The 72,089-nt window shown below is 39.5% G+C and overlaps 1 protein-coding gene across 1 annotated transcript; it reads right to left on the reverse strand.

Annotated features, from left to right (window-relative positions):
- Positions 1–3,488: 3,488 nt before the first annotated feature.
- Nanog (Nanog homeobox) lies at positions 3,489–31,790 on the reverse strand. Its single transcript, XM_076855318.1, has 6 exons — positions 31,604–31,790; positions 27,906–28,086; positions 8,213–8,367; positions 5,775–6,040; positions 4,469–4,555; positions 3,489–3,929 (listed from the first exon to the last, which is right to left on the reverse strand). Exons 1-6 carry the CDS (start codon positions 31,788–31,790, stop codon positions 3,489–3,491), a joined length of 1,317 nt encoding a protein of 438 aa, XP_076711433.1.
- Positions 31,791–72,089: the final 40,299 nt, after the last annotated feature.

Below are 72,089 nucleotides of genomic sequence, written 5' to 3' on the forward strand. Positions count from 1 at the left end.
GAGATTAGTGCTCTATCTGATGAGTGAGGGGTAAATATTTGCTCCCAAGATGTAGGCTCTCTATTCACCTCACAACTTTCTTTTGCTGAGAAACTTTAGTTTGAATCCATCCCATTTATTGATTTTTGGTTTTAATTCTTGCACTATAGGAGTCTTATTAAGGAAGTTGGGGCCTAATCCTACATGATGATTAGGGCCTGCTTTTTTTTCTTTTAGATGCAGGGTCTCTGGTTTAATTCCTAGAAATCAACCAGGACTAACAAATGCTTCTGGCACAGGAAATTAGCTCCACTAAGGATACCAAAATGTAGGCATTTGCACAGGTCCCTTGGTGTGAGGTTGTAGTGAAACCTGATGTAAAAGTAGCAGCTGGTCCAGTCTCTCAAAATTATTCCTGATCCTTGGGTGGTTGATATAAATCGTATGGTTCTAGAAAAAGTTGTCTAAGAATTTGGAGAGGCCAGGGTTGTGGCTTCAGGTAGAGTGCTTGCCTAGCACGTGTGAGGCACTGGGCTCAATTCTTAGCGCCACATAAAATAAATAAATAAAAGTATTGTGTCCATCTACAATTAAAAAAAAATATTAAAAAGTAATTTTGAAAGGTTAAGTGTCTACAAACTTACTTCTATGTAATGGTATCACCAACTCCAACTATGGTTATCAAGACACAAATTTAGATAAATTCAGGGCAAAGAGTATAGTTCAGTGAACACTTGCCTAGCTTATTTGATCCTAGTACAAGGAAAAAAAAAAATCTAGAAATCACTTTACATCAATTATAAAGATGAGGCACAAAGTATGGTATCCTACCTTAATATATTTAGGATGGGTGCCATATGGGGTGGATGGGTAGCAATGTTTATGACCTGCCTCCTTGCCTCTTCTACACAGCAGCCATCAGATTGATGTGGAATGAAGGAAATTAATGACTAGGACCTGGAATGATAATTTAACCCCAAATTAGCCATGACTCTGCAGAATCGCCAGGTGAATATGCTGAATCATCATCAGAGTATGCTGTCCGTCACTGAAGGACAGTAATATTTCTGGCCACAAAAGCAGTCTCCTTAGCTTGATGAGTAGCTGTGGAATTTACTTGCATTCCCTGAGAGTGAGTGCTGGTGTGCCTCTAGTATGTATACATATGTAGTATAGATAAGAATATTACATGCTTCTGGATTCCTTTTAGGTCAATAAAAATGGTTCCTTTTATTTACACATACTCTACCTTTTACATGAACTAGGGAAGTGCTTGGTTTTTTGTTTTATTGTTGCTGGGTTGTTTGTTTTTTTGTGTGCAATGCTGGGGGTGCTGGAAGTCTTTGTTTTAATTATTACTAGATCAGACTGTTTCTTTTCTCCTTTTTTTTTTCAGGTACTGGAAAATGAACCCAGGAGTGCTCTATCACTGAGCTGTAGAGCCCTAAGCCTTTTTGAGATTTGATTTAGCTAAATTGTCCAGGTTGGTTTCCTGACATGGCACTCTGTATCTGCAAATTTAACAATTTCAATAAAATTATACATGAAAGGAGGAAAAAAGTTTGCTTAAGTCACCTAGCACTGTATATGTGGTTACCTTTCCTTTCCTTATTTATATAAGATTACCTAGTTAAGTTTTTCATCCCATATCAAAAAATGTAATGAATGGGCTGGGGTACAGCTCAGTGCAGAGAGCATGCAAATTGTGATAAAGAGCCAAGAGTGGTGGTGCACACCGGTCATATCCCAGTAACTGTGGAGGAAAAGACAAGAAGAGCACAAAAATTTGAGGCCAATCTCAGAAATTTAGTGAAATCATCTCAAAATTAAAAACAAACAAAACAAAACAAAACAAAAAAACAACCTGGGGCTATAGCTCAGTGCAGTGGTAAAGCTGGTTTAGGACTAGCCCAGGCAACCTAGTGAAGGCCACCTCAAAAACAAAAGTAATAAAACCCCACTATTTAAAACAAATGTTTACTAGTGGAACTACAAAGTGAAATAAAAAGAGACAACTAAAGGTAAAATAGATCTTTTATTCATTTGTACTTAAATTAGCCAAATGGGTACTTGTTAGGTCGGTGACAGCGACTTGGTGGTGACTTAGTGGCAACTTAGAACAAAGCAGCCCGCGTGCCAGCTGAAATGTCTGTCAATCAGCCAGATCTCCTGACTAACGCCTGTCAATCAGCAGGACCCCCTGGCCAATCCTGGAGTTCAGCCAACTCCCCTGACCAACTCCAATGGGGCCTGATCTGACAGTACTGATTTATCAGAATGCCACTAAGTATAAAATATCTTAAGTATCTTTCTACAAATATTAATGAGCAAATTAGGCATTAGAGTAAAATGAGAGTCCAAACAGGTGGAGGAAATCAAAGAAGCACATTATGTAGCTTAACCCTTCACTCTTCACCTCAACAACTGCCTTTTTTGGTACCAGGGATTGAACCACCCAGGGGAACTCAACCACTGAACCACATCCCCAGCCCTTTTTATACTTCATTTAGAGACATGGTCTGAGTTGCTTAGGGACTTGATAAGTTGCTGAGGCTAACTTTGAAGTCATTCTTCATGCCTCAGCCTCCTGAGCCACTGGGATTATAGTGTGCACCACCATGCCCAGCAACAACTGACTTTTTAATAAGTAAAACTTTCCAGTAGCAGAAAGTGGAACTAATCCTTCTTATACTTCTTTGTACTTTTTACTTCCTATTCTTAAGGTGAAGATTCTATATCCTAAAGACATCCAAACTAGGGGCTGGGGTAGTGGCTCAGTGGAAGAGTGCTTGCCTAGCATGTGTGAGGCACTGGGTTCGATTCTCAGCACCACATATAAATGAATGAATAAAATAAAGGTCCATCAACATCTAAAAATAAAAAATAAAAAAAGATATCCAAACTAGTAATAGTTCTTATCTGTAGCCAGAGATATCTTGTCTGTAGCAAGCAAGGCTATTAAAACTTCTTTTGGCTGGGGCTGGGGCTCAGCACTAGTGCCCTTGCCTGGCATATGTGAGGCACTGGGTTCAGTTCTCAGCGCTGCATATAAATAGATAAAATAAAGGTCTATCAACAACAATCAAAAAATCTCTTTGAGGGCTGGAATATGGCTCAGTGGTGGAGTGTTTTCCTAGCATGCATGAGGCCCCGAGTTTGATCCCCAGCACCATATACACACAAAAACTTGTCTTTGATGAGTCTCTAATCAGACTCAAAATCCTCAAATTGGCACAGTAGCACAATGAGAACCAGGATATCAAGTAGAAAAGTATACAGCTCCAAAGTTAAAAACAAAAACAAAAACAAAAAAAATTGGGCTGTGGTTGTGGCTCAAGTGGTAGAGTGCTCACCTAGCAAGTGTGAGGCACTGGGTTTGGTTCTCAGCACCACATAAAAATAAAATAAACATATTGTATCTCCTAAAACTAAAAAATAAATATTAAAAAAATCCTTCAAGTAAGGAATTGAGCCTCTGCCCAGACCAAAAATGAATCATGTACCCATCCTTACATATTTTCAGACTGCCTGTTAAGAGAGTAATTTAGGAATAAATCCATGGATTGTGGATTACTAAAATACCTATGGCTTTCACCAGTGATTGCCAAGGTGGTCTCCAAATCACTGGCAGGAAAATTTTGTTGGAACTGCATAGAGGGCTGCAGAGATTCCTCTCCATAGTTATAGAATGAATTGTTCCAGGCCTGATTGTTCCAGGCCTGATTGTTCCAGGATTGGGTATACCAGGTCTGAGTATTCCAGGAGTGGTTGCTCCAAGACTGGCTATTCCAAGACTGGCTGCTCCAAGACTGGCTGTTCCAGGTCTGGTTGCTCCAAGTTGGGTTGTTCCAGGTCTGATTGCTCCATGGTGGAAGGTTTCCAGGTGAATTAACCTGGTACCCCTGGTTATAATTAGAGTAGGGACCTGAATATTCAGTGGGTAGTGAGCCCTTTGAAAAGAAAATTATGGATTTAATCTCATGCAAATCAAAGGGAGATCAGAAGAGTAGAGCAAAGGGACCAGGGGGAGAGAAAGGGAAAATACTTGGAAATAATAGTGGCTAAAATTATATTGGGTGCCTGTATGAATATGTAGCAACAAATCCCACCATTATGTACAAGTGTAAGGCACCAAAAAATATGGGAAAAAATAGTGGATTGACTCAAACGGTTTAAGGAAAATAACTAACTGGAATTGTACGCTTCAGAAATGGAATAAAACTAAAAGATCATCAAAAGGAAAGACCAGCCGGGTGTGGTGGCACACACTTATAATGACAGTCCCACGGGCTCAGGAGAGGCTGAGGCAAGAGAATCATGAATTCAGAGCCAGCCTCAGCAAGGCCCTAAGCAACTCAGAGACCCTGTCTCAAAATAAAATACAAAAAAGAATTAGGGATGTGGCTAAGTAGTGAAGCGCCCTGGGTTTAATCCCTAGTACCAAAGGGGGGAAAAAAAAAAGGAAAGACCAGATAAAATTTCCTGTTACCTGAGTCACACTATTGCTATTCTTTGGCCAGTTGTTTTTCTGCCATCTCTTAGATTTCATTCTTTGGTTTTGGAACCAGGTCTTAACCTTCAGAAAAAATAAAAAGGAATTATAAAATACAAGGAATGTATTCAGAAATGGAATAAAACTAAAAGATCATCAAAAGGAAAGATCATAAGACCCGCTATATTTAAAAGACTACTGATCTCCCTGCTCATAGGTTTTGCCAACACTATTAGTTATAGATAACTTGTTTGCAACACCTCATCACCCTATGAGCACAATTATATTTGGCACCAGAGATGGAAAACCGTAAAACATTTGACAACCAAACATCTCCTGGACTTCAATGATGCAAAACACACACACACACACACACACACACACACACACACACAGAGTTGTACACTATTAAGTAGGATGAAGAGCTTTATATAAATTCTTTATTCTTTGGGAGGCAGTATTGGGGATTGAACCCAGTGCCTCTCACATGGTTGGCAAGTGCTCTATTACTAAGCTAAATCCCCAAACCTTTTTATTTTGAGACAAGGTCTTGCTAAATTGCCCAGACTGGCCTTGTACTTACCATTCTCCTGCCTCAGCCTCCTGAGTAACTGGGAATACAAGCCCATGCCACTGTGCCTGGATACAAATTCATTTTCAATATAAGTGAACACAGACATTTAAGGATAGAAGAGGTTAAAGCAATTGGAGAAAGAAAATGGTCAATAAATGTATGAAAAGTGACTGACTTTGTTAGTAAAAAAAATGCACACAGGTAAAGAAAATATAATGAGGGCTGGGGCTGTAGCTCAGTGGGAGAGCATTTGCCTTGCCTGTGTGAGGGACTGGATTCAATACTCAGCACCACATAAAAATAAAGATATTATGTGTCCATCTACAACTAAAAAAATTTTTTTAAAATATAATGAAAAAAAAAATTCCATTTTCATTTTAGAATTAAATTATTTGTAGAGGGGTGCTTTTACATAGTATACATAGAGGTAACCTACCTGTAATCCAGCAACTCAGGCACTAAGGCAGGAGGAGCAAAAGTTCAAGACCAGTCTCAGCACCTTAGCAAGGCCCTAAGCAACTCAGCGAGACTGTCTCAAAATAAAAAATAAAAAGGGCTTTAGATTTGTCTGGGTGATTAAGCACTCCTGGGTTCAATCTCCTGTATCAAATAATTTATGAATACATAAGTAGGGCTGGGGTGGGGAGTATATACTGAGATACATCAGAGAGATGTTAGCCACATTTATCTGTAAATTGGCATTATTTTGCAACAACAAAACAACCCTACCTGTTTGTAGCTAAGGTTCAGATTGCTGGAAAGTTCTTGCATCTGCTGGAGGCTGAGGTATTTTTGTTTCTGAAACCTGTCATTTAGTATACACAGCTGAGTCTGAGAAAACACTGTGCGCATCTTCTGTTTCTTGACCTGGATCTTACTGTCTTCCTTCTTTATTGTGCTTTCCTGTACAGAAGTGGATGGTTTCACTTTGGGACTGGTAGAAGAATCAGGGCTATCCTGAATAAGCAGGTCCATGCAGGATGGAGAGGGAGAGACTGCTGGGAACAAAACAAATTTGATGCTTTTCTCTATAACTCTATAAATATTTTTCAAATACTTAAATATTAAATTTTTTCTTTTCAAAGCACTTTTATAATCATCACAACCTTAGACATAAGGTGAATAAGGAATAATTCTTTTTTTTTTTTTCCTTAACCAACCCTGAACATTTTACCAACCTATGTACAAAACTGCAAAGTATTACAAGTGGATGTGGAAATGTTTCAGTAGTAGAGTGCTTGCCTAGCATGATGAAGTCCTGAGTTCAATCCCCAGTAAAACACACACACACACACACACACACACAGTTTATAAGTATCTGTATTTTATAAATATATTTATTCATTTTGTTGGGGTGCTGAGGATGGAACCCAGAGCCTTGCACACACTAGTCGAGGGCACCACTGAGCTACACTCAGTCATAAACTCAGCAGCCACCTCATTAATTATTTGCATTGAAGTATTCTCAGTGATTCAACACCAATAGTACCCTGTGGTCTTGAAATAAATAGGCCTTAAAACAGCAAAAACGCACACTCTTCTGCTTCTTACATGTAGTTTTTAAAATCTTCAATCAAGCATGAGAAATGGATCATGTCCTAAAATTTAACTATCTACACATTTGTGCATGAAAAACAATGCTTGAGCCAGCGAGCTGCTAGGGAGACTGAGACAGGAGAATTGGGAGTTCAAAGTCAGCCTTAGCAATTGCAAGGCACTAAGCAACTCAGTGAGACCCTGTCTCTAATAAAATAAAAATAAGGCTGGGGATGTGGCTCATTCCCCCCACCCCCATTTCAATCCTTGGTAAAAAACAAAAACAAAAAAACAATGCTCAACTACAGCAGTCATTACACTAGGGTTCTACCACATTGGTAGAATGATTAATTGGCTAGCATGTGCCAGGCCCTGGGCTCCATCCCAGGCAACCCCCCAAAATATATATGTATAGTTATCATTTTCTGTACTTTTCTTTTTTCCACTTTTTTTTTTCGGGGGGGGTCTTACTGGGTATTGAGCCCAGAGATGTTCAATTACACTGAACTACATACGCAGCCCTTTTTTATTTTAAGATAATGTGGTTGTTGTTTTTAATTGCCTAGAATTTATGATCCTCCTGCCTCTGCCTCCCAAGTAGCTGGAATTAATAGGAATGCACCACTCTACCTGGCCTAGGCATATGTTTTAAAGCCCAAATGGATTTTATTTTACTTATTTTTAATATATATTATTTTAGTTGTAGATGGACACAATATCTTTATGTATGTATGGTGGTGCTCAGGATGGAACCCAGTGCCTCACATGTGCGAGGCAAGTACTCTACCACTGAGCCTCAACCCCAGCCCCCCTCCCCTTCGCAAATGGATTTTAAATCTGAGCTCTAGTCACATTCTGTTTGACTGTTAACAAGTTTAAAGTTTTATGAGCTGGGTGCACAGTGGCGTATGCCTGTAATCCCAGTGGCTCCGGGGGCAGTGACAGGAGGATCACAAGTTCAAAGTCAGCCTCAGTGACAGCGAGGTGCAAAAAAACAAACAAACAAAACTTTCATGAAATTATCTTTACCATAAAATTAGGTCAACATTTGTTTGGGATTTAGGACAGTTGAACATAGCAGATGCATCCAAACTTGGAACTGCTCATTAACATCTACACATCCAAAGGTTAAAAGAACCAACCACTACTATGGCAGAAGAAATTCATCTATATAAATCATACACTAATTAGATAATCTCACCTTGACTCGACTTGCCATTTTTGACCAACCAAAAATATGATGCTTATCCCCAAGCTGGGATGTTAGTTCCTTTGGCTAATGAACCATAATTTTTTCTGTAACCAGGTGCCCAACACTGTTTAGGACTTGTACATCTCTTATTTAATTGTGACAACACACTTTTGTTTCCACAATGCCTAAAAGCATATAGGTTTTCAAAAACATACAAACTGCTCAATTCCATGTCCCTCATCTTACTCCATAATTCCTGAGACCTGGGCATAATTGAAAATGTCTCCAAATTACAATTCAAAAGAGAACATCCAAAGGACAATAATGACACCTTTATATGAATGAACTGTAATTCCTCCAGAGGGCAATGGACCCTTAACCCCTTTCCTTTCCTCTCTCCTAAGGAACTTGGCTTTTCAAGGATTAAATCTTTCCTTACCAGTCTCTGTGAGGGGCATCTCAGCAGATGACATTTGAACAGGTGGATAAATTTCCTCGGGACCATTAATCACAGGTATTGGTGAAAAGACCCTAGAATCAGATGCTTCCAAGCAAGGCAAACTTTGCGGAAAAGCCGGATCCATGCTCACGTTCCTCAAAAAGAGGGGAAAAAAAAAAAAAAAAGATAAAAAGAACAAGTCTTTATGACTTAGGTAAAGACCTAAGAAAATGAAGATCTGATAAAAAAAAAAAAAAAAAATATATATATATATATATATATATATATATATATATATATATATCAAGAAGCCAGAATGAAGCCAGTCTCCGCCTCAGCAGGCAACCCAAACCAGTAGAAGTCTAAAACTTTAGTTTCTGGATTTGTAATATAAATTCTATCACCTTTAGACCCGCCCATCCCATCAGCCCCACGCCTCCCCACACCCTAGTGATTCCCTTCAACCAGTCTCACCAAGGCCATTGTAATGCAAAAGTAGCTGTGGAGTAGCTCTGATTGGGTGGGGAACCAGTGGGACCACAAAATCTAGAAACAAATATATATATATAAAATCTGTAAACAAATTCAACCATTAAATACTTTTAGGTTCACAGTGTTTCCACCTTTAAATCAAAGATGCACCTCCAAGTTCTAGAAATTTCAACCTATCTTCATTCTCTCCTTTCATTTACCCTAAAGGGAGAATAAAATATTAAAATGCTTTGCCTAAGGGGATTAGTTGATGTTAAACAAGGTGCTTGTTTACACCACCCACCTTAGTTCCTTCTAGTGTTGTTTAGCTCCTCGAAAGACAAAAAGTCTTTCCTCCAGGACTGTTGGTTTTTAACAAAAACCAGAAGAAAGGACATGTGAACTACTCACATAAGACACTTTAGTATCCTGTTAAACATTTATCTATCTTTATTATGGGAAGTAATTATTTATTTATGTTGTGCTGGGAATTGAACCCAGGGCTTTATGCATGCTAGGCAAGCACTCTACCAACTGAGCTATAGCCCCAGCCCACAGGAAGATTTTAAATTAGTTTTTATATACATGTTACTCGCTAGAATCTTGGTTCATTTACTTTTATGTCTCAATTTCTTCATTTGTAAATAAAGATAAATCACTTTTTGTATTGTTGTAGGAATTAAAGAAGATATACTAGTGATTCATATTTGTCCTCTCAGTGATCTACCTAATGTAATGGTGGCTTGTTCATAGATCCTGTGCTACATGAGGAGCCTGTGCTCCAAACCAAGTTTGAAATGACCATTTTTTTGTGTGATTATCATTTTAATACAGTGAATGTGATAGAATAAAAACACCAGCTTCTTATTTAATCAGGGACATTTCTTGATATAAAATGAGATTTACTGACCTCTAAGCCAGTCCAACTGGAAGGAAGAAGGTATAGAGAAACCTCTCATAGACTTCTTCCCCTTTGACTCTTTCTTTCGTTTTCCCCCTTAGGATGGGAATGTTGTCATGTCCTTCAACACCATCTCCATCCCTACTTTACAATTTTAGGGATGAGGAGTATATTTATCAAACAAAAATTTCAGAATTAAGTCTCAGCACTAACATACTTAAGGACAAAAGTAACAACCTATAGCTTTCCATTTTTTCCCCATTCCTGAATCCAACATTCAAGAAACCTAAGATTTCCTGCTGTTTTCCTGTCTTCCACTCCTCAAAGCAAAACCCAAATATGTATTTTTCTGAGGCATGATTCTAACCCTCCCCTGCAGCTGTAGGACTTGGATCACCACCCAGTACTGCTGGCCTTCCTCCCTCACAGGCTGGTTTTCATTTACAATCAAACGATGATGTCATTTTGTGAGAGTAGGTGTGTGGTTGGGCTCAAACCAAGGAGATATTATACTGTGTAATCTTTTGTCTTTTTAAACTATCACCTTTAGAAAAAAAGTAAGAATAGAGGCCTCAGAGAGAAAATGAATAGAACTGGATGATTTGTGCTTCAAGTAGATGGTCACTGTCTCATTAGAAATAGAATATAATAATAGCATGTGCAAGGGCTCTAGGTTCGATCTCCAGCACAGGGGAAAAAAATCTTTTAAAAGGGAAAAACTTGGGCTGGGGATGTGGCTCAAGCGGTATCGCGCTTGCCTGGCATGCGTGCGGCCCAGGTTCGATCCTCAGCACACATACAAACAAAGATGTTGTGTCCGCCCAAAACTAAAAAATAAATATTAAAATTCTCTCTCTCTCTCTCTCTGTCTCTCTCTCTCTCTCTCTCTCTCTCTCACTTTAAAATAAAAATAAAAGGGAAAAACTTTGGGTTGAGGGTGTAGCTCAGTTGGTAAGTGCTTGTCTCATTTGCACAAGGCCCTGGGTTCAATCCCCAGTACCACAAAAAAAAAAAAAAAAGAGAGAGAGGAAAAACTTGACTTCCTGTTTCTCAATCAGTACAGTTTGGTAAATGGGTGCTGTCAAGGCCACCAAATATCTGAGTTTACCCGCATCTCTCTAAAAGGCAGGCACGGCAGGCACGAGAAGTTTTATTCTTTGCTGAAGCCTCTTTGCATAAGAGCCTGGATGAATGCCCCTGCCCCCATCAGGGTCTCTTTGGGTCTAGGGCGAGTCTCTGGGGTGAAAGATCAAAGACAAGGGGGCTGGTAGCTGGAGGCAGGTTTGCCACATTCTTTATCAAGGACAGCAATTTGAATAAGGTTGAGAAAAATTTCTGAAGCTGTGGGGAGACTTTGCTGGAATGGGTTGTGTGTGTGGAGGAAGAGTATGTTAAAATGAGCTAACAATTGGTAGAGCAGGTCGGAATAGACCAAAAAGTCAGTTGTAAAGTTGTGTGATAAGTACTGAGAAAGAATAAGGTATACAAACTAGGGGAGAAAGTGGGAGTGGGATCAGAAAACTGCTGAAGACTTCAGGTGAGCTGAAAAGATAAAATAGGAAAGAACAGGGAAGGGGATTCCAGAAAGTTAACAAATGAGAGAAAACGATGGGTTCCAATTATTGATGTTTACAAAAAGCTCCAAGGCAAGGATGCAATATAGGAGAGAATCTCAGAGATAACAGGGCAATATGGTACACTCTTGGCTATGGTAAGATATGGTGAGCTCCATTAGTGTCTAGCCCAGTGCTTGATACATGTATATGCATGTTTGATCACTGTGACTTTAATAAATCAGTACAGATGGAGATGTCAAATGAAGTCACTGGAAATTAGGGACAAGAAACCTGAGGCAGAAAGAAGTGACCATGGGTAGTAAAAAGACCGTGTTTTTTTTTTTTGTTTGTTTGTTTTTTGTTTTTTGTTTTTAATTAAATCTCTTATTTATTCTCTCCTGGTATTCCTTCTATTATCCTGCTTCTCTCTCAGTCTCCTCTCTGGTTCTCCCACAGATCCTGCATAATCTAAAAGTAGCCAGGTGCGGTTGCACACACCTATAATCCCAGTGACTTGGGAGGCAAGGTAGGAGGATTGCAAATTCAAAGCCAGCCTCAGCAATTTAGTGAAGGCCTAAGCAATTTAGCGAGACCCTGTCTCAAAGTAAAAAATTAACAGGGCTGGGGATGTTGCTCAGTGGTTAAGCATCCCTGGGTTCAATCTCTAATAACACACACACACACACACACACACACACACTTAAATAAATAAATAAATAAAAGTTAGGTTTTACCAAAACTTAGTTCTCAAACTTTTTCTAAAAATTATTATTATTTGTCTTTTTTTTAGTGTATTATATTCAAACATAACAGTGGGATTTGTTGTTACATATTCACACATGCACACAATATACCTTGGTTATTTCCATTCCCTAGTACCTCTTTTTTCCCTCCTTCCTCCTTGCTCTCATTCCTGCTCCTCTACTGACTGGTCTTCAAACTATTTCTATTCACACTTCTTTGATGACCTTATTCTGTCTTGTCTCTTTTTGGTACTGGGAATGCTTTACCACTGGGCCACATCCCTGCCCTTTTTATTTTTTGAGGCAGCATTTTGCTAAATTACTTAAGGCCTCACTAAATTGTTGAGGCTGGCCTCAGCCTCCAGAGTGAGTCTCTGGAATTATAGTCTAGTCGTGTGCCACTGCTCACAGTTTTGTTCTATGATTTTAAATACATGCTTTTGACTCTAATGTGTAGCTTCATTCCAGGCCTATTCCCAAACTCAAGTCTCATATATATCCACTGCCTACTTAACATGGCCAGTTGGATCTCATCAGAAAATTAATATCTCCAGGGCCAAACTCCTGAAATTCCTGGTAGACAGCCTCTTCTTTGTCCTATTTTCCATGTCAGTGGGCAACAATTCCATCTTTTCAGTTGTCTGGGTCAAGATTTTAATGCCATCTTTGTTGGCTATGTGCCTCATAGCACATAAAATATATTTATTTTTTTACTTACAGGTGAACACAATAGTTTTATTTTATCTTATGTGGTGCTGAGGATCTATCCTAGTGCCTCAAGCATGTTAGGCGAATGCTCTACCTCTGAGTCACAACCCCAGCCCCCAGAATCCAATTTCTAAGAGTTCAATTACTTCTTTCTTTCAATTTTTTTTCTTCCATATGTTTCCTTTTTCCCCCACAGTTGAGTGAATTTTTGACCATCACATGGATCACAAGTTGGTGAAGCAGCAATGTCAAGAAATTGTTATTTTTGTCTTCCTTCCTCCTGCTCCTTTCTCTCTCTCTCTCTCTCTCTCTCTCTCTCTCTCTCTCTCTCTTTCTCTCCAGGGATTGAACCACCTAAGGGGTACTCAACCACTGAGTCATGTCCCCAGCCCTTTTTTTAAAAAAATATTTATTTATTTAGTTAGTTATTGGCAGACACAACATCTTTGTTTGCATGTGGTGCTGAGGATCGAACCCGGGCCGCACGCATGCCAGGCGAGCGCGCTACCACTTGAGCCACATCTCCAGCCCCCCCAGCCCTTTTTTAAAATATTTTTTTTAAAAGACAGGGTCTTGCTGAGTTGCTAAATGCCTGGCTAATCTGCTAAGGCTGGCTTTGAACTTGGAATCTTCCTGCCTCAACCTTCCAAATTACTGGGATCATAGGCGTACGCCACCATGCCCAATTTTGTCTTTTTTCTTTTTTGCAGGGGTGCTCTATCACTGAATACATTCCCAACATTTTTTATTTTTTATTTTGAGACAAGGCCTTGCTAAATTGCTTAGGACCTCACTAAGTTGCAAAGGCTGACCTCAAACTAGGGATCCTCCTGCCTCAGCCTCCTGAGTCACTGGATTATAGGCATGCACCATCATGCCTGTTTGTTTATATATTTATTTATTTCATGTTGGTGGGAATTAAACCCAGGGCTTCAGGCAGATGCACTCTATTTCTGAGCTACATTCCCAACCCTTTTTATTTTGAGATTTTTAAATTTTATTTTGCTAAATTGCCCAGGCTAAACTTGAACCTGTGAATCTCCATCTCAGCATCTAGAATTGTTGGTATTACATTACAGGTGTTTACCACTGTGACTAATATGATTTTTTTTTTTTTTTTTTTTTTTTTGGTACTGGGAATTGAACTCAGGAGTACTCAACCACTGAGCCACATCCTCAATCCTATTTTGTATCTCACTAAGTTGCTTAGTGCCTCACTAAGTTGATGAGGTTGGCTTTGAACTTGTGATCCTCCTGTCTCAGCCTCCAGAGCTGATGGGATTATAGGCATGTGCCACCACCTATTTCTTTCTTTATTTCCTGTGACATAGGAAGTTGGGGGTTTGAGATGACCTGTGTCTCTTGACAAAGAGTAAGTTCACATTTGGCATGTGTGCTAACCCATGCTGGTGCTGACCTTTCCTAAGGATCTCCAAGTCTACTGCCCTATCCAAACCACCATCTATCCTTTTCTTCTCATTTTTCATTTGGATTATTCCAACTTCCCCTACTATTTTTTGTTTGCACCTTCCTTTAATCTGGTACAAATGTATTGACTAGATAAGTTTTTTTTGTTTGTTTTTGTTTTGTTTTTTTGTTTTGGTGGTACTAAGGAGCAAACCCAGCATTGCTCTATCACTGAGGTACATCCCTGCCCTTTTTAAAATATTGAGACAGGGCTTCACTAAATTGTTGAGTGCTGGCCTCAAACTTGCTATCCTTCTGCCTAGGCATCTTGAGTCACTTGGTTTACAGTCGTGCACCAATGAGCATGGCTAGAAGTCTGTTTTGAGTGAGGCACTAAGCAACTCAGTGAGATACAAAATAGGATTGAGGTTGTGGCTCAGCGGTAGAGCACTCTGAGGCCCTGGAATGGATCCTCAGCACCACATAAAAATAAATACATAAAACAAAGGTATTGTGTCCAACTACAACTAAAAAATAAATATTAAAAAAAAAATTCTTGGGCAGGGTGCAGTGGCACATGCCTGTAATCCCAGTGATGGGGTGGGGTGGTGGTGATGGTGGCGGGTAGTGATGGTGGGGGACAGGTGTGGAGGCAGGAGGATTGAAAGTTTAAGGCCGGCATTTAGCAATATAGCAAGGTCCTATGCAATTTAGAAAGATCCTGTCTGAAAGCAAGAAACAAAAAAAATGGAAATAAAAAGGACATGGAACCACAATAATAATAATAATAACAACAACAACAACAACAATAACAACACAGCAACATATGAGGCTGAGGCAGGGAGGCAGGAAGATTAGAAGTTCAAGGTCAGCCTCAGCAATTCAGCATCTCAAAATTAAAAATAAAAAGGACTGGAGTGTGATAAAGATCCCCTGGGTTCAATACCCAGTATCAAAAAAAAAAAAAAAAAAAGTTTCTTCTTAGTAGAGCAAATGCCAGAACATAAACAAGGCCTTGGGTTCAATTACAGTGTTGCGAAAAAGAAAAAGTTCTCCAGGCAAGTCTTTTGCCTGCTGTTGTTTGACAACTACCATTCTAGGACAGAACCAGGCAGAAAGTATTATAAAAAGTATTATTTGTTGATAAAGGAGTGGGCTTAAATGAGAACTAGGGCTTTGTATGCAAATTGAGGGAAAGAGCCATTCACACACACACACACACACACACACACACATGAACGCACATGTTTTTGGTATCAGGGGTGCTTAACCATTAAGCCACATCCCTGTCTTTTTTATTTTTTATATTGAGACAGGGTCTAAGTTACTTAGGAACCACATAAGCTGCTGGGATGACACGTATGCACCATGAGCCAGTTTAATTTTTTTTTTTTTTTCCGGTACTGGGGATTGAACTCAGGAGCAGTTGACCACTGAGCCACATCCCCAGTCCTATTTTGTATTTTATTTATTTATTTATTTAAAAAAGAGAGAGAGAGAAAGAATTTTTTATTTATTGTTTTAGTTTTCGGCAGACACAACATCTTTGTTTGTACGTGGTGCTGAGGATTGAACCTGGGCCGCACACATGCCAGGTGAGTGTGCTACCGCTTGAGCCACATCTCCAGCCCTTGTATTTTATTTAGAGATTGGTTCTCAATGAGTTGCTTAGTGCCTCTCTTTTGCTTTGAACTTGCCTCAGCCTCTGGAGTTGTGGGGATTATAGGCATGCCCCACTGCGCTGGTTAAATACTTTTTAATTGAAATACAAGAACATTTTTCTAGCATACAGGAGGCTCTGGCCTCCATCTCCAGTGCTCAAAAAGGAAAACAAAAATAAAAGCAAAAACAAAAAAAAATCTAAGAATGTCATTTGCTTGAGGTCCCCTAAACTGACAATTCAATGAGTCTTTATAACAATCTTTTCTCTAAGAAATAGATTACTTTCAAATTACCCATATTGTAAAGAGGAACTACTCACAAACACTGCTAATTTAGAAATTAAAAATGGAATCATAATTTATTCTTCACTTTTGTGTGTGTGTGTGTGTGTGTGTGTGTGTGTGGTGCTGGAACCCAGGGCCTTGTGCAAGGTGAACACTATCAACTGAACTATATCCCCAGCCCACTTCACTTATCTTGCTTGTCATCCCTGTAAGCACATACATTTTTCACCCCAAAAGTGTATCAGGGGTTCACTTGATACTTTGACTATATCCCTGTGGATTTGAAATTTATATGTGTGTGTGTGTGTTTTTTTTTTTCTTTTTGCCAATCTTCTTTTCCCTGAACTTCTCCTCCCTGATCTTCCTCCCCCCCCACCCATCTTCTCCTCCCTAATCTCATTTTCTCTGAATCACCTTTATAAAAGACCCCTATTCCTGGGGATGGGCAGAATCATAGCCTGTGGGACAGGAGTCACCTGTGTTTCTCCTTTGCTAGCAAAGCATAAACCTTCTTTTTCCTTTTCCTCAAAACCGTGTCCTTGTTATTGGATTGGCATCTAGGACAAGGACCTTTTTTTCCTGCACTGGGGATGGAACCTAGGAGCACTCTACTGCAGAGCTACTTCTCTGGCTCTATTTTTTGAGACAGGGTCTCACTAAATTGCTGAGGCTGACTCTGAACTCCCAATCCTGCCTCAGTCTGGGATTACAGGTATGTGCCACCACACCCTGCAAAAGGACCTCTTTATTTTGAAAAAAATTTTTAAACTTCATTATTGAGCAATATGATAGACCTTCACACGTGTACCATTTCATTTAAGTAATTGAAATATAGCTACTCTTTTATTAAAGATCTTACTGTGAGTACAATTTTGAAATCCAATAAGATTCACCTGACATAAAAATATGAGACACCACTGACTCTGTTTCCCACCACCCCAGTCTTTACTTCAAAATAAAATTTAGAAAGGCCTGGGGATATACCTCATGATCCACAGTACTGAAATTAATTAATCAATGATTTCTTAGAGCTAAAACACTTATAAAATTGTTGAATTACCAGGGCTCTCAAACAATAACAAGAAGAAACCCCTAAATTCAGGACTTGTGGGTCACTTTGGATTTGTTAGATCTTTAATTAAAGGCCTTTAACATTCAAAGACTGAATTATTATTTTTATTGTACCAAATTCCAAGGTCTCCAGGAGGGAAGTTGAGAAGGGTAAAAGGTCAAATTGAATTGTCAAGAGCCCTGGCCTGAGCAACCCTGTTTTTACAAAAATATGTATTATTCTCTCTTTTCCACCCTACCCTCAGGGGATCTTTGACCCAAAGTAAAAAAGGACTTTTTTCACTTCTGCTAAGTCTAGCTTCCAGGAATCAGAGGAGTACCAAGAAATGCCTATCAAAGTTTAACAAAAACAAAAACTGAAACTGCTCTGAAACAGTATGCCATTGGCACAGAAGAAAATAATTTCCTTAGTTGCTCTGTAGATGTTAGAAAAAGAGGAAGAGCTTAGATTGCAGTTCTTAGGAATTGGGTAAAGTGAAGTGAAGGTGAAGATGGTAATAGCATTTGGGGAAAGTAAAGGAAAAATCTAGCACTATGCTAATTCTATTTATTTATTTAGCAGTACTGGAGATTAAACTCAGTGCTGCTCTACCACTGAACTACATCCCCAACCCTTTTTATTTTGAGATAGGGTCTTGGAAAATTGCCTAGGCTAGCCTTGAATGTGTGATCTTCATGCCTCTGCCTCTTGGCAGATTATTCTATCTTGACTTCAGCTGCTGCTGTAATTAGCTGTAATAGGACAACACAAAGCTGTTGACCCTAGTTATATTGTATCTAAATATTATACTTAGGTGCTGGGAGTGTAGCTCAGTGGTATAGGGCTGGCCTAGCATACTCAAGGCCTTGAGTTTAGTTCAGTCACCACTGAAAGAAATGTTAAAATATTTCAGACTGAGTGCAGTGGTGCACATCCATAATCTCAGTGCCTTGGGAGGTTGAAGTATTAGGTAGTAGCTAGCAATGAGCAGTGAAATACATGGCAAGATCGCAGGTTTACTGTTAGTTTTTTGTTTTTTCCCCTTTGGTATTGGGGATTGAACTCAGGGGCACTCAACCACTGAGCCACATGCCCATCCCTTTTTTGTATTTTATTTAGAAACAGAGTTTCACTGAGTTGCTTAGTGCCTCACTTTTCCTAAGGCTGGCTTTGAACTCGTGATCCTGCCTCAACCTCCCGAGCCGCTGGGGTTACAGGCCTGTGCCACCATGCCTGGACTAAGTTTTCTAAGTTACTGCCAAGACAAATGAATAAATAATTTGTAGCAGATAACCTGTAGAAAAACATCAGTATAAAAACCTTGAGGATAAACAGACAAAAGTAAAAGAGGTAATGGGTAGGGGATGCCTCAGGAAAGAAGGATTGATTTATGGGACTAACTCTTTTTCTTTTTTAATTTTAATATTTATTTACTTTTTAATTTTCGGCGGACACAACATCTTTGTTTGTATGTAGTGCTGAGGATCGAACCCAGGCTGCACGCATGCCAGGCGAGCGCGCTACCGCTTGAGCCACATCCCCAGCCCATGGGACTAACTCTTAACAGGACCCATAAAGGTCAAGATAAAACTTGGTGCCAAGGGTCTCCCACTAGCTCAGAAGTGTGTGTATGTGCGGGGGGAGTAATTCTTTAGTGATGCTACCTTCTGATTGCTTATTGACCCCAATGCCCACACTAACATGGAATTAACTTGTAGATGAAGCTCCCTAGTAGGATGGCCTCCCTGACAGTTCCAAAGAGGACCAACTAAGGTCAAAAACTCTACCACCCAAAGGGCTGGAGTTGTGTCTCAGTGGTAGAGCACTTGCCTGGCATGTGTGAAGCCCTGGATTTGATCTTCAGCACCACATATAAATAAATAAAGTAAAAGATCCATTGACAACTAAAAGCTAAAAAAAAAGAACAAGAACTCTACCTCCCAACTTAATGGAGGAATTGAACACCTGATTGGCAAAGCGTACAGAAAGTGGACCTCAGTTTCTCCTGGTAGACCTCAAATGGTAATAAATTTGGAGAGAACATGTTTCCTTTGTCTTTCTTTGCTTGGAGATAGCCCATACTCCCTAGAGAGTGCTCCCAGTTTGACTCTCATGTTGCTTTTAGTTTAATTTCACCTCACCTCACTTCCACTCTACTGTTACTTGTAATAAAGTTTGAACTGATTGGTTTAGGCCATGAGGGGTGTACGTGCTAAACTACATGGTTTCCCAACATGTTATCAACCACCATAAATTACTTGGGGGTCATTTGTCATTCCAGGTATTTTCCCTGTCTCATGCTGATTGGAGGTTGCTAGAGGGGTTGCTATGGGTCTTCACCTAGCCTAACTGAGGCGGGAGACCTGGCGCCTCAGACCTCTCCTGTTATTTACAGACAAACAACTCAGCAGGGTGGGTATGTGGGACAAGAGTCACGCCCCCTTCCTTAGGACAGGCCTTGAGGTAGAAGCTGCTGTTATTTATTTATTTTAAAAAATGGAGTCACATTAGTTTCTCAATAGAATTCAAAGCTAGGGCACACAACATGCAGTTGAAAAGAAAATTCAAGTTAGGTCAGGTTGTGCCTGTAATCCCAGCTGCTCAGGAGGTTGAACCAGGAAGATCTCTTGAGTCCAGGAGTTCAAGGCTAGCTTGGGCAATACAGCAAGACCTGATCTCTAAAATTCTACTTTTTAAATAAGTAAGTAACAGGAAACTCACATTAAAGGAAACATTTAGGCCAGAAGAGGTGGTCCATGCCTGTTATCCCAGCCACTTGGAAGGCTGAGGTAGGAGGATCATAAATTCAAAGCCAGAAATTTAGTGAGGCCCTAAGCAACTTATACCCTTAGCCAGTTAGTGATTTCTCAAAATGAAAAATAAAAAGGGAAGATCATGTGTTCAAAGCCAGTTTTAGCAACTTAGTAAGGCACTGAGCAACTCAGTGAAACCCTTTCTCTAGATAAAATATAAAAATAAGGGTTGGGGATAAACACTCCTGGGTTTAACCCCGGTATCAAAAAACAAACAAAAAAACAAAGACCCCAAAACGGAAACATTTTTCTTTAAATTGAAATGCTTTCACCAGTGAACAAATCAATGAATTTAGAACAGCTTCAATTAATTTTTACTGGATACATTCAATTCATGTAGCCACTATCCACGTGAAGACTGAGGGCATTTCCTGTGGCCCAGTGGGCTGGCTTGCCTTTTTTGTTAAGGCCCCCAAATCTAAAAATCCAATGTTCCTTAGAACTCCAAAAACCATGAAGATATTTGTATAATGTGAATGTTCATGAAAGGCTGACCTAAGCAGAGGAGGGTTTTAATAATCAAGTGGGTAGGATGACTGTCTTATGGGTCCAGTGAGATTCTCTCCCCAACCTCTCCAGTTATTGCCCAATGGACTCATGATCAGAGTGGCCATGATGGAGGAATAGAGATTATGCTCGGCAAACTCAACAGCATGGACTTGAACTCACTAGGACTGACTTGGCCACAAACTGCTAAGCCCCAAACTATAAGCAGCAGAGACCAACAGGGATGGGGATGCAGCTTGCTGCTTTCCATACAAGAGGCCCTGGGTTCGATCCCCGGTATAAGGGAAAAAATATATGGAAGCATACACCTATAATTCCAATGACTCAGGTGAATGAGGCAGGAGAATCACAAGTTCCAGGCCAGCTTGTTACTAAGCAATTTAGCAACACCTTGTTACAATTTTTCTTTTTGATACCAAGGATTGAACTCAGGGGCACTCAAACACTGAGCCATGTCTTCAGCTCTATTTTGTATTTTATTTAGAGACAGGGTCTCACTGAGTTGCTTAGCATCTTGCTTTTTCTGAGGCTGACTTTGAACTCCTCCTGTTTCAGACTCCTGAGTAGCTGGGATTACAGGCTTGTGCTACTGTGCCCAGCCCCTGTCAAAATTTTTTTTTAGGGCTGGGGATGTGGCTCAGGCGGTAGCATGCTCGCCTGGCATGTGTGCGGCCCGGGTTGGATCCTCAGCACCACATACAAAGATGTTGTGTCCGCCGAGAACTAAAAAATAAATATTAAAAAATTCTCTCTCTCTCTCTTTATAAAAATATTTTTTTTTTTTTTTTTAAATGAAAAGGATTGGGAATGTGGCTCAGTGGCAAAGCACTCTGGATTCAATACCTGGTACCAAAAAGAAACAACAACAACAACAACAAAAATACATATAAACAAAAACCAAAAAGGGTTTGGGATATAGCTCAATGGTAGAGTGCCTCTGTTTTAAATCCAGTATCAGTGGCTGTGACTCAGCGGTAGTGCACTTTGTGTGAGGCACTGGGTTCGATTCTCAGTGATACCACTGGTTATCATGAGTTCTCCTGCCTTACATGTTGAAATTTGAACCTTAGAGAAGCACACTGAGGCAAGCATATAAAGCAGAGTTTATTTAAAAAGGGCTAACATAGACTTCTCCCTGGAGGGAGAAGCGGGCCATAGCTGATATCCCCAGAAGCAAGGTGTTCGGCCCTTTTTATGTCCTAGGCTTCCTTTGTTTTCCTGCTCTCTCCCCCTTATTTTTCTCCTTCCTGCCTATGTGACTAGCCCCAGGAATGCTCACTAGACCCAGGAATGCTCCATGGGATGGTAAAAAGGTGGGAAACAGGAGGGCTGAAGGGGGAAGGGCAGGATGGTGCAGCCCAGGACACATTAACTAACAACTTTATAGCTCCCAGTGGGGAAGGGCAATTCCTGGGACAGGTTACTTTGGCAACAGGTTGGAGTAGGGGCAGGTTCTTGATAAGGGTGAAGGAAGAGCTCTGAAGGAATTATCATTTCAGTCCTTCAGGGGACTGTCTGCAACTTCCCGGACTCACTCAAATTGGTCTCCTTGATCACCTGACTCAATTTACCTATCTATACTGACTGCCTGTCTAATTCTGGCTTCATCAGCACAGCATATAAATAAATAAAATAAAGGTCTACCAATAATTAAATTTTTTTAAATTATTATTTTTTAAATTTCAGTATCACCCAAATAAATATGCATATTTATATATTACATATATTTATATACATATTGAGTATAGATGTTAGAAGGGTTAATACATATGAATTATGAAAAATCATATCTATGTCTAAATCTCTGATGGAATTGGGGAGTGACCAGAGCAGTGGGAGATAACTATGATCTTAAGTTTCTTCTTTTTTTTTATATTTATTTTTTAGTCATAGTTGGACACAATACATTTATTTTATTTTATTTTTATGTGGTGCTGAGGATCGAACCCAGGGCCTCTCATGTGCTAGGCAAGCACTCTACCGCTGAACCACAACCCCAGCCCCTAAGTTTTGTTTTTCTCTGATGTTGGGGATTGAACTCAAGGGCATCGAGCTACATCTCAGTCTTTTTAAATTTTTTATTTTGAGACAGGGTGTTGCTAACTTGCTAAGGGTTGCTGTAGCTGACCTCAAGTTTGAGATCCTCCTGTCTTAGCCTCCTGAGTTGCTGAACTCATAGGTGTGTGCCACTGAGCCTGGTTCTAAAATTTCCTTTTCAATAATTTTCCATACTCTTATTTGACCCCTAATTTATTTTATCAGTCATTATCTTTTATTTATTTATTTATTTATTTTTATTGGTTATTCAAAACATTACAAAGATTGCAGAATCACATCGGTTACACATCCACATTTTTACATAATACCATAATAGTAACTGTTGTATTCTGCTACCTTTCCTATCCTCTACTATCCCCCTCCCCTCCCATCTTCTCTCTAAAGAGAGAGAGAGATCTTTTTAATATTTATTTTTTAGTTCTCGGCGGACACAACATCTTTGTTTGTATGTGGTGCTGAGGATCGAACCCGGGCCGCACGCATGCCAGGTGAGCGCGCTACCGCTTGAGCCACACCCCCAGCCCCCAGTCATTATCATATCCATTGATATCTTCTTGTCTTCCCTGCCTTCCTTATTTCACCCTCTAACTTGCTCCTGTAAAAAACTGAAGAAATTTGGTCCTCTAATTTATTACACACCCCAAACAAAATCAGGAGCACTATCAAGTTTGCAGAGAAGGTAGAAAGGGTTGTTCAGAGGTGCATGACAGTTTTCGAAATGCATTAAACCCATTAAATTTATTTCCACAGAGGTTGGTAATTTCTTTATTGATTTTTTTCTTAAATAAAATCACTGAACACACATAATAAAAACTTCAGATCCACAATAGGGTAAAAATACCATGTTTAGAAATTCCTTTGAATCTCCTCACCTAGTTCTATCATACCTTATTTCTTGTTTGTTCTACTATACAAAATTAATGAGTTACTTTTTCATTTATACATGAGAATGGTGTCAGACAGATGTTTCATAACACTGTCCATGTATTTAACATATATCAACAGATATTAGATCTGGAAAATAATTTCCATTGAAAAATGCAGGGCTCTTCCTAAAACACATGTGAAAATGTCAAAGAGGTAGGCTCAGTGGTAGAGCATGTGCCTAGGGTGTCGAAGCCTGTGTTCCATCCCAAGTGTTGTTAAAGGAAAAAAAAGATCAGAAGTTGGGGCTGGGGATGTGGCTCAAGTGGTAGCGTGCTTGCCTGGCATGTGTGCGCCCTGGGTTCGATCCTCAGCACCACATACAAACAAAGATGTTGTGTCCTCCGAAAACTAAAAAATAAATATTGGGGCTGGGGATGTGGTTCAAGCGGTAGCGCGCTGGCCTGGTGTGCGTGCGACCAGGGTTCGATCCTCAGCACCACAAACAAAGATCTTGTGTCCGCCGAGAACTAAAAAATAAATATTAAAAAATTCTCTCTCTCTCTCTCTCTCTCCCACTCTCTCTTAAAAAAAAAAAATATTTAAAAAATTCTCTCTCTCTCTCTCTCTCTCTCTCTTAAAAGAAAAAAAAAGATGAGAGGTAAGGAAGGACGGTATGGGTGTAGAAAAAAAAATATATATATATATCTATATATCTCACACCAGAGAACATTAAGAGTGTGTAAACACTACATGTGAAACACAAATTGGTGGAGCATGGAATATTTCCCAGATTACAGTAAAAAACACAGCTTTTGAAGTGAATACATGAAAGGACAAAGTGAGACCCAGAGGCTCATCGCCTTGAGTGGGAATATCTTTCCTCGGTAAACTGAATGCATGTTCCTTTGTTTTGCTTAAGAATTTGTGTCAAATGCCATAATTGTCCTCTAAGAGGAGGGGACTGGTCCTTTTATTGGGTTAGAAGAGGATGTACATAATTAATTACCCTGAGCTAGCTGCCAGTAGCAACTGCTATGGGAACTATTGCACATATTTTTTTCTTTTTTTGTGGCTCTGGGGATCAGACCCAGGGCCTCTGACATGCTAAATAAGCGTTATACCACTGAGCTACACACTGAACTCTCAATGCATGATATTGAAGCTGATCTTGCTCTGTCTCATTTCATTGTAAGTAAAGTGTTGATGCATCTTGTGTCTGTGTGGTGTTTCATGGCACTCCAATACTGAGATACAATGGGTGGAAGGGTTTGGGCTTCCTTTCCTCATTGACATATTGATATTTCGTGTCTGCTTCCCTTGGATTGATAATGGTACATGGTATTCTGCTCGAAATTTATCAACTAAGATAGTACATAAATATATATAAATAATATATAAGAATTCTAGCTGGACATGGTGGTATAAGCCTATAACTCCAGCTATTCAAGAGGCTGAGGCAACATGATTTCAATTTTGAGTCCAGCCTCAGCAACTTAGCAAGTCCCTGTTTCAAAATAAAAAGGATTGGGGATTTACCTGGTAGTACCTGGACCGCCTCTGCCAGTACCTAGAGGGTTTCTGTATTAAATCACCAGTACCAAAAAGAAAACAACAAAAACAATAGAAAATTTAAAGGGCTGGGGATATAATGCTGTGGTAGAGTGGCCCTGAGTTCAATTCTCAATACTTGGGGAAAAAGTTGATATTGTTTGTTTCTTAATTCCTTCCAAAATCACCAATAGAGAGGAAAGACAATTATCAAAAATATATTTTGGGGCTGGGGATGTGGCTCAAGTGGTAATGCGCTGGCCTGGCATGCATGCGGCCTGGGTTCAATCCTCAGCACCACATACAAACAAAGATGTTGTGTCCTCCGAAAACTAAAAAAAAAAAGAAAAAAAATTATATATATATATTTGGCATATAAAAGCAACAGAAACCACATACTGGTTTATTATTATTATTTATTATTATTAAATGTGCACTTAAAAATTATTAGTTATTGATGGAACTTTATTCATTTATTTGTTTATATGTGGTGCTGAGAATCAAACCCACTGTCTTACACATGCTAGGTAAGCACGCTACAACTGAGTCACAACACCAGCTCATGGTTTTATTATTATTATTATTATTATTATTATTGGTACTAGGGATTGAATCCAAGGGTGCTTTACTACTGCTCTATATTCCCAGCTCTTTTAAAAAATTCTTATTTTTTAGTCAAGTTCTCCATAAATGCCGAGGTTGGCCTTGAACTTGTGATCCTCCTGCCTCTCCCTCCTGAGTAGCTGGGATTATAGATGTGAGCCGCAGTGATAAACCAAGGTGTTTTTTGTTTTGTTGTTTAAAACTGCAACCTGCTGCCTGGTGGTACATGCCTATAATCCTAGCAGTTTGGGAGGCTGAGGCAGGAGGATCATTGAGTTCACAGCCAGCCTCAGCAATTTAGTAAGGCCGTCAGCAACTCAGCAAGACCCTGTCTCTAAATAAAATACAAAAAAAGGGCTGTGGGAGAGGGCTGGGGTTGTGGCTCAATGGTAAAGCGCTCACCTAAGCACATGAGTGGCCCTGGGTTCGATCCTCAGCACCACATATAAATAAACAAAGGTATTGTGTCCAACTACAACTAAAAAATAAATATTAAAAGGGGGAGACTGAGGATGTGGTTCAATGGTTAGTGCCCGTGGGCTCAATTTCCAGTACCAAAAACAATGCCCTCCCCAAACCCAAAGAAAAACAACAACAAAAACTGCAACAAGTAGTTTATTGATTTTACAAGGGAACAGTTGTACATATCAGTAAATGACTCAATAATAGTAAAAATAAAATGAGACTATCAAAATTTATAGGATAATCAAATTAAGTTACAAAGTCAAATGACCATAAGTCTCATCTTGAGTTCTTTGACAAAACCAGGAGTTATGACTCAAAATAACAATATTTATCTGCTAATACAAGGAATAAAAATTCTTATCATCACTGATATTGATAAACTTTTCAAAAATAAGGAAATATCATGAAGTGTTTCCATTTAATTTGAATATTGCTGTAAATAGCTATGATTCAAACAAAGAACATACCAAGAACAGCTCGGTCCCAGAGAAAAGTATAGAATGAATTAGTATGGAGCTAACAGAATTATCTACACACTCACTTAGGTCAGTTCTGAAAATGTCCCATAAATGCCTCAGAAGACTTAATTGGCCTGCTAGAGGTAAGTTGTGGCTTACCTATATAAATCCTTCGGATAAATTGCTGCTTCAAACTGTGTAGCAGTGAAGGGCTAAGGCTGGGACTCAGTGGTAGAGCGCTTGCCCAGCATGTGCAAGGCCCTGGGTTCGATCCTTAGCACACATAAAAAATAAATAAATAAAATAAAGGTATTGACAACTACAACTTAAAAAAAAAAAAAAAACCCAAATAAATAAATATTTAAAAAAAACCAAAAAACAATGGCAGTGAATTCCTTCTTAGCTTCTTCAAGGGCTAATATGAGATGTTCCTGGATATCTGATTATAAGGGCTCCACCCAGGTGGCCACTACTTTGCCATCTTTGACAGTAGTGTCTGCCTGGGACAGTCTCAAAAAATGTTATTTATCTGCACACCCTTGGTGTAGGTTCCAGGATAGCCTGTACTTGCCAAGACAGATATAGTGTGGCTTTCTAGCCAAAAAGCAGAGAGATGCACAGCAGACCCTCTAAGGTTTGAAGACGTGAGAGGAAGCTGGGTGTAATGGTGCACCCCTGTAATCCCAGTGGCTCCAGGAGGCCGAGACAGGAAGATCCCAAGTTCAAACCCAGCCTCAGCAATTTAGCAAGGACCTAAGAAAGTTAGGGAGACCCTGTCTCAAAATGAAAAATAAAAAAGGGCAGGGGATGTTGCTCAGTGGTTAAGCGCCCTGAGTTAATTCACTGGTACCAAAAAAAAAATAAAAAAGGTGAGAGGATTATTTGGCACTCTGGCTCGCCAACACAGCAATTAAACTTCAGAACTTTGGGACTTAAGCTGATGTAATTCTGTACTGCAATCAATAAAAATCTAAGATTTGGGGGTGTAGCTCAATGATGCAGCACTTAAGTGCCCACCAATGTACGAAGCCCTAGGTACAATCTCCCTTACTGCAAAACAAAACAATAAAAATCGAATGCCTATAGCGTATGTGTGATATACGACTACATGTAAAATGAGCAGTAAATCAAATTGTTTTTGTACTCCGGGCTGTGACATGAAAGAGTGACAGGACCCTCAGTTACTATGGAAACACAAATAGAACTGACAGTCAATATAGTCCTTCTTCCTTCATTGCAACTTAGAAGTTTTATGTGTGGAAGCTTTTTTATTCTTGAGTCTTTTGCTGCGCTTTTGCTCAGACAGTTCTTTCATGTACTTCTTCCTCTTTTTAGAAAACCATTGTTGTATCTGCAAAAAATGAGGCAGGTGGGGTGATTAGTACAGGAATCAAGATACTGGTTATATGCATAATAGTGCTACAGAAATGACTTTGTCTGTGAAGGAATAGGTCCTTATACCTGTTTATCTGTCATGCTGAATTCAAATGAGAGTGACAGCCTGTCTTGTACTGTGGGGCAGGAGCTTAATTTAAACTTTGCCCAAAGAGTGTCCATGAGGGATTTGCTGACTGGTCTCTTCCTGGGACACAGCTCCTCATGTTCCTTTTCATTTTTCAGGGTGTCTTTTAGCTTCGCTTCTTCTTCTTCTTCTTCTTTGGCTTCTTCTCTCCAGTTGCGCTCCTCCTTTCCTTCCTCTTCACTAGGACACTCGGGAGAATGCTCTGGACTTTGGTTCTGTGGCGTAGCTGGTTCTTTGTGAGTGACAAGATCTGTGAATAAAACCAACAGACACATTAGAATGTATTGATTTTTGTATCAATGTTGTGTATTGGTGGAAAGCAGAGAGGAAAGGGAAAGTCCATTATCAAAATCGTGGAATATTTTCATAAAAGGCACAAATTGAAATTAATTCACTTATGTTTTCTTTATTCTTCCCCCCCTCCCCTTTTTTTGGTTTGTGATTTTGTGTGTGTGTGTTTTATATTACTAGAGATATAACCTATGGCCCTGTGTATGCTGGACAAAAACTCCACCACAGAGCTATCCCCCCCAGCATATCTCCTTTTTAAAAATTTCCACTTTGAGACAGGGTTTCATTGTTGCCCAGGCTAGCCTGGACCTTGCTATGTTACTGCCTCAGCCCTCTAAGTAGCTGGGATGATAGGCACACCTCCTCACCCAGATCTTTCTTTTCTGGGGATTGAACCCAGGGATATTTTACTATGAGCTACATACCTGATCTTTTTTATTTTTTAGGGTCTTACCTAAGTTGCTGAGTCTTGCTAAATTGCTGAATATGGCCTGAAACTTGTGATCCTCCTGCCTCAGCCTCCCGAGCCACTGGGATTACAGGCATGCACCACCACACCTGGCTGTTGTTGGATTTTAAACTAATGTTCATAATGGAAGAATGCATAAGTATTTTATACTTATTCTATTAATTAGGTGTTTTGCAAATTACAAAATGTTTTAGTATTATCTCACGGATGCAAAAATTTTGAATGACATGACTGAATAAGTATGGAAGGAGAGTTGAATGACATCCACATAACTCTAACAGTGGTTATAAAATGGGAATGAAATGAAATGAAATGGAAGTGATTGAGAGACACTTTTGCACTGTACACCAGACACTTCTGTATTGTTTGACCCACATACAATGTCAGTGCATTTGTTTTTAGGTATATTAAGGAAAATGATCACATTAATGAGCCCCATACAATACCTGAATGTGGAGAAGCACTGGAGTGCTTTAGGAAGCCTTTTTTAAGTGTCTTTGTGCTGTGGAGATGTTGCAGGCAGTCCATATATTGTGCATCTTGAGCTAAAAATTGTAGAACTGAACTCAGGGTCTCTTCAAAGCTCATGCTATTAACAACATCCTCCAAAGGCAGATTTACATTTTGGTTCAGGCCAATCCAATTATTCTGTGAACTGGATATGCCTGTGTCATCTAAAATGAGAGTAAAGAATTTCTATGAGTTGGCTTTGTTATTATTATTAACAGTATTATTATTCTGGGTATTGAACCCACTCCCTTCCACATGCTAGGTGAGTGCTGTACACTCCCACTGATATATGCTTGCAGTCCTTTTTAAAAAAATATTTATATTCATTTATGTTTTGCAGTACTAGCAATTGAACCCAGAGATGTTCTACCACTGACCTAATTCCCAGCCCCTGCCCCATTTTTTTTTTATTTTTTTATTATTTTTTTTTATTTTGAGACAGGTTCTTTGTAAGTTGCACAGGATAGCCTTAAATTTGCAGTCTCCTGTTCTCAGCCTCCTAAAACAATTGAATTACAGGCATGTGCCACCACATCTGGCATCTTCTCTTTTTCTTTTCTTTTATCACCTATTTTGCCATTTTGATATAAAATATTTGTAATAAACTTGGAAAAATAATCAACTTGGGAAGCTGTAGGATCACAAGTTGGAGGCCAGCCTCAATAACTTGGTAAGAACCTGTCTGAAAAAACAAAAATAATAATGAGGATGTAGCTAAGTGGTAAAGCACTGCTGGGTTCCTCAGTACTAAAAGACAAATAAGTAAATAAATAAAATAAATAAATAGATGTGTGGATGTAGCTCAATGGTAAAGACCCCTGGGTCTTTATTTTTGGGGTACCAGGGATTGAACTCAGGGTCACTCAACCACTGAGCCACATCCTCAACCCTATTTTGTATTTATTTTATTTTTTAAAAAATATTTATTTTTTAGTTGTAGTTGAACACAATATCTTTATTTTGTTTATTTATTTTTATGTGATGCTGAGGATAAAACCCAGGGCCTCACATGTGCTAGGCGCGGGCTCTACCGCTGAGCCACAACCCCACCCCCCCATTTGTATTTATTTAGAGACAGGGTCTCACTGAGTTGCTTAGTGCCTCGATTTTTGCTGAGGCTGGCTTTGAACTCCTGATCCTCCTGCCACAGTCTCCCAAACCACTGGGATTATAGGCGTATACCACCGCACCCAGATTCTTTTTTTTAACTTACTTGAGCTTTTTGGTTTTATGAGGTTGTCATCAACTTCCAGCCCTTGCTGAGAGTCATTCATGATTGTTTTGTTTTGGATCTTCTCTCCCAGGAGCTGATTTTTTTAGAGATAAAAATATTCTTAATACCAGATGTCTTTACCTAAGAAAAGTCCTAAAAGAAATAAAAAGTAAATAAGTAAATTTTAACTTTCCAAAACATCTGTATTTCAAAAAAATGAAAATCCTTGAATTTACTAAATTCCCAATTTTAAATTCATTTATCTAATTTTATTGAAAATAAAATAAATTTACTTGTGGTTGCTGTTGGTGCTGGGACCAGGGCTTTACACACAGGAAACCTGTGCACTATCACTGCACTAATCTATTCAGCCTTAGTTATTTATTCATTCACATATTCTGTTTCATAGTGTATATTTGAATAATCGGTAGTTCTTATTTTGAGAATTCCATGGTCAAAGTTCTATCATGTTGGAAAATGCACATGCACATCATAGAGTCAGGTTTTCTTTCTTTCTTTCTTTCTTTCTTTCTTTCTTTCTTTCTTTCTTTCTTTCTTTTGTACTGGGGATTGAACCCAGGGGTACTATATTATTGAGCTACATCCTTAGCCTTTATTATTTTGAGAAAGGGTTTGAGTTCTTGAGGCTGGCCTTGAACTTGGGCTCCTCCTGCCTCAGCCTCCCAAATCATTGAGATTAAGGCCTGTGTCACTTAAAAGGGTCTCAGCCCTTTTAAATATTTTAAAAATTTGAGACAGGGTCTCACTAAATTACCAAAATTGACCTCCAACTTGCAAACGTCCTGTCTCAGCATCCCATGTATCTGGTATTACTGTGTCTGGCTATCTTTCTCATTACAATTTACATGTTGAAGCCTGGTGCAAGCCTGAGCAACATAGTGAGACTCCATCTCAAGCTAAAAATGAATAAAAGGGGGCCTGGGGTTGTGGCTCAACAGTAGAGCACTTACCTAGCATGTGTGAGGCCCTGGGTTTGATTCTCAGCACCACATATAAATAAATAAATAAAATAAAGGTATTGTGTCCACTACAACTAAAAAATTTTAACAAAAAATGAATAAAAGGGTTGGGGGCATTGCTCAGTGGTAAAACATTGCTCAGTACAAAAAACAATGTTTTTGCATGGTGACAGTTCTCATTCTGTGGAACTTACTTTTTAAAAAAACAATATATCATAGTTATTTTGATCAGCAAACACTTGTTGTTAATCCCACCCCAGCTAAATGAATAAAGAGTGTCACATTATCAGTCCTAGAGACTGACTTTTGCGTGAGCATACACGGGATCTGACATCTGATTCCAGTTTGTTAATGCCTAAAGGAGAGACGCAATTGATCTGTCCGAGGTAGCCGAATGCGCACAATTTGTTGAGGGTAGTGACTTTGCTGGCAGGCAGATCAGGTAAACCAAGGGTGCAATCATCTGAAAGGAGCTGAACTGGGGCTGTCATTGTTGCCTGTAGTGTCACAGGCCATTCATCCCATCAGCTCTCTCCTCCTCTTCCTCCTCCTCCTCCTTTTTTTTTGGTGTGGGGATTGAATCTAGGAGCACTTAACCATTGAGCCACATCCCCAGCCCTTTTTATTTTTTATTTTGGGATAGGGTCTCCCTAAGTTGCTAAGGGCCTCACTAAGTTGTTAAGACTGGCCTCCAACTTGCAATCCTCGTACCTCAGCCTCCGGAGTTGCTGGGATTACAGGTGTGCACTACCCCACCCAGCCCAGAAGTTCTCCTTGAAAGGGACACTGACTTGCATAAGCCTAGGTTTCAGAGGAAGTTCCACAGGTCACTTATAGGGGTAGGGATTGCATGGATAATAAATTTGCAATGGACCTGAGGTTTTCTATGTTTGGTTTTCTGGAAAACAGAAGCTGTCTTCCATGCTTTAAAATATATATATCCAGCTAGGTGCCGTAGCACATGCCTATAATCTATGTGACTCAGGAGTATAAAGCAGGAGGATTGCAAGTAGAGGCCAGCCTGCCCAACTTAGTGAGTCCTTGTCTCAAAAAAAAAAAAAAAAAAAAAAAAAAAGGAAGGGCTAGAAATGCTGTGTAGTTGGAAAGCACACTTGGGTCCAATCTCCAGTATCAGGAAAAAAGACACACACACACACACCACACACACACACACGCACACACACATACAGTACATATATTTATTTATTTCCAAGGGTTAGCAATTTTAGGAATTTAGCATTTAGCTCTGTGGCAGAGCCCTTATCTAGTAGTACTCATGAGGCCCTGAATTCAATCTTTGGCACTGAAAAAAAAAATTCAAGTGGTGTTGGGTGGCATGTATCTGTAACCCCAGCTACTCTGCAGTCTGTGGCAGCAGGATGGCAAATTCAAGGCCAGCCTGGGCAACACAGGGAGGCCCCCTTTAAATAAAACAGACAAACAGATTTCTTTCCCTGGCAAAATCCAGCGAAGTTGAAACAATTTAACTACTCTCTTTAAAAACTGTTTTTACCTTGGGGACTCAGGGGACATATACTATCAATCCTAAAAGGAAAGCTATTTACTATGCCTGTCAGGCTGGTGAGAATAAGTGCTCTCTGAATTTTTCCCCAAATTAACAATTTGAGTTCTGGTGTTTCAATATGTGGTAATATTATGGTGTTAAGCCAGGATCATTGATTATACACAAGATAACAATTATTATCCTAGTTTGCCTGAAACTGGCTTGATTTTTGCCTTTGGCATAATTATAAATAGTGAGTCCTTTTGCTTTCAAAAATCCCATTTGGATGATATATTATGTGACTACTCAAGTTATGTATATTATCTCTAATTTTTCCCTATCATGAACAATACTTTAATAAATATTTTTTGCTTAAATTTACATTTTAAGTTTTGATATATGTTGTTTTTCTTTCCAGAAAGATTATATAAATTTACACTCCTACCAGCAATTATAAGAGGAGTCATTTTCTAAAACCTCAACACACTGGGGAGTACCATTAATTTTTAAGAATCTTTGCCAGTTTCATAAGTGAAATTGTGATTTACTGCTGTAATAGGAATTTATGTCATTGATACTGTGAGTAAGCATTTGGACAGATTAGTGTTCTTCCATTGCAAGCAACAAACAACAATTTTGTGTGAGTTAAATCAACAGCAGTAAATTTCTGAAAGGAAATCAGAGACATTTAAAATATTTAATGCATTTCAGTTGATATTTTTGAAATTGCTTTTGATTATAATAGAAACTTCACTCTATGACTGACAAGTCTATTATTTGAAGAACATATAGGCATTCTTTAATATGGCTGGGGATGTGGTGCATTGGTCCCGCGCACCTGGATTCAATCCCTGGTACCAGAAATAAATAAACAAAAAACAAATATCTTAGCTGGAAGCTGGGCATGGTTGCACATGCCTGTCATCCCAGCTCCTTGGGAGGCTGAGACAGGAAAATCCCAAGCTCCAGCCCAGCCTCAGGAACTTGAAGGCCCTAAACAACTTAAGAGTCTTCCTTAAAATATGGGCTGGGGCTGTGAGTCAGTGGTAGAGCACTCACCTAGCATGTGTGGGGCACTGGGTTCGAGCCTCAGCACCACATAAAGATAAAAAAAGGTATTCTCCATCTACAACTAGACAATAAAGCTATTTAAATAAATAAATAAATAAAAATAAAAAGGCCTGGGTATATGGCTCAGTGGTTAACCACTGAGATTGAGCTCTAGGTTCAGTTGGCACTGGGGTTGGCACTGGGGTTGGCAGGTACAACTCAGCTGGAGCAAATGAAAAGGAAAGGGCAACTCCTGTTCGAAACAGATTATCAGTCCAATGGTGTCAGGAGGGCAGTCAGCTGCCTAGTGAAGTCCTGGGGGAATTCAAAAGCTGAAGAGGAGGGCTGGGAGTTAATGGTAGAGGTCTGTCTAGCATGTAAGAGGCCTTGGGTTTGAAACCCAATGCCACACAAAACAAAACTCTGAATGTCCCCTATTGGAGGACCCAGCACCACACGCTGGTCCTCATCATCCTCTTAGAAGTACAGGCTAGGAAAGTGCCAATGTTACCAGCTTGCATTCTGAAATTTGGGGTAATATTTTCTAGTGGGTTTCATTGGTAACTGGTGGGGAATGCCCTGTAGGTGGTAGGATTCGGTCTCCTAAGAAATCACAGAGTAGTAGACATCAACAACCCGGGACTGAACATCATGGAGCAGGGCTTCAGCCTGAGAGTGAAACACATGCAGACTTTGCCTAGAAGCCCTCCTGCTCCTCAATGTGGTGCACCTGCTCTTAAGTAAGAGAGCAGGAGGTGGGCACCCTGGCATGTGCCTGTAATCCTAGCTACTTGGGAGACTGAGGCAGAAGAACTGCCGGCTTGAGGCCAGTTTGGACAACATATGGAGATCCTGTTTTTTGTTTTTTTTTTCCTAAAAAACGGCCACATATGTGGTGGCAAGTGCATACAATCCCAGCAACCACGGAGGCTGAGGCAGGATTGAAGTTTCAGACCAGCCTCAGCCATTTAGCAAGAACCTCAGCAACTGAGAGACCCTGTCTCAAAATTAAAAGGCCTGGGGATGTAGCTTAGTAGTAGAGCACACCTGGTTCAATCCCCAGTCACACAAAAAATTTAAATTAAATACATTTTTTTAAAAAAGGCAGAGCATGGTGATACATGCCTGTAATCTCAGCGACTTGCTGAAGCAGGAAGATCTCAAATTCAAGGACAGCCTGGATAATTTAGCAAGACCCTGTCTCAAAAAACACAAGAGCTGAGCATGCAATTTAGTGGTAGAGTGCCCTGGGTTCAACCCCCAGTACCAACACACCTGCACAATTAAAAAAAAAAAAAAAAGAAAAAAGAAAAAAGAAAGAAAGAAAAGAAAAGAAAAAGGTAGGAGTCCAACCTCAGGTCAGCCTTGGGGAGCTAGGACTCAAAGGGGAAATAAAAGGAAAAAGAAAGTTTTATGTAGATAAACCTAAAAAGTGAAGTCCCAGAAAACCTACTGACTCAGAGTGTCACCATTGCAAATTACTAAATTTAGCAAGAAGACTGGGCCACATTAGAATCCATCAGTAATTCATTCATCAAGTCCTTACTGATGGCTTCGTATATGCTCAGCACTCTCATAGGTCCTTGGAATACATTAATGAAAAAAGCTGACTTAAACCTAAAACTGGAAGAGTGTACATTATAGTGAGAAAAGGGTGTTTGCAATATTACTGGATTTTTTTCAGAATATGAGAAGCACAGAACCAACATTAACCTCTCAAAATTGGAAGGAAATCTCATAGTGATTTTTAAATTTGGAGGTGGGACTCTTTTTCCCTGGAAAACTGGCACCATACAGATTTTTGTTTTTGGTAGGGCTGGGACTTGAACCTAGGGCCTTGCATGCACATGCTAAGCACACATTGTAGTGAACTCACCTCCTATCCCTAAAACTTCTTTCTTTTTCTTCTTCCTTCCTTCCTTCCTTTATTTATTTTGATACCAGGGATTGAATCCAGGGGCACGTAAATACTGAGCCACATCCCCAGCCCTTTTAAAAAATATTTTATTTTGAGACAGGGTCTTGCTAAGTTGTTTAGTGTCTCACTAAGTTGCTGAAGTTGGCTTTGAACATGTAATCCTCCTGCCTCACCCTTCCAACTCACTGGGATTACAGGCGTGTGTCATTACACTTGGTTCTAAAATTTGTGACTTAAAAGAATCCAGTGCTGGATCTAGAACCCAGGGCTTTGTGCTTGCTACACACTGCATCACTAAGTCACACCCTCAGCCCCATGGTGCTATTTTGAGTGTGAAGCCAAGAAGATCTTCCTCTCTTTTTCCTTGTCTCCTATTTACATGCAGTTATCACCATTTCTTTGCTATGATCTTTGTGGGTGAACACCAAATAGAGAAGACTTGAGCCTTAGGAAGAGTTTTGTTTGGGAAATGACATTTTCAAGAGATTGGTGTTATGATTTAAGCTGCTCCAGTGCTCAAGCACTTCTAAAAGATGTCTTACTACTTTTTTTTTTTTAACTTTTCTAATGTAGCTATATTGAGTTGGGAGTGTGATATTCTATGGAACTATGAGAGATGCAACATACCAGAATCTCAGCGGCTGGGTTGTAGGTCAGTGGTAGAGAAGGTACTTAGCATATACAAGAACCTGGGTTCCATCCTCAGCAAACCTCACCCCCACACACAGTTTTTTTTTTTTTTTTTTTTTTTTTTTTTTTTACTACCTACTAATTTAAGGCAACTTGCAACAATATTAGATTTTTCTCATAAGTATTTAGATATTCTCTCATCTTAATAGAATGACACTAGGGCTGGAGTTGTGGCTCAGCGGTAGAGCACTCGCCTAGCACATGTAGGCACTGGGCTCAATCCTTAGCACCACATAAAAATACATAAATAAAACAAAGGTATTGTGCCCACCTACTACTAAAAATTAAATATTAAAAAACAAAACAAAACAAAAAACTCCTGCACAGCAAAAGAAACAATTAAGAATGTGAAGAGAGGGCTGGGGTTGTGGCTCAGTGGTAAAGCGCTTGCCTAGCACTCACATGAGGCACATAAAAATACTAAATAAAGGTATTGTGTCCATCTACAATTAAAAAAAAAAAAAAGAATGTGAAGTGAGAACCCACAGAATGGGAGAAAATCTTTGCTACCTACTCTTCTGATGGAGGCCTAATATCTAGAATACATAAAGAACTAAAAAATCTTAACATCAAAAAACCAAATAACCCAATTAACAAATAGGAAAAGAGATGCTTCAAGAGAAGCTATGCCACTCCTGAAGAATTAAATTATCCTGAAGAATTAAAGAGATCATCCTACTGTGATACATGCATACTCTTGTTTACAATTCACAATAGCCAACCATGGAACCAGCCTAAATGTCCATCAATGGATGAATGAATAAAGAAAATGTAGTTTAGCTGGGTGGGGGTATGCCTGCTATCCTAATGGCTCCAGAAGCTAAGGCAGGAGGTTTGCAAGTTCAAAGCCAGCCTTAGCAATTTGGTAAGGCTCTAAGCAACTTAGTGAGACTCTTTCTCAAAATAAAAAATAAAAAGAAAGGGCTGGGTATACAGCTTAGTGGTAAAGCACCCCTGGTTCAATCCTCAGGCACCACCACCACCCTTCCCCCTCAAAAAAGAAGGAAGAATAGAAAATGTGGTATATATGCACATGGAATTTTACTCAGCCATAAAGAAAAATGAAATCATTTCCTTTATAGGAATATAAATGGAACTAGTGACCATTATGCTAAGTGAAGTAAGCAAAACAGAAGGTAAAGGTTGAATGTTCTCTCTCATATGTGGAAGCTAGACAGGAAAAAGGAAAAGTGTGTGTGGGGGGTATGGGGGTGGGCAGGGAATCTCATGAAAATCAAGGGACAACAGCAGAGAAAAGGGACCAGAGGAGGCAGGTGGGAAGGGAGTAGGGAAGTGGTAGGGAGTGATATTGGCCAATTTTTTTTTTAATATTTTGTTCGTGTATGAACATGTAACAACAAATGCCATCATTATGTACAAGATAAAAAATATGGGAAAAAAGAGCTGGGGATGTAGCTTAGTCATAGAATGTCCCTAGATTAAATCCCCAGTAACCCTCCCCCCCACAAAAAAGTGTGTTCTATTTTATGTTATGTTATTTATTAATTTATTTTAACTCTGGATGGAGGCCAGGGGCGCTTTTGGCTTATTTTATATCTCAGTAAGTTACTTAGGGCCTCACTAAATTGCTGAAGCTGACCTCAAACTTTTAATCCTCCTGCCTTGGCCTCCCAAGTCACTGGGATTGTAGGCTTGTGCCATCACGCCCAGCCTTGTTATGAATTTTAACATAAAAATTTCAAAGAGTGAGAATTTAATGTATTTGTGTTTGACGCTGCTCAAAAGTTATCTGGAGTGGGTGCAGGAGGGTGCATGCTTTTAATCTCAGCCACTACAAAGGCTAAGATAGGAGGATCCTAAATTTGAGGTCAGTCTGGGCAACAAATGAGATGCTGTCTCAAAATAAAAAATGCAAAGGCTAAGGTATTAGGTCATTGGTAAAGCACTTTGCTTAGTTTGAAGAAGTCCTGTGTTCAATTACCATTATCATCAAAACAAAACATAACAAAAACTAGTCAAGGAATATATCAGAAATACAGGCGATCATATTTGTTTTTTTGTGGTGTTGAGTGTTCAGCTCAGGGCCTGTGCATGTTAGACAAACCCTCTACCACTAAGTCACATCCCCCAATAGAAATATCAAGAATAAAGCAATAAGAGTGACACTGGAGATCACCTCCATTGGATTCAGCAGTCACGGGTTACCATTGACCAAAAAAAAAAAATTCATAGTCAGGCACAGTGGCACATGCCTGTAATCCCAGCTGCCTAGTAGGCTGAAGAAGGAGGATGGAAAGTTCAAGGCCAGCCCCAGCAATTTAGTGAGGCTCTAAGCAATTCAGCAAGAGCCTGTCTCAAAATAAAAAATAGAGATAAAAAGTGCTGGGGATGTCATTTGGTGGTTAAGTGCGCCTGGATTCAATTGCTGGTACCAAAGAAAAGCAAACAAAAATCCTATTATTTCTCAAAAAAAATTCCAGGAAGTGGTAGTTGCATGGGTGCATGCATGAAAGCTCAGCAGTTCAGGAAGCTAAGGAAGGAGGGTCAGGCTTAAAACCAGCCTTGACAATTTAGCAAGACACGCCCTCAAGTTAAAACAAAAACAAAAAACAAGCTGAGCTTGGTGGCCTATGCCTATAATCCCAGCAGCTCAAGAGGCTGAGGTAGGAGGATCATGAGTTCAAAGCCAGCCTCAGCAATTTAGTGAAGTGCTAAGAAGTCAGTGAGATCCTGTCTCTAAATAAAGTACAAAAAAGGGCTGAGGATGTGGCTCAGTGGTTGAGAGTCACTGAGTTCAATCCCCCAGTATCCAAAAAACAAACAAACAAAAAAAGAACACCCCCAAAATAACAAGAGTTGATGATATAGAGCATCCCTGGGTTCCATCCCCAGTACTGCAAACAAAACACAATAAAAGAGAAAGAAATTTTCAAAAAGTGGTAAAATAATAGAATAGCCATTTATTTCTTTCTGTTTATTTATTTATTTTTCCCTGCAGTACCAGGTAGTGAATCCACGTATGCTCTACCACTGTGTTTTTCTATCCAGTTTTTTTTTTTTAATTTTTTTATTTTTTGGTGGTGCTGGGGATTGAACCCAGGGCTTTGTGCATGCGAGGCAAGCACTCTACCAACTGAGTTATATCCTCAGCCCTCTATCCGGTTTTTAATTTTTAATTTTGAGGTAGGGTCTCACCAAATTGCCCAGACCTGCTTCAAATTTGTTATCCTCCTGCCTTAGCCTCCCAAGCAACTGGGAGTATAGGTGTGTGTCGCAGAGACCAGTTCACTGGAGCTAATTCTGAATCACATTTTTATTTTATAAAATATCAACCAGGAAAACCTTGAATTTTTGTTAATGACCAAATAGGCATAAATTTGTAAACATGGTCTTTAAAAAATGAGTATAAGTTTTGAAAGAAAGAGACTATGCTCATCAGATTTGTATTTTAGGGAAAAACCCCTAAGGAGTACGGGGAGAATAAAATTGAGGACAAGACTGACAGTGACTAAACAGAACTATTGTATAAGTCCATTTTCTGCTGATAATAACAACACCACAGACTAAGTTACAAAGAAGAAAGGTTGTTTTGACTCACAGTTCTGGAGGTCTGAGGTCCAAGTTCAAGGGTGGCTTATGGTGATGGTCTTTTTCTGGCAGAGTCCCCAAGTGATATGGAACACCCAGTGTTAAGACACAGGAGCACAAGTCCTTATTTATGCCTCTTGTGGTCTCTCTCCCTCTTCTTATAAACCATCATGATTCAATCAGGAAAGCTCCGCCCTAATAACTTGATCTAATCTTCATAACCTTGTGAAAGTCCCACCTCTAATCCCATGATCAGATTAGTAGCTGTGGTGCATACCTGTAAATCCCATCATCTTGGGAGGCTGAGGCAGAAGGATCGTAACAGTGAGGCGCTAAGCAACTCAGTGAGACCCTGTCTCTAAATAAAATACAAAATAGGGCTGGGTATGTAGCTCAGTGGTAGAGTGCCCCTGAGTTTAATTCCCGGTACCAAAAGAAATAAGTAAATAATAAATAAATAAATTCCAGATTAGTTCCATCCTTTTAATACTTCAATAGGAATTAAATTTAAATACATGAAGCCTTTGGGGGACATTCAAACCATAGCCAAGATGAGGCCAGGATGTATCAGCTGTCACAGTAAGTGTGAATAGAAAGCCATCCAGATCTAAAGAATGGCAGTGAATGAGGACCAGGAAGGGAAGAGGCATGGAGAAATGTCTGAATGCAAAGTCGACACAACATAGTGATTAACAGAACATGGCACAAGAAAAACAGAGGCTGAGTAAAAATTATAAAGAATGGCTTTGGGCACAGGGTGAAGCTCAGTGACAGAGAGTTTGCCTATCTTGCTTAAGGCCTCGAATCCAAAGTTTAATCCCTGCTCCCTCCCATAAAAAGGGTTGTCTGTGAGTGTAGGTTTTTCAGTAAAAGGTGTGAATGCTTTTTTTTTTTTTTTTTTTTCCCCTGAACTACTGGGAATTGAACCCAGGGTCTTGCAAATGCTGGATAAGCACTTTACCACTGAGCTATATCCCCAGTTCCTCTTACATTTTCATCTTGAGACAGGGTCTCTCATTAAGTTGCCCAGGCTGTCACTGAACTTTCCATCCTCCTTCCTCAGACACCCATGGAGCTAGGATTACAGGTGGGTGCCTGTAATAAAGAAATAGGCCAAAGACGTAATTCAAGGGAAACCTACACTTAGTAATTGGGCCAAATGATACGAGCTAATGAAGACATTGGACAGAATAGTCTCAAAGAGTTGGGAACACAGAGGCAATTTTTTTTTTTTTTAAATTAATGCTGAGTATAACAGCTACACAAGATAAGAGGAAGGTGAATTGCATATATGTATATGTTAAGACTCTTATAACCAAATCATTTCTCCTCTAAACCTTCTTGCGTTGTCTCACATGTGAGCTTTTGGGGGACACCTGTAAGGATGGCCTTAGGCTTTAGCCTAAGCAACTCCATTTAAAAACCTGCAGCCTCTCCAGGCACAAGCCTACAGAGCCCTCCAATACGTCTTCAGGCATAGCATGGTAAACAAGTCATAAAAAAGCCTCTTGGTATAAACAAGTCACTTTCTACAACCCTGGCAACAGTCAGAGTGAAGTCACTTAGTATAAACATGTCACTTGCCTTAACCTTGATAAGAGTCAGAGTGTAAAATCAGGGCAGAAGCCACCAAACCTTATGACCTGGCTCTGAAATGTGAAACGTCTTTCTTAGTGAAGAAACCTGATTATAACAGCTGATAGGGACCCAAAGGGCAAGCAGAACTTCCAAAATTTAGTATAAATGATAGAACAAAAGGACAGTCAGCCAGCCAGCCAGCCGATTCTGATGCACACTTGCTGGAGAGCCTGATGAAGACCTGGACTGACATCCTAACTCTTATCATCTGCCTGATCCTCTGTATTGTTCTCACCACCTTCAAACTCTACAGCAGCATCTTGACCTTGGTGAGAACTGTGACTTCTCCTTCAACCAGCCTTCAACTCCACTCCAGGAGAAGACACCACCAGTTGCTGATCTAATTGCTGTGGTTTGAGTGAGTGTGCATCTGCTGGACTTAAGGCCTAAGACTCAGGACTTGAGATCTGGCACCTGAACTTAGCATGCAGAGGGAATGTCTGTAATAAGTCTGTCATGATTAAATGTATTTGCAGTACTTAGAATTAACTTAGAATTGTTTACTTTGAATTGATTATGTCTATTGCAGTGCCCAGCATTAAGGATTGTCATTTTCTTGATTAAGAAACTATTTAGTGAAATTGTATTGAGTGATTTTGAGTGAATAAAAGCATTGATAAGGGCACAAGTGCATGGACATTCTTTATTTTTTCCCTTCGACCTCTTAAGTTGCACCTTTGCCCAATGCAACAACATCTCACATCCAAACCATAACCCTAGGCACTTTATATAAAATAATATAAAACATTTATATAAAATAATATAAACCTTTCTAACACAGAACACAGGCGCTGGGCCCAGCTAGGACTGGGAGAAGGTGCCCGCTATCATACCTAGGCCAGAAGTTCCTAAACAATGCCAAGCTCTCCCTCCCCCCAGAGGAAGTCATTGGTAACATGGCATCTATATAGCAAGGTTGGCAAATTACAAATCCTAAATAATTGTTTCATAAATTTTTTTTATGATGATGTTTTAAAAAATGTTGCCTCCTCCTCCCCCAGTAGCTTCTGTTGAAATCATTGCTGCAGTCAACACACAATTCGTGAGTCTGTTTTCTTCAGCCTGCCTCAGTGTTAGGGTTTGGTTGTGAGGTGTCCCCCCAAATCTCACCAGACAATGCAAGAGGGTTCAGAGGACAAATGATTGTGTTATGAGAGTCTTAACCAATCAGAGAATTAATACCTAATTGGATTAACTGAGTGGGTAACTGGAGATAGGTGGGTTATGGCTGGACGAAGTGGTTAATTTGGGGTATGACCATGGGGTATATATTTTGTTTCTGGAGAGTGATGTGAGCTGTTTCTCTCTGCCATACTCTCCATTCATGATGTTCTTCCTCACCTCTGACCCTGGAGGAATGGAGCCATCTCTCTACCTCTGAAACCCTGAGCTCTCAAATAAACTTTCCCCTCTCTACAATTGTGCTTTTTTTTGGTGTGTGTGGGAGGCGCATTGTGAGGGTTATTGGGGCACTCAACCATTGAGCCACATCCCCAGCCCTAAGTTTGTATTTTATTTAGAGACAGGGTCTCATTGGGTTGGTTAACATTTGTCTCGCCATTGCTGAGGCTGGCTTTGAACTTGAGATACTCCTGTCTCAGCCTCCCCAACCTCTGGAATTACAGGCAGGGGCCAACACATCCAGGTCTGGTTGGATCTTTAAGTCACAGCACCAAAAAAGCTGACTAAAACACCCAGGAATGGTAAGGGTTTAGAAAACCCTTTGCAGGGGAGGAGGGAGGGAGGTTTCAGAAAGGGTGGATCTTTGTCTAAAACATGTGGGTTTTCAACACTGCTATAAATATAGAAATGTCACCTGGAGTTATAAACAGTAAGACTTTGGGGGCTGGGGCTGGGGCTCAGCAGTAGCACACTTGTCTGGCATGTGTGAGGCACTGGGTTCAATTCTAAGCACCACAAATAAATAAATAAATAAAGGTCTAAAAACAAGTTAAAAAAATTAAAAACAAAACAAAACAGTAAGACTTTCGGTTCTATATGGGGGTGGGACCAGGTTGATTAGTCCCTTGGCAGGCTGGGGCAGGTGGGAGCCAGGGAGCCAGGGCAACTGCATGGAGGTCAAGGGTGTTGGATCATCCCTGGAGGCAGCAAGTGCCCAGGGCTGTCTGCTAGGATGTGCCAGTCCCATACTCGGTTTCTTCGAGGCAGCAACTCCAGCTGAGGGTAGGAGAGGAAAGGAACAGGATCAGAGAAGGAAGGTGGGGAGTTCAGCCAGACCCCACAGGGCCTCCTCCAGATCTTGGAGGGTAGGGCTCAGGCTTCTTCACTGGATTTCTGACTACAGAGTAAATGACTAGGTAATAAATCCTAGACAGTGGAAAAAACACAGGCAAATGGAGTCAGACCCAACTGGGTGTGAATTCAGTATCACCTATGTTATGTCAGAAAGGGAGGGGGCAAGTAGCTTGATTCATCTGGATGTCTGGTTCCTCATCTGCAAAATCAGAATAAAAGTAACTAGTTCAGAAATGTAATAAACTTTAAAATCCCATAGCTTCAGGATGTGGTTCTGTACCTGGTCTATTTCCAGAGATGAATTTTCTGTGTGATACATTAGCAAATTCTCAGTTTTTAAATTCATAGTGTTTAATGCAATTTAATTCAGTTAAAGGCACAAGACAACATTTGACAACCATAATTACAGCAATTGACCTAATAGTTAAATGCAAATAATAAGAATGCAGTCTTGGAAACCTGTTTTAATTGAACATTTACCATTTTTTTTTTTTAAAGAGAGAGTGAGAGAGACAGAGAGAGAGAGAGAGAGAATTTTAATATTTATTTTTTAGTTTTCGGCAGACACAACATCTTTGTTTGTATGTGGTGCTGAGGATCAAACCCGGGCGGCACGTATGCCAGGCGAGAGCGCTACCGCTTGAGCCACATCCCCAGCCCGAACATTTACCATTTATTCAAAGTTATACAATAATCTGAAGGATTAGAGTCTTCTGTGACATAAGATCATTTTAAGCAGGCTTATTTCTCAGCTGAGCAGAAGAGTGGAGAAAAGAATGAGAAGGTAAGTAGCTCTATCTGGGCAGCTGGGATATAAAATCAAACTGGACAGCAGCCCCACAAACCCTGGCCCCCACGATTACCTGCCTCTGTTGCATTAAGCTGAGAGCCAACTTTAATGACACTGGCTTCATAATTAGCGTCAAAGATTCTTTGAATTCTTCATAATTTTTTTTTGTTGTATCAATAAATGCCTTTTCCACATCAGAAGTATTCTTAACAGAAGTTTCCATGAAGATGAGTCCATGTTGTGCAAACCTTCACTTTCTTTTCCTACTTCTAGATTCCTACTCACTTTTATTTCCAATAGACATGATGACCACATTGGAATTGGATGCTGGCAGCTGCTTCAAACCAGGCTATGAAGGGATTGAATGCATCTTTGTGAAGCCATAGGCTAGTAAAACCCCTGCAAGCACTCTGTGATATGACCTTGCTATGGAAGGAAAGAACTTCTCTGTTCTGCTTCATATCTGAAATTTCTTGTTTCCTGTCAATAGTTATCATTTGAGGCTGCACTCACATTGATAGTGAGGTTTTCCACTGGCTGAAACCTACTGCTTGTAAACTGTGATCACGGAAAGCATGATTTATCAGTGCCTGTGTGGTTGATGATGCTGTACTTGAAGGGACAGGCGTGAGCCCTAGTGGGCCACTGGGGGATAGGGCATTGGTTCTTTGTCGATTCCATCATCATTGGACACTGAGGCCCTGCTGACTGCCCCTTGGAGAGAAGGACCCTGAAGAAGCCAGACAAACGGCCACAGGAGACTCAGAGGTGGACACAGCCCCACAGAGTCCACATCCTGCACTGCACCTCCACCCTCCTCTTTCCTTAATTCTTATTTTTATGATGCATTTTTGTCTTAAATACTTAACTGAAAGAATTGTGAAAAAATAGAACAAAACAAACAAAAAGAATAACAAAAATAGAAACAAAATAAAAAGAAGAAAAAAGAATTATGGCAAGCCCTGGATATGAGAATACAATGGGGGGGGGCAATAAGATATGTTTGTGGAGGGAGTATAAGGTTGATGGTAGAATACTTTAAAATTTTGAGAAAATTAACAGTCTTTCCATGTGCAAAAGATAGTATTACAGAGTTTAATGATAATGTGGCTAATGGCAGTATGGGGGCAGGATGAATGCTGAAGCAGCAGAAATCTGGAGAAAAAGCAGAAAAAATTCATCTTTTAGAGAAAAAGGGAAACATCAAATAAAGGATAGATGTAAGAAAAGCTGAGCTTTCAAAATCGCCACTGAGGAAATTAAGAAATGCATCTTTAAAAGAAATTTTTTTAGTTGTAGATAGACATAATATCTGTATTTTTATCTATCTATTTTTCTATCTATCTAATTATTTATTTGGTGCTGAGGATTGAATCCAGTGCTCTATACCTGCTAGGCAAGCACTCTGCCACTGAGCCACAATCCCAGCCCAAGAAATGGATCTTAACATGAATATCTGCATATGGTCAGAGTTTGAAGCTCCTGAATAGAAGTAGGATGCATGAATTATCATTGCAGATAAATGCAGTTTTTGGATAGACAGTACGAATGTGGAACTTCCCAGCTGACTACATTTTCTCAATTTTGGGTTTTGAAGTGCTGGCAGAGTAAGTGAAGCCTGAGAGCAGTTGAGAGTAAGAGTGAGGCTTTTCTGAGAATAGGAAAAGTAGAAGATGATGAATTAATCAAATTGGAGGGAGGGGCAGGCCTGGTGGCAAAGGCCTGTAATTCCAGAGACTTTGGAGGAGGAGGATTGCAAATAATGCCAGCTTTCACATTTTATTGAGGCCCTCAGCAATTTAAAGAAACTGTCTCAAAATAAAAACTACAAAGAACTGGGGATGTAGTCAGTGATAGAGTGCCCCTGTGTTCAATCCCTACTACCCTCCCCACCCCATGAAAAAGGGCAGATGATAAGAACAGAAAAATCATGATTAATTGTAAAAATGGTGCAAGCTGTAATCCCAATGGCTAGGAAGCTGAGGCAGGAGGAGCACAAGTTCAAAGCCAGCCTCAGCAATTTAGGGAGGCCCTAAGCAACTTAGCTAGACCCTGTCTCAAAATAAAAATAAAAAGGGTGGGGAGGCTGGGGTTGTGGCTCAGTGGTAGAACGCTTGCCTCACACGTGTGAAGTACTGGGTTCGATCCTCAGCATCATATAAAAAAATAATAATAAATAAACAAAATAAAGATATTGTGTCCAAAAATAAATAAAAAGGAATTGGGGAATGTGACTCCATTGTTAAGTGCCACTGGGTTCAATCCCTGGCACCAATAAAAACTTTTAAAAAGTAATAGAAATAGTTCCCTGAAGCTGATATAATCATAAATTGTCTTTGGACAGTGAAATTTGTTCAGATGGAATTTGTTTGAATGAAGATAAGATCTAGCCAGACCAACAGCTTTAAATAAAAATAGTAGTTTTTCTGACTAATAAAATAACAACAAACAGGCTTTAAATAAAATGAGGGTAACAAAAGGTAAATAAAATATAATCACCTTTGCCTCTCCAACCAGCTAAAAAGTTATTGTTTTTCCTTTTCATTACTTTTAATGTGTATACAAACTTGTTTATAAGTGCAATATAAACAACCAGTGATAAAGTAATATAAACTCTGATTTATATACTGCTTTTTAATTTTTTTTTTAGTTGCCAATGGACTTTTATTTTATTTCTTTATATGTGGTGCTGAGAATCAAACCCAGTGCCTCACACATGCTAGGCAAGTGCTCTACCACTGAGCCACAACCCCATCCCTTAAGGAATGATTTTTAAGTGCTGCATATTTGACTTAGGGCCCTACTCATACTAGACACATGTTCTGCCACTGCACTATAACTGTGGCCCCCCCAGAAGTTTTCTGAATTATTTTCAGGGGGTACTAAGGTTTAAACCAGAGCCTTCAGCTTAAGCAAGTGCTCCAACACTGAGCTGCATCCTCAGCCTTTTTGTTTTTTACTGCTTTCATTGGTGTTTCTCTTGCCTTAGTTACCTTGGATGACAGGTATGTGCCACTGTGCTCAGCAAGAATTTTTTAAATTGGGGTTATTTTTTGGGGCGAGGAGAGAATATTAATTAGAGATGACTTTTTTCTTTTTTTACAGTGCTGAGAATTGAATCTAGGGCCTCAAGAATGCTAGGCAAGTGCTCTACAATTGCGCTCCATCCCAAACACCATTTTATTTTTATTTTGAGACCATATCTTGCTAAAAGTCCAGGATGGCCTCAAATTTGCCATTATGCTGCCTCATCCTCTCAAAAGCTGGGGTTACAGGTGTGTACCACTGTATTTGGCTAACCTTATTGATTTGATAATAGATTTGATTAATATTTTCCTTAATCATTTACTAAAAAAAGAAATGGAAGCCAGGCTCAGTAGCACACACCTGTAATCCCAGGGGCTTGAGAGACTGAGACAGGAGAACTGAGAGTTCAAAGCCAATCTCAGCAATGGCAAGGTGCTAAGCAACTCAGTGAGACCCTGACTCTAAATAAAATACAAAATAGGGCTGTGGATGTGGCTCAGTGGTTGAGTTAAGTCCCCAGTACCGCCCCCCACCCTTCCCCCACCCCACCTCCACCCCCACCAAAAAAAAAAAAAAAAATGGAAGCAATTCCCCTTCTCAATTTTGTACTCACAGAAGACATGGTCCCAAACTGTGTTCACTTTCTTTCTTTTTTTTTTAATATTTATCTTTTAGTTGTACACAATACCTTTATCTTGTTTATTTATTTTTATGTGATGCTGAGGATTGAACCCAGGGCCTCCCACGTGCTAGGTGAGCGCTCTACTGCTGAGCCATAACCCCAGCCCACTGTGCTCATTTTCTATAACAAACACCTGAGATGATCAGCTTACAAAGAGGAAAGGTATTTGGCTTACAGTTTTAGAGACCTTTGTCCATGATCATGTGACCCTGATGTTTTTGAGCCTGTGGTGAGGCTGAACATCATGGTAGAAGTATTTGATGGAGTAGAATTACTTACCCCTTTGCTAGAAAGTGAAAGAGAGTGAAAAGAGGGCTGAGGGCCCACAATCCATATCAAGGGCATGCCACTATGACTTTAAGTCATCCATACCCCTCAAGACCTCAACTTTTAAAGTTTCACCAGCTTTTTAAATTTATTTATTTATTTTAAAATTTTTTACTTGTTGATAGACCCTTATTTTATTCACTTGTTTATATGTGGTCCTGAGAATTGAACCCAGTGCCTCACACGTGTCAGGCAAGCACTCTACCACTGAGCCACAATCCCAGCCCAAAAGCACTTTTTTTCTTTTTTTTGATGCTAAGGATTGAACCCAGGGCCTTGTGTATATGAGGCAATCACTCTACCAAATGAGCTATACCCGCAGTGTTCTACCAGCTTTAATAGTGCCATGACTTGGGAGGGGATCCTTTGCCACATGGACTTTTTTGAAAACTTAATATCCAAATTATAGAACAAGCCCAGATTCCAAACTGACCTATTACACCTGCTTCCCATCCTCAATTTCCCTTCCCCACCAGGATTTGAAATCTTGGCAAAATGAACCAGGTGCAGTGACACCTGCCTGTAATTCCAGCATCTTGGGAGACTGAGGAAGGAAGATTGCAGTTTGAGGTCACTCTGAGCAATTTAGAGAGAACCTGTCTTGAAATGAATAAAAAATGGTGAAGTTGGAGCTCAGTCATAAAGCACCCCTGGGTTCAGTCCCCAGTACCCCACACACATGTATGTCCCCCCGCCACACACACAGGAAAAGAAAAAAATAATAATTTGGCAAAATTTAAACATAGGACCATATTCTCTCAATTAGAATCACTGATGGCTATTCTTTCTTAAACAGTATTATGGCCAAGGTAATACTGCTTGCTTGCTTGTTTGTTTATTTATTTATTTCAGTACAGGAGATTGAACCCAGGGGTGCTTTACTACTGAGCTGCATCTCTACCGGGGCTGCCCCCCTTTTTTCTTTTCTTTTCTTTTTTTTTTTTTTTCTAATATTTATTTTCTAGTTTTCCACGGATACAACATCTTTCTTTGTATGTGGTGCTGAGGATTGAACCCGGGCCGCATGCATGCCAGGCGAGCGCACCACCGCTTGAGCCACATCCCCAGCCCCCTTTTTTCTTTTCTTTTCTTTTTTTCAAAGAGAGAGTGTGTGAGAGAGAGAGAGGGAGAAAGAGAGAATTTTTTAAATATTTTATTTTTAAGTTTTCAGCGGACACAACATCCCTGTTTGCATGTGGTTCTGAGGATCGAACCTGGACTGCATGCATGCCAGGCGAGCGCGCTACCGCTTGAGCCACATCCCCAGCCCCCTTTTTTCTTTTCTTAAAAAAAAAAAAAAAAAAAAAAAAAAATATATATATATATATATATATATATATATATATATATATATATATATATTGCTAAGAATGGAACCCAGCACCTCACACATGGGAGGCAAGAGCTCTACCACTGAGCCACAAACCCAGCCCTTTTCTTTTGTTTTGAGACAGGGTCTGGCTAAGTTACCCAGTCTGGCCTTCAACTTGGCATCTTCTTACCTCAGCTTCCTCAGGAACTGGGACTACAGGCATGTGCCACCATACCCAGCATTACTGCTACTTACTAAACACAATAGTTATATTATTTTAATGCCGTTTTAATTTATGACTTTAGTTTTTTTTTTTTCTTTTCTTTTGGTATTAGGGATTGAACACAGCGGTGCTTAACCACTGAGCAACACTCCGAGCCCTTTTTATATTCTATTTTGAGACAGGGTCTCACTAAGTTGCTCAGGGCCTTGCTAATTTGCTGAGGTTGGCCTGAAACTTGTGATCCTCCTGCCTCAACCTGTAGAGTTGCTGCGATTACAGGCCAGTGTCTCTGCACCCAGCTTAAACATATTGTTTTTGAGCATCTGTCAAAGTTTATTTCTTCCTTCATGAGGAACCTAAGAAAGAGATAACAGACAGTGCCACTTACAGTGGCATGGGAAATAAGAAGGTTCAAATAAGGAGTTAATACCTATGGTTTCCCCACTGGGTACTGGTTATTATTGAGTGCTGCTAACTTTTCCTTTCCTTTTGTAGAGCTGAGGATTGAACCCAGATTTTCACCCTCACACATGCCAGGGAAGTGCTTTATCACTGAATTATTCCCCAGCTGGTTTATTTTTTATATTCATAATACTGTCATGTCTTTATTAATTGTTCTAAATTAAACTTAGAACATGATGATTTGGAGCTATGTTCCCAGAAATACCATTAGCAGAAATAATGCATCATGTATCTGAGAAGCAAGCCATAAACAAATTGACTTTAGACTGCTAATCAGTTGTAGGCATCAAGGTCCATCTCCCTGGCTTGATGCCTGTTAGTTGAGAAGCACTGAAAAGTGTCAAGGAGAGTTCTGCTAGCAGAGATATGTGGTTTCCTTTGTTCTCTAGTAGCTGTCAATTTCTTCACTATTCAGTATAAAATACACAACCAGTATTTGCTTGGTTTTCAAAGGACTAAAATTTTCTTTCTTCCTTCTGATAGTTTAAAACTCTGTCTTTTGCTCTGAGCTACATCCCCATACCTTTTTATTTGATTTTGAGACAAGGTCTTGCCAAGTTGCCCAAGCTGGTCTCAAAGTTGTGATCCTCCTGCCTCAGGTTCCTGAGGAGCTGGGATTACAGGAATACACCACCATGTCCAGCTAACATTCTATTTAATTTAAAATTTTTCATATTATCAGGTTTGAGCTCCTCAGAACTGATCCTATTCCCAAATTCAGCTTGGAGAATACAGGCCTTCCTAATAAAAAGCTGTCAGGAAAAAGAATCTTGGAAGTCTAAGAGGAGATTTTTGCTCTCCTGAAACTAAAAAAGTAGATCATTCTGTATCACATACATGTCCTGTACTAACTGTCCACGCTCCTTTCTAAGGGAGATACCTCCTATTCTGTACTTGATCTCCCTTTTTAGTTGCCCAAGAACATTACTCTAAATATTTAGTCTCATTACTACTAATATTTCCCACAGTGCTTGATCATTTCTATCAGCATCAAACATGCAAAATTCTAGAAACTTCTCGAAGTCATATGTTGATGGTAGGCTGTCCTACTGATAGGGGATATCTGATAATAAGTCACTCAGACTCCTTTATTTTTGTGGTATTGGGGATTGAACACAGGGCCTTGCAATATGCTAGTCTAGAGCTTACCACTGAGCTCTACCCTCAGACCATTTTAAAATTTTGAGACAAGATCTTTCTAAGTTGCCCAGGCTGGCCTCAAACTTGGAATCTTCCTGCCCCAGACTGAGTATCTGGGATTACAGGTACACAGCTACCACATTAAAACTTTTAAATTATTATGTACAACTGTAATGCCTCAATTAAAAAAAAGTGGAAGAAAATTTTATTTATTTATTTTTAGAGAGAGAGAGAGAGAGAGAGAGTTATTTATTTATTTATTTTAGTTTTCAGTGGACACAACATCTTTGCTTGTATGTGGTGCTGAGGATTGAATTCTGGGCCTCAGGCATGCCAGGCGAGCACGCTACCGCTTGAGCCACATCCCCAACCCCAAGGAAGAAAATTTTAAAATTGAAAATTAGGGGCTTGGGTTGTGACTCAGAGCGCTCGCTTAGCATGTATGAGCTCTGGGTTTGATCTTTAGCACCACATAAAAATAAATAAATAAAGTAAAGGTATTGTGTCCAGCTACCATTAAATTTAAAAAAAAAATTAAAAAATTTAAAATAAAAAATTTATTCCAGAGACTGAAGTAAAAAAACAAACTTTTTTTTTTTTTTTTTTTTTTTTTTTAACTACAAAAAGAATGTGGGGGAGCTGGGGATGGGCCTCAATGATAGAGCACTTGTCTAGCATGCATAAGGCTCTGTGTTCAATCCTCTATAACACACGGAGGGGGGGCAGAGCAGGGGGAGAAAAGAAAAGATAAAAAGAAGGAAAAAAACTTTCTTCATTTGTCTCTAGAATATAAACAAGAAAATTGATTTTTTTTTTTTAAATGTGATCATGGTGCTGGATATTAAATCCAGGGCCTGGTGTGTGTTAAGTGCATGCTTTACCTATATCTCCAGCCTGAGAGGAGTTCTTAATTTATTTCATTTTCCAGTTCTAACTTTAGTAGTTTTTTAGTAGTTTCTAGTTCTCTGTTAATTTTTTTTCTTTCCTTCTGCAGGTTACAAATAAATCCATATCAGGTGGCTGGAGAGTCGTTCAGAAAGTCACCATAGCATGACAAGGTAGTGGACACATTCTGGCAGCCTGATGTGGAGTCCACTTTCCCTTCATAGCACTCCTGCTCACAGAGCAGATGAGGTTAAGGCCATCTGGTCAGCATGTGCTCATTTACCCAGACAACAGCTCAAAGGCTGGGACAGTCATCATCATGCTCCTCCAAGCTCACGGCTCTCAGGTGCCTCCTAGACTTCTGTGGGTGCTGAAAAGGCTTCTCCTTGGGGCAGACATTATGGATTTGGCCAAAAGGATAGTAGTCTTAGATCAAAGGTTGCAAACTGGCCATCCGTAAGCCACCTGGGCAGCTCAGGTCAGTCATAGTGAAATAATTCTCAACAGTGAATAGGTGCATTCTTTGAAGGGACAGTGTCAGGGAAACTCATAGGTGTGCAGGGACTCTGGTCAGAGCTTCCCAGGGGAAAGGAGAGTATTAAAGCACCTTATAGATGTTTTATTGGTTAAGCTGAATTTTTTTTTTTTTGGACCCAGGGGCACTTAACCTCTGAGCCATGTCGCCCCCAGGCCTTTTTTTTTTTTTTTTTTAAAGAGAGAGTGAGAGAGGGGGAGAGAGAGAGAGAGAATTTTAATATTTATTTTTCAGTTATCGGCGGACACAACATCTTTGTTTTGTATGTGGTGCTGAGGTTCGAACCCGGGCCGCACGCATGCCAGGCGAGCGCGCTACCGCTTGAGCCACATCCCCAGCGCCCCCAGTCCTTTTTATTTTATTTTATTTTTTAAAATTTTGAGACAGGGTCTAGCTAAGTTGCTTAGGACTCACTAATTTGTTGAGGCTGGCAATCTTTGCAATCCTCCTGCCTCAATGCCCTGAATGAGTTGCTGGGATTACAGGCTTGTGTCAGCATGTTTAGCTGCTTTATTTTTTATTTTTTGAAAAGGGGTATGTTGTCCAGGCTTGTCTCAAACTTCTGGGATCAAGTGATCCTCCTGCCTCAGCTTCCCAAGTAGCTGGGACTACAGGCATGAACGACTGACCCAGGTTGTCCCAGAAGCCAGCTACTTCCTTCTCCACAATTAATGCTACCTTCTGAGGAGAATGGACAGTACACTGGTCTGGCCCTCAGGGCTGATGGTCCTAGTTCCAGAAAAGACAAAGGGGTCATGCATTTGATTACTGCAAGGTCCTTACCTTTGTCACAGTTATCTCAGGAAAAGCTAATGGTTCAGGCAGACAATTGCAAGGACCTCAGGACCTCAAAGAAGGGAGCCCAGGGCTCTAAGGATCAAGTCCCTAAGGAGATGCAGTGCAAAGGGTGAATCAGCACAGTAACTACCTTTGGCAAAATTTTTCATCTATTACTCATAATCTTGAGTGTATTATTCATATGTAGCTTAAAATCTGATTCTAACACTTTGTTCCAGGATTTTATTTCATTTTCGGTTTTAAGTCAGATCTTATCTATTTTTTTCTTTTTTTTCTCTCTACTTGGGATAGAAGCCAGGGGCTCAAGTAGGGCAAGCACAATACATGGAGTTACATCCCTAGCCCTTTTGTTTTGAGAAAGGGTCTTGCTAAATTTCCAAGGTTGGCCTCCAACTTGTGAATCTCCTGCCAGTCTCCCAAGTTGCTGGAATTACAGGCTTGCTCCACTGTGCCCAGCTTGAAAAAACCATGTCTGTTTTTTTTTGTTTTTGTTTTTGGTACCAGGAATTGAACCCATCGGTGGTTAACTATTGAGCCACATCCAAGCCCTTTTTGTTTTTTTTATTTTGAGACAAAATCTCACTAAGTTGCTTAGGGCCTCACTAAGTTATAAATTCTGGCCTCAGCATCCTAAGCTACTGGAATTATAGGCATGTGCTACCACAGTGAACTAGATCTTGTGTTTTTAATGTATGGTTATTTTCTATCAAATGCCAGATATTATGCATAAAATCTTGAGAGGAAAGCATAACTCCCTACTTGACTTCCTTTCAAAGGTAACAGTGGAGGCTCCTGAAAAATACTACTTTAACCAGGTAATCAAGGTCAATATGAACATTAAGTTATAAGCATGTTGTACCCTTGGGCTGAGGATATAACTCAGTGGTAGAGTGCTTGCCTAGTACACATAAGGCTCTGGTTTAATTACAAATATATATATATATATATATATATATATATATATATATATATATATATATAAATAAAAGCGTAAACTGGACTTGATAGTAATCCCAATGACTTGGGAGGCAGAGGCAAAAAAAGGAATGCAAGTTTGAGGTCAATCTTGGTAGTTTAATAAGACCCTTAGGAACGTATTGAGACCCTGTCTCAAAAAAAAAAAAAAAAAAAGAAAGAAAGAAAGAAAAGGATTGAGGATGTAGCTAAGTAGCAAAGTGCTCCTGGGTTCAATCTTCAATACAAGGAGAAAAAAGAAAAAAGAAAGAAGTGATGTGATAAAAATGGTAGTTTAACCTTCTGGCTTTTCTACCAAAACCTCATAATCCAAACTGTCATAAGAAAAAAAATCAAACAAATACCCAAATGGGATATTCTGCAAAATATGCGACCAGTATTCGTTTATCAAATTCATTAAAAACAAGAGAATTCTAGTGCGGACCTCTAATGCTGGCGACTGGGAATGCTGAGGCAGGAGGATGGATGGTAAGTCAGAGGTCAGCTTTAGGAATTTAGTGAGAACTTAAGCAACTAGGTGAGGCACTGTCTCCAAAATAAAATTGAAAAAGACTGGGGATATAGCTCACTGGTAGAGTGCTTGCCTAGCATGCACCAGGCCCTGAATTCTATCCCCAGTATTGCGAGTAACTAATTTCAAATTTTAGAGATGAACAAACTGCATTTTAGTGTGAGATAACAATTTATTTTCAGTTCTTCATTTTTCCTAGAGTACTTATTGGTTGGGTCCTAAGCCCCATTGCTCTGGAGTCTTATAAATCTCTATTTTTGAGTTTTGGCCTCTCTTGTCACTTTTGGTGTAGATTCTTTTGGTCAAGGTTTTTGTTGTTGTTGTTTGTTTGTTTGTTTTGGTACCAGATTGAACCCAGGGGTTCTCAACCACTGAGCCATATCCCCAGCCGTTTTTATTTTTTATTTTGAGACAGGGTCTTGCCAAGTTGCTTAGGTCCTTACTAAGTTGCTGAGGATAGCTTTGAACTTGGGATTCTCTCAGCCTCTGGGAGTCACTGGGATTACACCCAGCTGCTTTCTATGCTTTCAAACAGTTGTTTATGTATTTTACCCAGGTTTGCTAGTTGGTCTCAGCAGAGCATTCACCTGACAAGCTATTCAGCCACAGTCCAAACTGGAAGTATCTGCTTCTTTTTGGGGGGTGGGGTGGGGCAGGGATTGGAAGCAAGGGTGCTTAACCACAGAGTCACATCCCCTGAGCCACATGCCCAGCCCTATTTTAAAAAATATTTTATTTAGAGACTGAGTTGCTGAGGCTGGCTTTGCACTCACTATCCTCCTGTCTCAGCCTCCAGAGCTACTGGGATTACAGGTATGCACCACTGCGCGCAGTTCTGTTTCTTATTTTTGAGTGTACCTTTCATGTTCTCATTGATTGAACAATTCTAAAAAACTCAGGATTCCCAGGAGTCCTGGTGCTTATTCTTAGGGCCAGACAATAAGATAAATTTAATAGTAGACTTTAAAAGATCAGTCACATAGAGGGATTGAGGCTGTGGCTCAGTGGTAGAGTGCTTGCCTAGCATGTGACTGGGTTCAATTCTCAGCACTACATATAAATAAATGAATTAAATAAAGGTCTATACATCTAAAAAAATTTTTAAAAAAGAAAAATTACATGCATAATAGAATAATATATTACTATTTAGGGAGTAAATCTAGACAGCCAGATAGAAAGAAGGTGACTGGCCTGATAGCATACTGTGGGAAGACAAAGCACTGGCCTCCAGTCTGCTATTCTGATAGAGTACCTTCCCATTAACATCTCCCAAAGTGATTCCCAAAGTACTGGCATCTACTTTCTCTAACTGTAGATGATGATGATGGCAATGACAATGATGCCGACTGTTCTGGGGACTGAACCTGGGGCATGCCAGGCAAGTGTTCTATCACTGAGCAACATCCCTGCCTTTTAAAAATTTCATTATGAGTCAGAGGCTCATTAAGTTGCCCAGCTGACCTCAAATTTGGTGTGATTCTGCCGCAGCCTCCCAATCACTAGGATTACAGCCTTGTGCCACTGGACCTGACTGCCTTTGAGAGTGCCCTGTCTTTTATTTTCAGCATTATTCGTTTTATGATACTGGCAACATATGCATTCATGTCTGAGTCTTTTATTTAGTGAGCCATATTGGCAAAAAGAGATGTTAGTTAATCTGTTAATTAAATTTCCAAATCTCTCAGTTTGGAACTGCTGGTTATTTGAGGGCCCCAAGAAATGTGTGCCTAGGAAAACAGGCAGGGGAATGGTTCATCATTTTTTCCCTCTAGTACTGGGGATTGAACCCAAGGGCACTTTACCAAGGAATCACATTCCTAGCCCTGTTTTTTATTTTTATATTGAGACAGGGTCTGATAAATTGCCCAGGCAGTCCTCAGACTTGTGATCCTTTTGCCTCATTCTTCTGGTTTAGTGTGTGCATATGCCTGCACGTGCACGCGCATACACATTCAGCTGTATGAATTATATAATTCACACACAAACAGCACTATTTCATGAAAGAAAAAGCAGAACTTTTCTTCAATGTGTTTCACTTCTTAAGAGGTGACACTTATTCTCCATATCTAAAAAAATACACCCCAAGAGAAGGTTATTAGCTATCTTAGTTGAGCCAGATAGGACAGGCTTAGAATCTAGTCTGTCATGTTTCCTCATAATAGCTTTATCTGAGTCCACTTTAATACTCTTATCTTTTCTCTCTCTGATATCAACTGTTTCATCCTGGATCAGCCATTCAGATTGAAAAAAATACATAGTGGGGGGCTGTGGTTGTGGCTCAGTGGTAGAGTGCTTGCCTAGCATGCATGAGGCACTGGGTTCCATCCTCAGCACCACATAAAAATAAAATGAAGATATTGTGTCCACCTAAAACTAAAATAAATAAATAAACATATATATGTGTGTGTGTGTGTGTGTGTGTGTGTGTGTGTGTGTGTGTATATATATATATATATATATATATATATATATATATTTTTTTTTTTTTTTTTTTAAAGCATAGTGGTCTTTTTTTCTGTTGTTGTTTGTTTGCAGTGCTGGGCATGGAACTCGGTGTCTCCCACATTCAAGCAAGTGTTCTAACATCCACACCCAAGATGTATAGTTTTATCAAAATTGATGGTTTAGTCACTGATGTCAGTGGAAAAATTCTGAGTTGGAAGCAGCACCAGAGACTGTTGAAGTAAGAAAGGAAAGGAGACAAACATCTGTAGAAATAACAGCACTCCAGAGTGAACTATCACTGGACTAACTCAGCTGATTAAGAATGGGCTCTGGAAAATGACCCAGGAGCTAAGAGATAATAGAGGAATGGCAATACTTGGCCCTTAGGTAAGGAAAAGCAGGAATTAACTGTCTCAAGGATACAGAGCACTTCTTGGGACCTTTGTGTTTGCATCAGATTATAGCTCTTTCGCTGGTCAACATTAACCAATGTGCACACAATGAAAATAGTGAAAAACACCCAGTATTCAAGACACCTCTGACTCCTGGAGAAGTAGTTTGCAGAGCTGGAGATCCAAGCTGAGCCCCTCACATGATGGGAAAGTATAATACCCAGACCCAAGAAATAGTTCCTAAGAAAGACCCAGATAGGTGAAATTTGTCTTTGCTTTCTTTTTGCATAGTTCCAAATTAACTTCCCATCAAAACCATAAGAATTATTAAGAAATCTTTACTGAAATATAAAATAATAGATATTGCTAATATTCCCATAAAAATTTGTATTTGAGACTCATGATGTTTTATTACAAAAATTTCATTTTTAGTAAGACAAACCTATAGAACTTTATCTACAACTACATATTTGGGTGAAGAGGTCTGTACGTCCTGCTGCTCTTTGTGAAAGACTACATATTGATTTACTTAATGCAACAGCATAAATGAAAAATTTATTAGCTGATAAATATTACTATTTTTGAACTTGATTACTTTGTAAATCTATGTTTTTTTTTTTTTTTTTGTTTTGTTTTGTTTTTTAATACTGGGAATTGAACCCAGGTGTGCTTTACCACTGAAATACACTCCCAGCCCTTTTTAAGTTATTTTGAGACAGGGTCTCACTAAGTTGCCAAAGCTGGCCTGGAACATGGGATCCTCCTGTCTCAGCCTCCTGAGTGCTGGGATTATGGGTGTGCGCCACTGTACCTGCCTTAGAAATATTTTTCAATAATGTAAGATTTTAGTTTTTCTTTTTACTTCCTTGACATGTGGAGCTGTGGTAGGAATGTGCCCCTGCCTAAATTCATATGTTGAAATACTAACCCTCAAGGTGATGATCAGGAGGTGGGGCCTTTGGAAGTTGTTCAGCTTGTGAGAGTTCCCCCACATCATGGATCTCAGTGCTCTGATAAAAAAGACTCAAGCTGGGTGCTGTGGCACATGCCTATAATCTCAAGGAGTAGGGGGAATCTGAGGTATTGGGGTGGCTGAGGCAGTAGGATCACAGGTTTGAGGCCAGCCTGGGTAAATTAATAAGACCCTGTCTCAAAATTTAAAAATAAATAAATAAATAAAATAAAAATGGGCTGGGGATGTGGTTCAGTAGCAGAGTAATTGCCTCATATATGAAGGTCCTGGGTTCTATCTCCAGGACAACCACCAAAAAAAAAAAAAAAAAAGCCCCTGTGAGGGTTGAGGTTCAGTTTAGTGGTAGAGCACTTGCCTTGCATGCATGAGGCCTGGGTTAATCCCCAGGATTTCAAAGAAACAACAACAAACGAAACAAAATTTAAAAGTAAAAACAGAAATCCTGAGAGCTAGCTCATCCCTTCCACTATGTGAGGACACGGTGAGAAGACACCATATATGACCAGAAAATTGGAACCCATCTGCTGGTACTTTGACCTTGGACTTCTCATAACCCTGAACTCTGTGCAATAAATTTCTGTTGTTATAATATCCATTTTACTGTATGTTGTTATAGCAACCTGAATGGATAGAGTTTCTTCTATTTCTCTGGATATTCTTGTTTGTCCCCTTTGCAGTCTCATCCTCTACAAACAATACACTCAAAATTGGAATTAAGAAAATCTTAATACTGAAAATTCTCTTCTCAGTGTGCACTCCAGTACAGACTGTGTGCCCAGCAACCCATTGTGTGTTCTCTGTCATGAAAGGCAGCCCAGCCATCTGCTCATGCATTCAGAGACTTGGAAGTTGTCCTAGAAACCTTATTCTCTCCAATCTTCCCTTTCCAATCTGTCACCAAATCCTGTGGATGTAACCTCATAAGCAGCTCTTGAATTGGTCTACATCTCCCTACCTCCATTCCACCTCTAGTTCAGGCTCTGGGAGCCGGCAAGGAATGCTCTAAAATCCTCCTTGCTGCTCTCCTCATACCTACTCTTGCCCTTTTTCAACAAATTCTCTCCATTTATGCCAGAGACAGTTCAAAATAGAGCCTGATCCTGTCACCACCTTGCCTTGGTGTCTGTAATGGTTCTTACTGTGACTGGATACATTCCAATCTCACTTTACCCTACAAGGTCTCACAGCTAACTTCTCCTCTGACCATGGCCCAGCCTTCCCTCCTCTGGCCAGTTTGCCAGCTGTGAAGCAACCTGAAACCCTAAGGACTGCTGTTCTAATTAGTCTCTTTGCTTGGCAGGATGGTAACAATATTCACATGGAAATCTGTTTTTTGGAATGCATAAGCAATAATAGATTGCTTCTCGTTTGTATTTTTTTTTTTTTTTCCTTTTGGTACTGGCGATTGAACTGACGGGTGCTTCTTTATCACTATATCACTAAGCTACAGCCCTAACCTTTTAATTTTTTTATTTTGAAATAGGATCTTACAAAATTGCTGAGGGCCTCACTAAGTTGGTGAACCTGTCCTCAAACTTGTGATCCTCTTGCCTCAGTCTCCAGGGTCACTGGGATTACCGGTGTGCACCACAGCATCCATCTTTATTGTTTTGTGTTTTAATCAGAATAGTCTTTCACTTTCATGCATAAATAGTTCTAAAGGACATAAAGTTCTAAAGGAGTTCTAAAGGACTCCTCATTCAAAAAGAGAATCTGAAAGTCTTTGCTTCTTTAATCTAACACATGTAAGTGGAATTCTTTAAAAGTCTAGTTTTACATATTGCTGACAGCAGTTTTATGTCTCAGCAATATAAGTTCAAAGTATTGAACTTTATTTAATTACTTATTTTACTTTATTCTATTCTACTTATTTGGTTATTTATTTTTGTGATTCTCAGGATCAAGCCCATGGCAGGCAAATGCTCTACCACTGAGATACATTCCCAGCTCAGTGAAAGTCACTACCTGAAAGTCACTTAATATAAACAGAGACTCATTCTTTTGTGTATGGCACTGGTAGGAATTGAACCCAGGGCCTTGTGCATTCGAGGCAAGCACTCTACTAACTGAGCTACTTCCCCAGCCCAGAAACTCAATTTTGAGACTGTCTCTCAAAGCAAGTTTCAAAAGAGAGTAATATGTGAAAATACCAAAGTTTCAAGACCAGGGTTGTTGATAAAGGGAATATGACTTATATGTTTTCTAAAATAGAATTATTGAATTAAAGTGATTTTTATAGAAATTAGTGGCGACATTGTAACCTGTTTTTATAACTAGCCTCACTTCATCATATGGATTTTGTTTCACAGGAACTATAAAATGTTTTATATTTGCCATTTTAATATGGAGATTTTATTTACAGTCTTTAGGCAATCTAACTTAAACAGCATTTATTTTATTTTATTTTTTAAAAAATATTTATTTTTTACTTGTAGTTGGACACAACACCTTTATTTCACTTGTTTTTTTTTTTTTTTTTTGTATGTGGTGCTGAGGATCAAACCCAGGGTCTTGCACATGCGAGACGAGCGCTCTACTGCTGAGCCACAACCCCAGCACTTAAGTAGCATTTATTAGTATTATTATCCTATACAAACAGATGAGCATCGTTATTTTTTAAATTTGATTTAATTAATTACACATGGCAGTACAATGACCTTGACATATCATACATTTGAATCAGATTTTAAAGATATGTGACTTTTTTCTCAATAAACCTAGCCCTGCCCACAGGCCCCTGTTTTTACCCTAACTGTGTCACTCGCACTCTTGTGGGTGTTTTCCTTTCTTGAAGATGGAGACAGTGATGGGGTAATGATCATGAGATAACCAAACAATTCAGCCTGTGTGGAGCAGCCAGACCAGTGCCTGATAAGCACCTGATGGATATCAGGTATTATTGTCGAATGGATATTAATAGTATTAATGTCATGTAGAACTCCGTATGTTTTCTTTCATCTAATTTTACTTCATTTGGGGTCTAATGTATGTTTTTCATTCAAAACAGGGCTTAATTATAATTTATGGGTTTAAAAAATTTTCCTTTGTGAAATGTGGAAAACATACAGGGATAAGACAATTTTTGTCTTACTCTTTGTTAAAGGTTTTATTTTTTGAATTGTTTAGATAGTTTTGATTTTCTCCTTTTTTTTTTTAAACCTAGATCCTTAAATATGTTAAAGAAATTGCCCATCTTAGGAATATTTAAGCCACTAGTATTTTCTAAGTATCTAAAAACTATCTGGCACAGTGGCACAGACCTGTTATCCCAGCTACCAGGAGGCTGAGGCAGGGAGATGAAAAATACAGGCCAGCCTGGGCGATTTATTTTATTTATATATTTTTTCTTTAAAAAATGTTTTTATTAGTGCATTGTACTGTGGTATTTATGTTTTGGGGTTTTGTTTGTTTGTTTATTTTTTGGTATCAGGGATTGAACTAAGGACACTCAACTACTGAGCCACATTCACAGCCCTATTTTGTATTTTATTTAGAAACAGGGTCTCACTGAGTTGCTTAGCGCCTTGTCATTGCTGAGGCTGGCTTTGAACTTGCCATCCTCCTGTCTTAGCCTCCAGAGCTGCAGGGATTATAGGTGCTCACCACCGTGCCTGGCTATTAGTGCATTATAGTTATGGTGGAATTTATTTTAACATGTTCATGCACTAATATAACACAATTCAGTCTATTTTTTTTTTTTAAAGAGAGAGTGAGAGAGGGAGAGACAGAATTTTTTTAATATTTATTTTTTAGTTATCGGCGGACACAACATCTTTGTTTGTATGTGGTGCTGAGGCTCGAACCCGGGCCGCACGCATGCCAGGTGAGCGTGCTACCACTTGAGCCACATCCCCAGCCCCAATTCAGTCTATTTCTATTCCCAGTATTTCCCCTTTCTTTCTTTTCCTCCCTCTCCTGATCCCCTTCATCTATTTTATTGGTCTCTCTTCTATTAATTAATTTTTGTTTTACTTGGTGCATCATAAAGATATGCATAAACATGGGATTCATTGTGATACATTCATATCTGCACATAGCATAGTTTGCTCAATTTCATTCTGCAGTTTCTCCCCTTTCCTGTCCTTCCTCTCTCCCCATCAGTCCCTATCCTTCGTTTTACTGTTCTCCCTTCTATTTTCATGGGATCCTCACATTTTAAAAATAATTCCTATTTATCTCCAGCTTTCACATAGGAGAGAAAATTTTTGACCCTTTATTTTCTGAGTCTGGCTTACTTCATTTAGCATGATGTTCTCCAGTTCCGTCCATTTACCAGCAAATGACATAATTTCATTCTTTCTATGGCTGAGTAAAACTTTATTGTGTATCTGTATCACATTTTCTTTATCCATTCATTTGTTCGAAGGCATCTGGGCTGGTTCTATAACTGCAGCCTGGGCAATTTAGTGCAGTCTTTTCTCAAAATAAAATAAAAAGACCTGGACTTATAATTCAGTAATAAGGGCTTGCCTCCCACGTGAGAGTCCCTGGGTTCCATCCCCAATAAATACAAATAATAAATTTTTAAAAATTATTAGTTATTCACAATACTAATAAAATAAAAGGCTATGCTATAATAAATTCGATTTCCAGCTGGCTATGGTGGCTCACACATGTAATCCAGCTATTTGGGGGACTGAGGCAGGAGGATTACAAGTTTGAGGCCAGGCTGGGCAACTTACAGACTATTTCAAAATAAAAGTTCTGGAATGTAGCTCCAGGCTAGAGCACTTACCTAGACATACATGGTTTTTTTTTTTTTTTTTTTTTTTTAAAGTAATATCTTTTTTTTTTTTTTGAGAGAGAGAGAGAGAGAGAGAGAGAGAGAGAGAGAGAGAGAGAGAGAAGTTTAATATTTATTTTTTAGTTATTGGCGGACACAACATCTTTGTATGTGGTGCTGAGGATCGAACCCGGGCCGCACGCATGCCAGGCGAGCGCGCTACCACTTGAGCCACATCCCCAGCCCGACATACATGGTTTTGAGCTAATATATTTTTTTTTTAAGTACTTGCAGATGGACAGAATGCCTTTATTTTATTTATTTTCACATGGTGCTAAGGATTGAACCCAGTGCCTCATACATGCTAGGCAAGCTCTCTGCCACTGAGCTCCAGCCCTGGGTTAAAGTTTTGACACTGTAAAAGAGGAAGAAGGAGAAAGAGAAGAAGAAGGGGGGGAAAAAGAGAGAGAGAAAGACTTTTGATTTTGTTTCATTTGTTTAATTCCAATCCTCCCCCCCACCCCTGTGAGAATTGAGTCCAATAGTCTAGGCATTTTCTCAGCTCCATTTATTACTTTTTTCTACATCCAGAACCTCACTAATACTTCATTTTTATTTTCATACAAGATTCTTGTTTGGGTTATAGTCAATAGAATTTTAATTTTTTCTTCTTTGTAGTGCTGGGGATGGAATCCAGGGCCTCTTGCATCTAGGCAAATGCTCTATCACTGAATATAACCCTGGACCAGTGGTAGAGCATTTGCCTAGGATTTGTGATGTCCTGAGTTTTCTACTCAACTCAATAAGGAAAAAAATAAAAAAAGTATTTTTACATTTATGTTTTCTACATGCCCTGGTGAAACTTATTTTGTTATTTTACATTATCAGCTGTGGAGTTATGAAGTCTTGTGCTTTCAGTGCCTTTGAGAGACAAACTCTTTTAGCTGTCAAATGATTCAGATCAAGGAAACTATTACGCCAAATTCATAAATTTGTATTAGTGTCTCATTCTTTGAGCCACTGGCCTTTTTCTTGTTTTGCTTTAATTCTGATTTTTTTTTTTCTTATTGAACTAGATCTCGCTTCAACATGAATACAGTTTCTGAACTGGCAGGCACAGGGATGGAAGTTATCTACTAGACTGGACAAAAACATTACCCCAACATGAAGGTCAGTTGTAACCCACCCTCTTCTGCGGAAGTTTGGGTCCTGTGGTTCCTTGGTATCTTCAAATACCTTTTATATCAAAACATGAGGATGCTCACATCCCTTAAATAAAATAGCGTAGTATTTGCATAAAACCTACCCATCTTCACACAGACATATCCCTCCCTCCCTCTCCCTCTCTCTCTTTCTCTCTCTCTCCTGGGAATCCAATCCAGGAGGAACCTCATGCATGGGAGGTAAGTGCTCTAGCACTGAGCCATAATCCAGCCTTTACTTAGCTTTATAGCTGTACACTTTCAAGATCCCTTTAACATTTACCTGTTTATAAGCTTAATTAAAATTCTTTAAATTAGGATGGAATCCATGTTTTTCTGTTTTTTTGTTGTTTTGTCACAGGCCCCCTTGCTTTTGTGTGACTAGGAGTATGGCTTTCCAGGACATAAAATTCCTACCGTATAAGACCCAGGAGCTCTGCTGATTTTCAGGAAGGACCCCTTATATTTGTCTTTTTTTTTTTTTTTTTTTTTTTAAGGATAATTTTTTTTTTAATATTCATTTTCGGGGGACACAACGTTTTCGTTTGTATGTGGTGCTGAGGACCGAACCCAGGCAGCACGCATGCCAGGCGAGCGCGCTACCGCTTGAGCCACATCCCTAGCCCTTATATTTGTCTTTTATAGAACAATCTCTGACCAATACACACTTGTTTTTTCCCCCAGCAAGTTGTACATGTCTCAATGTTGCCACCTCCTGTCAAGAAGAGGAACAGCACCGCATCCTTCACGTTTTAGGCCAGAGCCTAGTGAAGACTGGGAAGTATCTCCCCTCTTTTTGCTGCTATTTATTCAGAACCCTCCTGCATGGAAGAGGGAGTGAGTAGCATTTATGGCTTAGCATTATTTATACTTTAAGTCTACAACTTCTATTATATTAACAATACTCTCAACTATTTCATTCCCCTTGTGATAAGGTTTAATTATATTCAATGATAATACATACTTTAATTTATATGTTTTCTCCTCTTCAAACAGTATTGGTATATTGTGATTTCCTAAGAACTTTTAATTTTTATTAAATTTTTAAAGTCCTCAGGACAAGAAATATATATGTAATTCATGTGTGTGTGTGTGTGTGTGTGTGTGTGTGTGTGTTTTGTAATTTTTGTGATTGAATTCAGGAGTATTGTACTACTGAGATATATTCCAAGCCCTTTTTATTATTTTATTTTTTGTATCAGGCATTGAACCCAGGGTCACTTAACCACTGAGCCACATCCTCAGGCATTTTTATATTTTATTTTGAAACAGTCTTGCTAAGTTTCTTAGGGCCTCATTAAATTGTTAAGACTGGCTTTGAACTTGTGATCCTCCTGCCTCAGACTTCCAAACTGCTGGGATTATGGGCAGGCACCAAGCCCTTTTTGTTTTTCAGTGTCTTGCTAAGCCACTGGAATTACAGGAACAAACTACCATGCCTCGTTTCTCCTGTTATCTTTTTAAAGCTTGTGAGATAAATAAAAATGTCGTCGTGCATTTTTATCTCTAAAAATCGGAATTTGTGCCTTATCCATTTTTTTGTGGAGCTGGTAATGGAACCCTGGTTCTTATACATGCTAATCATATATTTGATTACTGAGCTAGAGCCCCAGTCTTCATCATGTTTTTTTTTTTTTTTTTTTTTAATTAACAGTGTTCCTGGAGGTTTATCAATTTTATTAGATGTTTTAAAGAAACAATTTTGGATTCTGTTGATTTTCTTTATTGTGTGGACTTCCTGTCTTATTGAATTCTTGTTTTGTTTTGCTTGGTGCTAGAGATTGAACCCAGGGTGTGGAGTGTGCTGGGCAAGGGCTCCAGCATGGAGTGACACACACAAGGAGCCACTTTTTATAAATCAACTCACTCTGTAGCAAAAAGCCTCATCCTCTATTATTTCTAGGAGTAGAAATCTGTGCACACGTAATCATACTTTTTAAACACAAAATTTGCAATTCCAGTTTCTCCAAATTTATTTCATTTTGTTTTTGAATATTTGAGAAATAAAAAGAATGAAGAAAAAAATTTTTTTTAAATATTTATTTTTTAGTTTTAGGTGGACACAATACCTTTTTTTTTTTTTGAGGGAGGGAGAGAGAGAATTTCAATATTTATTTTTCAGTTTTTGGCGGACACAACATCTTTGTTTGTATGTGGTGCTGAGGATCAAACCCAGGCCGCACGCATGCCAGGTGAGCGCGCTACCGCTTGAGCCATATCCCCAGCCCAGAATGAAGAAAATTTTTACTGAATAAAGTAAAACTCCAACCATATAAAATGAGTTACCAGGAATATTTTCTTTCCCTCTAGCCTTTTAAAGTTTTCTCTTAGTATGTGTAGTGAATGATGTGTGCATGGTTACATACATTTTAGAGACATCTTGGGAATCAGAGAAATAGCTGACATTCCATCAGGAAATCAGAAGCATCTGCCTCATGCCAGAAGTTCACAAACATCAGGTACACTGGAATCACCTGGAGAACTTTCAAAAATAGGCCGCTCAGTGGCAGAGTGCTTGCCTAGCATGTGTGAGGCACTGGGTTTGATACTTAGCACCACAAAAAAATAAACAAATAAAAATAAAGGCATTCTGTCCATCTACAACTACAAATAATAACAGTAGTAGTAGTAGTAGTAGTAGTAGTAGTAGTAATAGGCTGCTGGTCCCTATCTCTCCGAGGTTCTGACTTGGTAGGCTTGGGATGGGGTGAGAGAGAACTGCGACAGACAGATTTCCAAGTGACTTATGCTGCTGGTCCAGGGACCAATACAGAACCACTGATCTGTATCATCCAGCTCTGAGCAATCAGGTGGGTTCCAGAGTCAAGCAGAAGTATGCAATTGTCCTCACAGTCTAATGGAACAATGTGTTTTGCACTCAAATTAGTAACTTGTTTTTCCTGTTACTAAAGCAAGGAATTTTCTCATTGAAGTATATGAGGAGCTTTCAGTAGTAGCTGAAGTTTCTAGAAGCCTTTTTCTCCTTTCCTCGTTTAAGTATTACAGTGAAACTATCACAAAATTTTCATCCCCCACTAGAAATTGATCATTGTCAGCCAGGCACAATGGCATGCCCCTGTAATTTCAACTACTGGGGAGGCTGAGGCAAGAGTATCACAAATTTCAGGGCATCCTGGGCAATTTAGAAAGATTCTGTCCCAATTATGAAAAATAAAAAGGGTTGGGGATGTAGCTCAGTGGTAGAATCCCTGGATCCAATCCCCAGGACTGCAAAAATAGAAGAAAGGAGGAGGAGGAGGAGGAAGAAGTAGAAGAAAAAGAGGAGGAGAAGAAAAGGAAATTGATCATTGTCATGAAGCCACAGGGTCTGCTCTCCATAAAATGATCTCTGGAGATTTGTGTTTCAATAACTCTTCCTATAGAAACTTCCAGCATCTAAAGCACCTGGCACTTTTCACTAGTCTATGTGAAAATACACCATCAGTATTTCTGCCAGTTAGTGAGGTATGGGAGCAGTGTTAAGAGGGTGGGGTGGAGTATTGGAACTGAAGAACTTATCAAAATTTGAGGAGCTCGCTAGAATGTTTGATAAAAGATCACTACATGGCAGACCTTTAAAATCCTTCATTACATTTGTTCCATTGTAGCAAAGTGCCTTATCTTTTCCAGAATTTTCCAAAGCAGAGAATAGAGGGATTTGGGGTAATTTTGTTTTCTGCTTCTATCACAACTTCTAGAAAAGTACCTGGCACATGATAGGTGCTCAGTAACTATTTGTTAAGTAAATAATTAAAATTGAAATTCTTAAAACAATAAAAATTCATACTAGCATAATTTCAGTTATCTCAGTGTTCCATTATAACTCTCAGTGCATTTGCTCCAGAGGTTATAATTTTATGGCTTTCCAACTTCAGAGAAACACTCTGTGGTTCCTTGTAGGGAGCTGAAAATCACTTCTACAAAGCAAAGCATTATAAATAATAAAAAAAAACTCCTTTCCTTAAAGAATCAACCCATCTTCTTATGCAACTTCAATAGGCTTGTAATGTGGAGAAGCAGGCTGGGAAAGCATGTGGTTTGCCAGAGGTAATGCTCTCAATTTCCATGTTATACTGTCTTCTTTGATTAATGAAAGATAAGGAGCTCTCTGGCCCTTCCACTTTCCTCCACTAAACCATATAACAAGAAGGCCTTTGCCAGATGCTGGCATCTTGAAATTAGACTTCCCAGCCTCCAAAACTCTAAGGCAACACATTTCTGCCCATTACTTAAAAAAAAAAAAAAAAAAAGAAGAAGAAGAAGAAGAAGAAGCTGGACCCAGGGTGGCCATACCTGTAATCCCAGTGATTTAGAGGCTAAGATAGGAGGATTGTAAGTTTGAAGTCAATAAGGGCAACTTAGGGAGACCCTGTCTCAAATAAAAAATAGTTTTGAGTATAGCTCAGTGGTAGAGTACCCCTGGGTTTAATCTCCAGTACCACAGTGGAAGAAGAAAATATAAGGGAAGGAAAACATATTTTAAAATATCTCTGTTTATCCAATAACCTGACATATTTACCAGATTAGTGCCTTACTCCATTTGTGCTGCTATAACAAAATACTTGAGACTGGGTAATTTATAAAGAACAGAAATATATGCTCAGCATGGTGACATACTCCTATAATCCCAACTACTCAGGAGATTAGGAAAGGAGAATTATGAGACCCCATCATATACACACAAAAATAAAATTTAAAATACCAGAAATTAATTACTTACACTTTTGAAGCCTGAAAAGTCTAAGAAGAAGGGAGCCAACATTTGCTGTCTGGTGAGGTCCTGTCTCGTTGCTGCATTTTCAGTGGGGGCTCATGCTGTGTTCCTCTTATGGCAGAAAAGCAGGTGAGCACAAAGGGCCTTCTTCAGCAAATTTATTGTATTTTTTGGTACTGGGGATTGAATGCAGGGATATTTAACCACTGAGCCATGTCCCCAGCTGTATTTACTTTTTATTTTGAGACAAGATCTCATTAGGTCACTAGGTTGCTTAGGGCTTCACTAAGATGCTGAGGTTGGCCTTGAACTTGTGATCTTCCTGCCACAGCCTCCAGAATTGTTGTGATTACAGGTGTGGACCACCACACTTGACTTATAATTTTTTTTATTAAGCAGAAGGAGTGCATACAAAACAATGACATAAAGTATAGAAAACACATAAAGCAGTCACAGGGCTGTTTAGTACCATTGTTATCCTGTGCTGTACATAATTATGTGTTATATATATATATATATATTTTAGCTCTTAGGAGCATACCGAGGGCCTCCACAGGCTAGGCATGTGTGCTGTACCACTAAGCTACATCCCAGCCCTGGGCTATACTTGCACAGGACTGGCAGTGTAGCAGGCTTGTTTACACCAGCACCACTGTACACACACGAGTAATGTGCTGTGCAATGACACTACCACAGCTACAGATCTCTAGGTCATGGGAAATTTTTAGCTCCATTGTAATATTTTGGGACCACCATCATATGTGATCCCATCAGTGACTTCTGAAGCATAATCATGAGGAACATGATGGCAATTCAGAAAGTTAGATGTTAGCATTTATTGGTTTATTTAAATGTTTCACTATGTGGCCCTGGCTGGTCTCTAATTGCTGGACTGAAGTAATCCTTCCACTTTTGTCTCCTGGGTGCTGGCATTACCAGCACATGCCACTGTGCATCACTATCATTATCATTTCAGCAAGATTTTCCTTTGACGCTGAAGAGGTTCAGAGACACTTCTTTTTATTAGTCACCAATATTTTGCAAACTGTTTATTTATATGTTGCTTCTAGGATTCTAATTAGTTGGGGAAGCACAAAATATATTTCTGTTTCACATATAGATGGATGTTATTCTAAAATATCTGCATGAACGGAAAAAGAAATGACATACTTCGGGAATCTATAAATCTCAGCACCTAAGATACTCTTGAATTGAGTCATCTACAAATTGATGGTGTTGCATGACCTTGAGCTACACATCAGCTGTCACCCTTTCAATTCTATTCCACATCTAGTTTCTTCTTTCTTCATGTCTTCCAATCTACTGGATTCATCTTGCCTCTAATTTCTTTCAATAGCCTAGATCCCAGAGCTAGCCATCTGAGTCTTTTATTAGTAGCATTACTTATTGTGCACCTCTGCCTTACCATCCTAGATGCCTCAAAAATCTCAGACTCTGTAAGTGCTACAATCCAAAGCATCTACTATTGTGCTTGCTTAGGTATAACTGAGAGGGAAAACAACACCATTCCACATGGCAAAATTATTTTACCATCAGTTAGTAGTTTTCAACTTCATCTAGATTTTTAGTTCCTGTGTCTTCCACTGTCTGATATGGTAGCCACTCACCCTGTATGTCTGGTGAGTACTGAAAATGTTAAACTAAAATGTGCTACATAGACTTTTAGCCAAGATGGAGTAATGAGGAGCAGATTTATCCTCCTTCCTGAAATAATGAAAGAATAGTAAAAAAAATATATGAAACAACATTTCTCAGCACCCTAGAAAATTAGACACATGATAGTGATCCACAAGACCTGGGAAATAAATTAGGTAAGTGCTATGATTGTCCAAGCCTTGAGCTGTGCTGTCAGTGTGTGTGTGTGTGTGTGTGTGTGTGTGTGTGTGTGTGTGTGTAATGAAGTCACGGACTGGAGAAGGGACCATCATAAATAAGCACAAGAAGAAAGAAAACCCAGGGCTTACACCAGACCAGGAGCAGTGCCTGTCCCCACCAGTCAGAACAACAACCACATAACTCACGGACTTGAGGTGGAATATTCAAAATGG

The sequence above is a fragment of the Callospermophilus lateralis genome, chromosome 4 (genome assembly GCF_048772815.1).
Source record: "Callospermophilus lateralis isolate mCalLat2 chromosome 4, mCalLat2.hap1, whole genome shotgun sequence".
Classification (NCBI taxonomy): Eukaryota; Metazoa; Chordata; class Mammalia; order Rodentia; family Sciuridae; genus Callospermophilus; species Callospermophilus lateralis.

Excerpts from the sequence above, each read along its gene's own strand:
- Nanog (XM_076855318.1), bottom strand. The coding sequence starts at position 31,790 with ATGACAGCCCCAGTTCAGCTCCTTTCAGATGATTGCACCCTTGGTTTA. Across the intron at positions 8,368-27,905 it reads GAAAAGGAACATGAGGAGCT|GAACGTGAGCATGGATCCGG; the intron begins GTGTCCCAGGAA and ends CCTCTTTTTGAG. Across the intron at positions 3,930-4,468 it reads ATAGCAATAGTGTGACTCAG|GGCTCACTACCCACTGAATA; the intron begins GTAACAGGAAAT and ends TTCTTTTCAAAG.